The sequence below is a fragment of the Pteropus medius genome, unplaced genomic scaffold (genome assembly GCF_902729225.1).
Source record: "Pteropus medius unplaced genomic scaffold, Ma_sr-lr_union100, whole genome shotgun sequence".
NCBI classification, from domain to species: Eukaryota; Metazoa; Chordata; class Mammalia; order Chiroptera; family Pteropodidae; genus Pteropus; species Pteropus medius.
Window position 1 is genome coordinate 10,785,088 of NW_024347788.1, and position 72,089 is coordinate 10,857,176.

Sequence of the window (72,089 nt, forward strand, 5' to 3'; positions counted from 1 at the left end):
CACTACAAAATGAAATCAGCGACCTAGGGACGCGTTAGGGACGGCGAGGGACGCCGAAATGACTTAGGAAGAATTATAACAATGTCTCGCATGTAGGTGGACCTGCTACACAGACGCGTTTTTACAACCATTACCTCTTTCGACTCTCACTACACTCTGCGGGGTAACTACGTCTTCTCGCCTTACAGATAAAGGCAGGCTCGGACGGGGAAGGTGGCCTGCTGAGGAGCAAACATGTGCAGTGACGTGGCACGCACTGCTCCAGTCTGCCCCACTGGGCCCTGCAGTGCGCGAATTCCCAGTATCGCCCCGCACCACGCCGAGGAAGGAGCTCTGAACCCACCCTGCACCCCGCCTGTCACGGCGAGGACTCCGTGCTGCCAGCGCAGGGGACAGGCACATCTTCGGCGCTCAGGGTCAGCACGGAGCGGCTGGGAGAGACCATGAGATTTTCTGAGGAAACATGGAGAATCCCTCCTTTTGCTATCTCTGTACTGTTTGGTCTGGATTTTTAAACAAAGCCTGTGGTCTTTGACTAAGTCTGGTTATATTTATGACTGTCCCCTCTTAAAGCCACGTAGGTGGTTGGAGAGGCCCATCACAGCTTTGTGGGGCAGGAAGGGCGAGCCGGTTTCTGGCTACCAGGCTCGGCTGGCAACCCTGTGTTTCATTCAGACTCTCTGAGCCGCGATGCCCTCGTCTGTGAAGTTGGGACCGTGGTGTTTTTAGCCCCTGCCACGTCCCTGCTCTAGGCTCATGCAGTCACTCACCGGGTCCTCAGCAACTCTCCGAGGCAAACACGGCTACTTTCACTGTTCTACCCATGAGAACATGGGGGCACAAATACCAAGAGGCAGAACTGGGACGCGAACTTGGCAGTCTGCCTGCGCTGGGGCTCGTCACGCTCAGTGACCGGCCACTGCAGCTCGGGGTCCGGAACGGAACGAGAATGGGGCGAGAAGCTGCCCGAGGTACACGTGCCGTCCCACAGACAGTATGCCCTTGACAGACCTTGGCCGGTATCAAAAGAAACGGAACTTTCAAAATCATATAGTGTTCTGCAGCCATGACTGGCAATGAGACATATACATATATAAAACATATAAACATCTTCTCACATATATATGAAATAACTATCACTAAGTAGGTCTTTTATCATCATCTATATCACCAAATACTTAACTTTAGAGATTTCTATTTTTCTTTTTCTGCTGAACTACTGAGGCACCGATAAACTCGAGAATATGTCAGAATTGATTCTGAACATACCATAAGGAGACAAGAAGGTTAGTCAGACATTCTCTCCTGCTAGGGGCAAAGGAAATGTCAGTTGCATCTTGTTTTGTTCTCCTTTTTCAAGATATATTTATAAAAATAAAATTGTAAAACATGTTTTTCTTACATATTCACATCATGAATTTGGACAGAATGACTGACCTGTCACATTACCTTCAATAAATGTTTACTGAGTTTGCTCCACGCAGATTTTCTTCAGTGCAGAGGTAACTGAGCTTTCTACCTGGAGTGGCTTTCTGAAAAAGTAGCTTTTATCCCGCTCAGAATAATAACCAGGTGTTTGTCTCCTTGACCTCGTGCATGACTACGAGACTGGGTCCCCAGATGATAAAAGCGATGAATTTCTTATATCATCCCCAAGGTGTCAAAACCTGGGGGATGACGTCAAGTCATAAGAACTCTAAACTGAAATAACTTAGTGGTTGTATACACAACAGCCCAGAATATATGAATAAAAATGTTCAATTCAGTCAATTACATGGATATTTTACCTACCTAATATCAAATATCTGAATCTTTCCAAATATCGGTTTGACTAAGTACTGATTTTCATTCTAATGCTTGGGTGTGGAGGTTAAGTTGGTCTGTTTATAATGCCAATTGACCTAAACGGTAACATAGTATTCCAACGCAGCCAGGCTTTCATCTAAAAGCACATGTAACTCATGATAAAAACTTCCCCCTGCCGAGTCCTACTTACTAAGATACATAACTTCCCACAAGGTGGCATCTGGAATATCTGCCAAGATAATCTCTTCTTCAACCTATCAAGGACAAACGTCACTGAAATTTGTTTTTACTACACATCCCCAACTGCACACATAAAGTACTGCTACGGTAGACATTACTGCATCTTAGATGTGAGTCTGATACAATCTGGCAGTTACTTTGCGTCCATATTTGGTGTATTTCATTTTTCATTTTTTAATGGCCAATCTATTTAGATCACTTTATTGACATAGACCTATTCAGTGAACATAATTATAAGCCATGGAACATTACAAAGGAAAAAATAAAACTTTCCTAATCTGGGTATGAAGAAAATTGGTACCATGTTAAAGGAAAGGCAAATCCCATGGAAACGAAACATGAAAGAAATCATCAGTACGTGCGATGCAAGGATCAGTCAGATGGGCAGTTCACTCACCCACCTGGCTAATTTCAGGCATTTGACGTGTTTCAGTGAGAGACCCTGATGATTACAGAATTAAGCAATTTATACTTGCGACACCTCTTACAAAATATATAGATGCATTTACGTAACCAAACTAATATACTGCTTCGTAATGTTGAGTATTTTAATGTGTTTTTGAAAAACTTGCTCAGTACTTGAGAAAAGATACTATAGTTTTACATATTCAGAACGCAGGGCCAGCCACAAGGCCTATTTCGTGCAATAGAAGGCCGCGGTGGAGTTCTGGGTCACAGCACGTTAAACAGCACAGACATCGGAGACAGTGGAAGATTTTATTTTCCCTTTGACTCTTAACCAAACACATCCTTTTGTGAAAAACATAAAAGCATGCGCACTAACGGCATTCTTATAAAGAAAAACGAAGTAGTAACTACACTGTGAATTAACAACAGTAACAACAGAAGCGAGAGCTTAGGTGACATTACATGAAAAGATGTGCAGTCGGTGAAGCGCTCTAAACCCTAGAAAATAACAGTTCAAGTCACAGCAATACATGTTAAAAAGAAGCTTCTCAGTTTCCAAATATTTTGGTACAAAAAATTTTTAAATGAGCATTTAACAGACCTTTCGTGAGAAGAATGTGTAAGTTTCGTCATCAGAAGCACGATGTCCAAGCCATCCCACGCAGCTCACTTCCACCTTCCTAAAGTCAGTTACGGTCACCACAATTCTCATGGTGCTGCTTCTTAAAACGTAAATTTAGGGCGTATCCATGATGTTCAAAATAAGTCACACGAGTTACATTGATTTTGACCTAATTAGAAATAGGTTCTAACTTTAGGACATTAAAAGAAAAGTATTTAACAAAGACATGTGATTGACTTAAATTTCACTTTACCGGTAAGAGAAAATTGCAGTTTGGCATGAGAACACTTTTCAAAAGTTTTACTGACAGCCGCCCATGATCGGGCCCCCCGGGCTGCGGGAACGTGAGCACAGGAGTGTGTGTGCACCTGCACGCTCAGAGACAACCCAGTCCGCGCTCCCCACTCTTCAAAGGTGTCGTGATTGAACCAGAGAGTTTCCTCTGGGGCACTCACACAACTGTGCAAGAGATACTCATCGGCAGGAAGAGGAAATGTTACCTGGAAAACCTCGTGGGCGGTGGAGTTTAAATGAACACAGAAACGGAGCAGATCACACCGCGGCAGGCGTCCGCCTCCCCAGCTCTACTACCCCGCCACCGAAAGCTGCGTGGCGGGCCCTGACACGGATTACTCGCGTCCCACTGAACAAGTGGGACTACGCGCACTCGCTCGGGCCTGAGGGATTCAGCCTGCGTTTCGCTGGGCTGCGGAAGGAGGATTTTCTGGGCGTGAGACAAAGAAAACGTCTTTCCTACGGCCAGCGAAGCGCCCCCCGGAGCTGCAACAGCCCGCCTCCACGAGGACAAGCACCGCTGGCTGCGCACGCCCTGCGGCCACCGCCAGCGAGCGGAAGGGAGAGAGCTTGGGGACAGCGACAACCGGCCATGATGAACCAAACATGATTTCTGGATTAAATATTTCACTGAACCCAAGCGTAACAGGCAAAAGGCACGTGCTGGTAAATCCAGTGAAGGCTCCCATCACCTCAAATATCTGGGCTCCCATCACCTCAAATATCTGTGGATCCAGGTCCAGCAAAGGTGCACAATGATTATTTTTACATATGTATATATAAAACGACAGGAAATCTTAAGGTTTTCAAGTACTTGTGGCACGGATGTTGCAAAGTTCTAAGAGCTTAGCTTTTAGATTTGGGCGATTTAAAGTTCTGCTATAAGAATCAGGGTCACGATTTATACTTACACTTAATTCTCATGTTTTATACATTATCCTTTTGTATAGAGTACAGGGTGTGCAAATTAAGCTGTTGCAATAAATATCAGAAGGTTAATTATTTTGCAAATACAAAGTAAGTAAAATCAGCTCATAATGTAACGTAATAAAAGCAGGTTCTGACCAGAGCTTCTCCCGCGTGACCATTTCTTGGCCCTTCCCTTCACCCTTCTCAGCAGTTAAATAGTTTCTTTCACTGACTTGGAGAAATTAAGCAAACAACACGTTACAAAGCTGCAAGGTACTAAACACTTTAGTGGTAAGTCTGGAGCAGTAGAGTTATAAAAAACCGAAAATGACAAATACGGTGACATGTACTGCAAATGAATGTTCTTGAACGCAGCTACCTGAATTACAAAAACAAGAGCAAATGACACAAAGCAAGAGCAAATCGCACGATCCTAAGGTCTTCCGAAGTCAACGCTAGCGCGGCACGAACTGCTCAGCGCCTCCCTTTCTGGCGGCTGCAGCGCTAACGCGGTGCCACCGTGCGCGTCCGCCCAACACCAAGCGCGTGTCGCCTTTCGTCAGAAATTCAGTGTTCTCCAATGTTCAACCAACAAGGCTTTATTTACACTTCTCATTAACTCAGGACACAACCTGATGCACGCGCAGCACCAGCAGTGAGACCGCGGCCCGCTTACGCCTTGATGCCGACCCACAGGCAGCCGACCAGCGTCCCGCACACCCACGTCTTCACGTAGAGTCTCCGGCCCACCTCGGTCATGAGCATGCCGGCGGTCAGGCCGCCGAGGAGCAGCAACGACGGCAAAGTTTTCTTGAGACTTAGTTTAGAATTAACACTTTCCCCAGGAAATCTGTTTCTTCTTTCGGGATCCAGTGAATCATAGAATTCTATAAGCAACCTGTGGCCAGAACGGAGAGAGTTTTTTTAAGTTTCAGCTTTAGTCTTTTCAATATTTTAATCCAGCCAGTATCTACCAGGTGCCTCTTACGTCCGGGAGGAGTGGCAGGTCCTTGGGAAACAGATGAAAAAGGAAACGCCCGGAGACTTGGTTTAATCGTAGTTTCCAGACTTTTAAAATGTCTTTTCTACACTCGATGATCAGTGTATGTAAATTATAGGCAATATTTAAAAACAGATGTTTTCAAGTCATTTTTATGGGGATGCTTCTGTTTTATAAATTTTAGGTCTTTAAAATTTTGTGACGGCCTGAGTCACACCTGGGTAACAAGGCATCTCAGCTTTTTCTCCACCTTCCCCAATCTTCGCTCCTTCCTACAGCCCCCATTCCATCAGAAGTCAGAGGTCAGCAGTTTGTACAACATACACAGTGTCCAAACAAAGCCTCGCCCCAAGGAATTATAAAAGCAGCCAAAGAAGGAAAAACTAGCATTGTAAATTCATTCTCCGTCTTATTTTTAAAATGTGAAGTTTTAGTAGCAGAGTGTACTCTATGTAGAAATCTCGGACACCGAAGGACTACAAGGGAAAGTCCTCGCGTTGCTTGTGAATCACACGCCCTGGAGACGACCTGTTTTCAGACGTCCAGGCTCCACCTCACTACGTAGAAACACCCACAGCACGAAATCCACTGGATAGCGAACATACCGTTCAGGTTTTTTTCTGAGACTGATTATCATGTCAAAACACACAGGTCTGACTTCTAAAATTTCTTCCATAACCAAAGTGGGTGGCACTGAACGGTTGGTTTAATGAATTAAGTCATGCACAATTGAGAGTCAATGAAATACAGAAATTTAGCTACTTGTTTCTAAACTTTATAATGTTTCACACACTGGGTTCAGTGTATTTTTAATAATTTCCACCTGGTGGTGTTAACCCAGGGGGGTCGCTTAGCAAATACTTTGCTGTGCTCTGACCAGGAAGGGTGGGTGTCAGCGGCCCCTCGAGAAGGAGCGCATTAGGATAAAACACGGGTAAAATTTCTGAACATAAGCGTAACTTTGGAAGTATTTTTAAAAGTCTTTTTAAAAAACCATACTTTTCAATGTGGTCTTAATAAATGGTACATCCATCCTAAAATAAACAGATGGATTCATTTTTTTCAAAAAGAAGAAAAAAGTGTATTTAAAATATATCTTTAAAAAAACAGGATATGCATCAGAAAGGATAAAACCTCCACTAACAGCAAAACGGACAGTAAATAAATAATACACTCTAAAGTTTTCATCCAAGAAAATTCAATTTTTAAAATATCATCTCTAAACCTAAGACACACTTTTTATCTTTCTACAAAGAAAAGACAATTTTAAAATTTCAAACTTTAGAAATTCGTATGAAATCAAAGAGCTACTAACGCGCTCTACCGATGTCACCTGCTGCTGCGGGGCTCGCTCCTCACTAAGGGGCGGGCACATCACGCTCCCTCGGTCTGGCCCCCTTAAGCTACGTCTCACCTGCAACTTCCGTCCAGGTAAATCCCGGCCACGTTCAACACCGCTGTCTGCTCCGAAGTGATGTTATTGGCATGGACCAACACAAGGTCCCTCCCAGACACTGTTTATGCCCCAAAATGTCACTTACAAAAACACTGTTAGCGACAATGAGACACTCTGGTGAGGGAAACGTCTGACAGCGGACGCCATCCCCCTGCCCACAGCCTCTCCATCCGTGCACCGTGGGCCTGACCGCAGGCCGGTGGGCGCGGGGAGGGCAGGTCTGGGCACGCGCGGCGCCTCTCTGTGTGTTTTTTTTTTTTTTTGAATTTTGTATCTTACCACAGAGCACTGTCTCGGAAATACTGTAAATGAAAACGGATGAGCCCCCCTTACCAAGTTCTCCCCCAGTGGCGTGGATCAGTACAGGTTAGGACAGGCGCAGATCGTGCCTGCAACAAACTCCGACTTGGCTTTATAAACAGCACTCTTAACATAATAAAACTGTTTACGTGTGTTTCAAATTGTTCACTACAGTGAAATTTAGTTGAACCAACGTTTTTGTAGTGCTAGAAATGTTACTCACTTATCTTTTATTTCAAAACGTTCGTGGAGCCATCTTCTCAGACATACTCGTTCTTCTGGTACGTCTTTTTTGTCTATACGATCAATGTGAATATGGATTTTTGGACATTCTTTGCAGAGAAATTCTAACGAAAAGCAAAAATATTTTATTTTTTATTTTAAGACTCATGGTTATATAAAATAACAACAAAAATGAGACCAAAAAAAAGTTTAAAAGTAAAATACAGTTTCTTTAGCCAAAAAAGGAAGTTAACATAAAGATGGAACCCGGTGATTCGGGGTGTCGAGCTGCAGTGAGAGCGTGTTAGTTTCCGAGCCCATCACAACTGCCTGTCGAGGTAAACCAGCAGGCCAGTGTTACTTTTCATGAACAGCCTGTAATTCTGTCGCCGGCCCAGGAACAGAAAGCTGGACTCTGTAGGTACCCACCCACCTAGGGATCCCCAAATGCTGACCACCATCAGACCCCCGATCATGTTCATGAGACCCCCAATTCCCCGTTCTCAAGCGTATCCCCTTGTCACATTGACACTGCTGTTCCCACCAGACCATGAGTCCACAAGGGTGGAGATGCCTGTGCCTGGCTCGCTGTGGCGGGGCGCCGGGCACTCGCGGGCACCGAATCCCCGCCATCCCTCATGCCTGAGCCAGCACACGAGTGCCCTGTCACTGACTGCGACATGGCCAGGACAGACTGCGGAGATGCACCCCCTTTCCTGTGACGTGCTTCTGGTTTCCTCTCTGGTACTGCCTGCCTTCCTGATCCGTGCCACATTTTAACATGTTACACCTGCTTCAGGTGGAAGAGCTATGCACCCTTAAATAACCACAGTTCCTGAGGCGTGCTTGTTTAAAAAAGCATGCCGTCCGCTGTCAGCTCGGGTAGCACAAGCGTGAGGCCAGGACTTGGCCTGAGATCAGAAGGACCTGGAGCCCGGAAAGTTCCTGTTTTGTAGGTGGCTCTGTGGAGAGGTGAGAGTATTAGCATCCATGAATTCCTTGGAGAACAAGTAATATTCCTAAGAGACTTAAGGGCCGACAACGGTCCCTAGGTGGGTGTGCAAGCAGGAGGCGAGACCTTTCATCTCGAGTTCAAACGTATACAAAGCTGAGTTCTGGAGAAGGGGCGACGCGCGTGTCCCCCGGCCCGATGGCACCTTCGAGCCCGTCCTTACGACGCCCCTAGTCTTCTGACCCCACGCACGTCCCTTTTTGGGACGTGCGCCCCGGAACTGCTCTTCTTTACTCTGGTGTAGCACTCAGTAACACGCAGCATTTCGGTCGTCGAAAATTGTATTTTTCATGGGCTTTTAGGAGAGAATTGGCTTTGATGAAAACTGGGAAAAAATGATAGGAAAGTTTATGTTTCACTATTTCCGTTTTAATTTTCCCCAAGTTCTACCTGTCGCTTAAGTAACCTAAGAGCTGCGGAAGCCGCACCTGCAGCAGCGGCCGTGTGCACGGGGTGCGGCGTGGGCAGCGGGGCGGCAGCCGGCGTGCCCGCTCCCCGGTCCATCAGACAGGTGACAGGGACAGCGCCACCAGCAGGGTCGCTGTGAGGACGCTTCGGAGCAGCGGGGCGGCGCCCCGCACACGGCACGCACCATGTGTCCGCTGTCACACTGTTTAATCACATATCGCTTCTCACCTCGCCCTCTTAGTTCTATTTCTGATCCGTGAACATGCGGACCCCCGACGCCAGTTCTGCCTTCGCTTAACTGTCCACAGTGTCCCCTCGACACTTTCATCAGTAAGCAGTCATCGGGGGACACTGCCTACCCCCGACACTCCAAGTACTGGTGCACAGCCGAGGGCAGGACGCGGCACTAACACTGAGGGCGGGACTCTCGGTTCACGCGGCTCTCCCCCAAAGCAGACACGGCGCTGCGGGGTTCGCGTCATCCCCCTGCTCTCCACAGTCTGTTAGGCAGGTGCTCTCGTCCCCCGGGGGGGATGACGAAACGAAGGCCCAGGGAGGATCATGGCCCAGAGCTGCCGGCAGTGAAGCCACATCAGCCAAGTCCCCGTGGTCAGGCATCCAAATATAGACCGTAAGAGGATCATCAGAGAAAAGCTGAATGACATTCGGGAGGTCCCACCACCAAAGGCAAAGCATAAGCGACAGCAAAACCTTCCTCGATATTTAATGAAGCTCTTGCGTCTGTATTTGTAACAACTATTTTAGTCGGGGCACGTTTCACGCTGCATGAGCAAATTTACTCCACGATAATCAAGGACCACAGGGCGAGGTATGCCAATTACGGGCGACTTTTTTCTAACTAACCCTTCCGGGGGAGCCCGAGCATACAGTGATGTGCTCAGGTGACAGGGAGAGTCATCACACACGCGCATGTCACGAGACCTGGTCTCTGGAGAAACTGAGTCCCGCCTGCTCTGGGCCTGGGCGGCCAGGCCCGGTGGGGCAGAAGTGGCAGGCGACAACGTCACTGTGCTGCCCTGTGGGAGTCCACGTGCTGGCCCCTCACCGGCTCCCACAGCGCTGTCCAGTTTAGAGCCTGCCCCCCCTCCACGCACACACACACACACGCGCACACACACACACGCGCGCGCACACACACACACGCGCGCACACACACACACACACAGGCTGTTGGATTTTGCTCATTATATCCAACAATAGAAAACTGGGTTGATAAATTATTGTGTCCATATCAATGAGCACTATGCTGGCTTTTAAAAAAAATTGTAGGTGTGTATACTGACATGTGAAGATGTTCACGATACATTATAAAGCAAAACAAAGCAGGAGATAAAGAAAGCAATATGTATATGAATGACTGCATTTTTTGAAAGTAAAGTCACATATATACTCCTGTCTAGCAATTATCAAAAAAAAAAAAAAAAGGATTTTAAGGAAAACGTCCAAACCGTTCACTGTGGTTGCACTGGGACAGATGAGCTTTTGGGTCTTCCCTTCTTTTGGGTTTCCTGCCATCTCCCCCTCCAGATACGTATTATTTTCACGTAAGAAAATATTAACAGAAAAAAGGTACCCGGAATCGCACGCAATGCTTAAACAGAATATCAAATGTTACCCTTAAGCACAGGATTCATCGCGGCGCACCGCCCACTCAGGAGCTGGGCTGTTAAAGTCGGTCATAACAACCCGCCCTGCCTCTCCTCCGCCAGCGGACATCGCCCACAGCAGCGCTGACCCCGATGGCAGGATCAGATGACCCGCGAGCGAGCGGGCACCCGGGGGGCCCGATCGACACCCACCTCATAAGGACATAGGCCAGAAAAGGGAGGGCGAGGACAGCGCCTGCTGCCCGCTCGCTAACGGCCTCACTGGGGCCGGAGCTCCCGGAGCCCGGCGGCCACAAGAACCACAAGAAGCCGCAGTTCGTTCCCGCTGCGGCCGCGCCTCCCCTGGGCCGTCTGTCAGCTGCCTCCGTCTTTGGATTTTACTCCTGTGTACTTTCCCTCGCGGAAATATTCATCCTTAATCGACTGACGTGATAGGTTTTATTTTCTGCGTGATCACATGGCCTCAGGGTGACAGAGAGAAAAGCCGAACTTTTCTAAAGTAGAGGCGATCTGTAACGGGCACACGAGCCACTGCCACTGTTGGAGACCATGCAGGAGAGCGAGCACAGCAGAGGGAGCACGTGCTGGGCTCAGAAACGGGCTCCCCGAAGCCACTGCTGACCCCGTCGGGCGGGGAGCGCGTCGCCGCAGGCTAAGCGTAACCCGGTGGCGCAGGCCTTGTGGCACGCGAGGCCTGAAGCGAGAATGCGCACGGAGGTCTAGAAAGCAGGCGGCGAGGAAAGACTTCATGGGAGACAGTCTGAGGGGACAGAACCTGGACGAGGGCGACGAACGGGACACGTGCACTTGGGAGGGAAGCCAGGCCCATACCCGGCCGCAAACCCGAGACAGCCAGAGACGCCAGTCCCCATGCTTGGGGCGGAGGGCAGAGTCCTGGGCCGGCTGAAGAGGGGGTGTCTTCCCTGAGAACGCAGCCAGGCCCTCTAGTTCTCACCACCCCAAGGGGACACACTTTAAAGCAGCACCTTAAAAAGGTTATTATGGGAATTCTACCTATTTTCCATAAACAGTAAAAACACGTCTAATCTTATTTTGAAGTGTTTGATAAACGAATGACAATCCTGCTGAACTAAATGCATGTCTGTTTTCAAATGTGAGAACAGGGCAACAGCTCCTTCAACAGTTAAAGAAGAGAGAGAGTCAGCGTGTTGCCTTTTATTAAGAAGCGGGGACGGCGGCGTCAGAACATGTGCTTCATCCAGTCTGCGTGTACCGTCCCCGAGGACTGTGCTGGAGGGCGACGGGGACCGGCCCACGGGGGCAGGCTGTGAGGCCAGCCCCGCTCCGCTCACTGTGTGTAGTCTGATGTATGATCTATTCCAAACATTCCACTGAAAATGAAGAAAACTTCGGCTGCCTCCGCTTCGACCATCTCTGCTGAAGGCATCGTGAGGGCGCACCCCCTTACTCCCGACGCAGGCCCGGGCTGTTTCCTCCACCGTGGCCAGGCGCACAGCATCCGGCCCCCGCCTCACCCCGGCCTCGCCCCGGGGACCTGCCCTCCGCGCCTTCTGAGCATCGGCCTGCGAGGCCCTGCGGACAGCAGCGCTCTGGCAGACACTGGCGCCAGGGGGAGCGCGCGGGTTCTACCTCCGTGTCACGGCTCCCGGGTGGCGTCTCCACAGTCCTCGTTTGCCTGTCACCGTGTTTAGACTTCTCCCGGTCAGGAGCACCTCTGATTATGTTTACGAAAACATTCTGCTCACCTAAAATTCTATTTTTTTCTTGTTATAGCTGACGTGCACATAGACAACAGCTCAATGGTCCTTAAAACCTAGCATGTTTGGAAAAACAGTCACACTTAACTGTCTTTCTTCTTGTCAATGATACTAAATTTCAAAATGATCCCATGAAAAACACGAGGCGGAACTGACATCGGCGTGCACCTGAGTGTCGCCAGGTTAGGCCCCCGCTCACGCCCTCCTCTGATTTACGTAGCTTCGCATTTTTATGTGTGAACTTCGGGTGGAAAGAGCTGAGCTAACGATAATGGGCAAGTTTAAGGGCCCAATATGGCAACCAAGACATACCAAATTTAAAAGGACTAATGCAATTTAAACTGTTACGGATTAATAAAAAATACTTGAAAAATATGTCAAGTATATGCCCTTGGAAAATATATCGAGTAAATGTAATGAAGCAGACTTAGCCATTTTTTAAAAAAATGAATCACACATTCCGAAATATATAAGACTTCATTAGAAACAAACTTACCAACCATGGATGGCGCTTCTCTCCGCTGCCCTTTATCATCCACGGTCCCTTCGAAAGCCACTGTAACATCATAAATTGCATCTAAGTAATGCTTCATAGAATCGAAAGCAACATGAGTTGCCTTTACCCTTGGAGTCAGCACATGTTTTAATACTGCAAGGCCTGGAAAAGAAGCGTGGCCACGAATTAGTTACAAAACACCTCGGCAACAGAATGCATGTTTTTTTTTTTTAATTTCAAGGAAGACACAGACCGGAACAGAATCATGACACAGCCTCGCAGTGAAAGGACTTCACGTTTGGAAAGCTCTCTCGCAGGACGCTATTTAAACCAGCACGCATTTGACAGAGAGTTATTAAGCATCCACATGTATGAGACACCGTGCGGAGCTGCCAGAAAGTCAGCCCTTGATAAGTCTGACCTTCAACTTGGTAAACCCTGACGAGGGCAAATATCATCATCTTCATTTCCCACGATGGAATATGAAGATGTTCCACGTGTACGGCCCATGGACACTTCGGATTCGGCAGTACGATCCACTAATTTCTGACCCCAAGTCCACGGTCCTTCAAGTTCTGTTCTATTCAAACATATCACCTAAACGACCCCATTGCCTACAGGTCCTGAAATAGGACCGGATGTGGTCTATGTGAGGTGAAATACGGCTGTGTACTTTTAGGGTCAACCCAAGAATCCAGGTTCTTGGTACTTTTTTTTTTTTAACTGAGATCTAATTCATATACCATAATATTTACCATTTCAAGTAGACAATTCAGTGACTCTTAGTATATTCAAAGAGCCGGGCGACCATCACCACTAAAGTTCCAGACCATTTCCATCTCCACACAGACACCTGCGCCTTCGCAGACACGGCACCCCTCCCCTCCCCCGCTCCTGCCCCAGCGACCATGCATCCACTTCCTGTCCCTACAGATTTGTCTGTTATGGACACGTCACATGAATGGACTCGTACAGTCTGTGGACTTTTGTGACTGGCTTCTTTCACTTATTAGAATGTTTTCGAGGTTCTTCCATGCCGTAGCCTGTAACAGTACTTCATTATTTTTTATGGTTGAATGATATTTCACTGTATAGATATTTTGATTATCCATTTGGCCAGATGATAGACATTTGGGTTTTTTCACCCTTTGGCTATTATGAAAAATGCTGCTACAAACACTCATATAAACTACACATGAACAGTTTTTGTATGAACACAGGATTTCAATTCGCAGGTATATCTGACATAGTGGCATGTGTGTTATACATTTTTTAAAAGCTTTCTAAAAATCTTCTTTAATTGAGAAAACACTGCAGTTTGATCACTCTTCATTAGTGCTCCTACTAGTGCTAAGAATTCATTCTCTCCTTCCTGGTTCCCACTGCCTCTCTCTTCCTGGATTAGGCTATTTAATGACGATTTAACAGAAGAGAGTAGCTCTCTGAAGAAGTGACCTGAAAACAGACTAGAAAGCAGCCCGATTTGGAGTTTCTACTCCCTCTCTCCAGGGGAAAGCAGCTGCACGAGGAAGAACAGCTATAGTATGCTGGGATCCTCCCGCAGAAGAATTTCTAGAATGCACAGCGGTGTGGGAAAGGCAGAGATTCCCACACCACATACCCGACTCAGTCCCCAGGGCGGAAGCAGTTTAATCTATTCACAAACTTATAACAAAAATCTGAATAGTGTACCAGGCTGGGAAACATTTATTTGTCAATTAAGTTAGTTACTACTTCCTTCTGTGCCACTGGAGCTCATTTGATTTTAAGTCCAACATTCCACAGAATCGCCCTGTGGTATTCAGTAAGAATTAATTACTAGAATCCAAATAATTAGGAGGAAAATAAAAATACAAAAAGTAATATTTCTCAACAAAATGAGTGCTAATAAAGGTTTGGAAATATCAGCTTTGTGATAAACGAACGGGAACACCCATCGCTAACGCAAAGGCCTGCGTGCTGAGGAAGGCAGGGAGCAGCTCCAAGGCACGGAGCATCCTTTCTCGCCCCGGTCCGCAGGCTGCGCACCCCAGGGGTTCTCTCCCAGCTCTGGAGGAGGAACGGCCGGCCGGGGAGCGGGGAAGAACGACACCGGGACACTGGGTGACGGACGGGCAGAGAGGAGACGTCTCAAGGAGAAGAAGAAGTTCACAGGCACTTGCTGGCGACACAGAAAGGCCCAGAACTCAGAGGAGGCCGCCCGGGAAAGTGCGGGACGGGAGCGCGCGCCCTCGCCAGAGCCACAGGCCCGGACGCGCACGGCGGGTTAAGGGGGCGTCCAGCGCCGTGAGGAAGCCCACTTCTCCGGCGTGGATTTATTAACGCGCGGTCTAGTAGTCTTCCGACGCTTAGGGCACTAACAGGGGACACCCGTGCCATGACAACAAGCAGCTGCTGGCCCTTCCGTGAGGCTCGGAAGTCACCTCGCCACCCTAAGTCCGAGCCCATGGGCTCCTGCTGCCCACGTGGACACTGATTTGTGGGGCGCTCAACCACAAACAGGGACGAGGGCCTCCAGATCTGCAAACTCTGGGTCACTGTTATGAAACCAATTTCACGTAATAACAGAAAACCGATGAGAATTTCAGTACCGAGAGAACTGAGGAACGGGCATTCACAACGAAGTGCTCCAGCTCGCGCCCACGACACCGCCATGTGACTGGGCCCTGGGAGCGACACGAGGCCTGGGCCATGCGTTGGCGGACGCCCCGTGGCCAACGCCCCGTCCCTATTTCAGCATCTCCTTCGCCTCGTCTCGTCTCACCTCTCCGGAAGGACAGCCCGCCTGCCCGCCTGCCCGCCCGGCCACCACCCCTTCTCCAGGGGCTAGCGTGGTGGTGGCTGGTGTAAGGACGATTCTGCTGCACTGTATGTTGGAAACATTATCAATAACGATAAACACGCTGGACGGAAAACCTTTATTGATCCATGAAGGAAATTTTATATCATATGTGTATTATCATCTCACTTGACTCCCACAAATGAAGTCACTAAGGCTCAGAGAGGTATAACGACTTACCCAAAGGAACACAGCTAGGAAGAGCTTATAATGACTGTTCGGAACGTCTTCTACTCGGTAATTATTTACGAGATATTATTTTGAAACTATAAACACGTGGGTTAGAGATGAATGAGACAATAAAAGAAACTTAAATCGCTAGAGTGTAGAATGTCCTACAAGAGACACAAAACAGTCTCAGGATATAAGACACCATTCATGCTTAAAGATATGCTGCGCTCACTCATACCTGACCGGAAAAAGAGCACACTGGAGAGAGGCCGAGAGGGAGGCACAAAGTGGGGGGGCCGGGCGTGAGCAAGGGCAAAGGGGCGGCGGCCTGGAAGCTGTGCGGGGCAGGTGTGCAGACCCCGTAAGGAGAGACTGCGCGCTGCGCTCACACTGACAGGAGCGTGCGAGTGTCAAGGCTGAAGCCTTCACGCGTGTCTGTGCGACTCCAAGCATTTTCGGCCAAGTGACAGCTACGGCGTCGGTGCTGAGCCAAAAGGGTTTTTGCTCAATAACGTGAAAACTCTAGGTATCTGGCTTGCCATTACAGGTGCATCACTAAATGCCTGTTTTCTATGACTAGGGTACGTCATCCTGCTGGCTGCTATGCTGAAAGACCACTATGGGTCTCCCCTCAACAGGTTCAGGAAGATGAAGATATATTATATTCCAAGTTCCTTAGCAACCACTGAAAGCAAAATACCTACAATGATTCTAAGGAAAGGTCATTAAAATGAGATACTTCATATAACTGAGAAAGATTTAAATTACGAAAGCAGTGCCTGAATGTCACAGGGCCCAGAGAGACCCTCGTCCTACTACCCGTCCCTACGCTTCCTACGACGGGTACATACCTGCCGTTACTTTTTTTTTTATTAATGAAACTTAGCATAAAATAAAGGTTCGCCAACAAATATTAGATCCACATGTTCTAGCTGAAACACAAAACTCCGACCCAACTAACCCGCTGAACACATGACTAATCTTAGTGAGAGCTGGGTTTCTGAAACCTTGGGGTACATCAGAATCATCTGGCAGGCCGAGCCTCACCCCTAGAATCTCTGACTTAGGTCTAGCGTGGATCCCAAGAATCTGTATTTCGAGCAAGCTTCCAGACTATGCCAAAGCTGCTGGTTTGGGTACCACTTAGAGGACACTGAATTAGAACTCAGACCCTGGCTGGAGCCTATCAGGAATTCACTGAAGAGCAGCTGAGGGGTGTGAAAAGACAGGTGTCAACAGTAACATCACTTATTTTCATGTAACTCTGTAAGCAAATGGTGTGGAAATGGCCTTGGAGGACCAACCAGGCTCTCAAAACCACTGGGCATTTGCTGTGTCCACAGCACTATCTAGTGTCTGCCAGTGACCTGACCTCCCGGGTGGCTCCTGGACCCACCACTCACACCTCGTAAGCCAGAGATGCCTCCGCAGCAGATACCTGGAGCCATTAAGTCATTAAGTGCTAATGACTTAATGACTTAAATGTGTAAATGAGCATCAAATTTCTAAAAATTTAAATTAAAAATGCTGGTTTGGGTTTGGTTTTCTATTTGTTTCTTAAGTCAGATTCAAATAAAGTTATTTTAGGAGCAAAATTAATTATGTTTTGAAGTAAAACATATCACATGCTAACAAGAGCTATTAGTTTCAATTTTCTTGAAGAAAAATTAGCTTAACAGATGGAGAAACAAGTTCTTTTGTTTTTATTTTTAAGTAATCTCATTCAGTTGTGACCTAAGAGGAAAGAAAACAGGAAACACTTTTTCTAGATATACTGTTCACAAATCAATTTCCTTTGCGTATGGTGGGAAATAATTACTTTTATAGTCACAAGAAAATAAACTTCTAATAGACAGCAACAGCTTTCCCAGTTACAGAATTTAAAGAAAGAGTTAGCAGTTAAAAATGATATTCATCTACGGCCATGACGCCCTGAACAAGCCTGATCCCATCTGATCTCGGAAGCTAAGCAGGGTCGGGCCTGGTTAGTACTTGGATGGGAGACCACCTAGGAAAACCAGGTGCTGTAGGCGTTAAAAAAAAAAAATGATATTCATACGACAATTTTTTCCCCTTTTGGTAACTTAAAGAGCTACAATTCAGAAAATGACAGACCAGTAATTGATCAATTATAGGTGACTGGGATGTTATTAGACTAAAAAGCTAGGATATATATCGTTATTATGCTATTTTAAGAATTACCTGTTTTAGCATTACAAAATTGCTCTGGATTTTTTAAAATAAATTACTCAGCTATATTAAAGTCATCTCAATTAAGATTGAACAATAAAAGGCAAATATCCATCTTAAATTGATTTTTAAATGATGAATTGAGAAATATTAGCATTAAATCTAATCACATACAGAAAAATAATTTAAGGCCCTGTTATGGACTGGGGTATCTCTCCACCCCTCCCCCACATTCATGTGAAGCCCCAACCCCAAGGCGACTATATTTGGAGGTGGGTCCTTTAAGGAGGTGATTAAGATTCAATGAGGTCATGATGATGGGGCCCTAACCCAACAGAGCTGGTGTCCTTATAAAAAAGGAAGAGATAGACACACGTGTGTGAGCGCCCTGAGGAGAGTCAGGTGGGGCCGCAGCACGAAGGCAGCCCACTGTGCGCCAGGAGCGTTCTCGGGGAACCGGCCATACTGGCTGGCACCTGCAGCTCAGACTTCCGCCTTCCAGAACCGTGAGAAAATTGTCTGAAAATCTTGTTTAAGCCACCTAGTCTATTTTTTTTTTAAGGCGAGGCAACTCTTGGTTGACCTCACAGATTGCAAGGACCCTGTCAGCTTATAATCCTTTATTTTTTTATTTTTATGCCTACAGCACCTGGTCTTCTTAGGTGGTCTCCCATCCAAGTACTAACGAGGCCCGACCCTGCTTAGCTTCCGAGATCAGACGGGATGGGGCGTGTTCAGTGTGGCATGGCCGTAGACAACCGCCTAGTCTATGACATCTTCTTATGGAAGCCTAGGTGACTGATACAGGCCATGAAACCTGGATTAAAATTATGATCTGAATAAATAAATCACAGAAAATAAATCTATTTGCATATATTTGTTTCACCCAATTAAAAGCATATGCCAATGTTTAAATAGGAACACACACACACACACACACACACACACACACACACACACACACACAGAGTTAATCCCCGAACAGTGAGGGTTAAGTCGCCAATCCCCCCACGTGACCAAAAAAACGTAACTTCCGACTCCACAGAAATCTTCGGTCCTCCCCTGAGGTCCGTAGGGAGATGGTTCCAGGGCCCCAGCAAATACTGAAATCCCTGGAGTCTCAAGTCTCTTATATAAAATGGTCTAGAACAACACATAGAGTCGGCCTTCCGATCTGCTTTCTGCAAACATGATGTCCCTGAACCTCCCAGGAGCCCTGCGAAGGACATGCCATAATCCCTGGTTTAGAAACAAGGAAATGAAGCAAAAGAAATAAAGTAACTGTCCACGGTTATAAAAACGCAGCCCCAAGTGGCGGTCACGTCTGTCTCAGGCGACACAGTGGCGGTACAGAGATGCCTGATAAATCCCACGAGGAAAGGTTGTAAAGAACTTGGGAGAAGCTTAGCTACTCCTAGCAGATACAGCCAACGCAAGCAGGCTGCTGGTGTCACCTGGGGCTTTGCCACCCGACATCCGGGTAAAGCCACCCAGGGCTTTGCGGCCGGACATCGAGTAAAGCCACCCAGGACTTTCTGGCCCCAGCCAAGCGTCCACCCACACGCGGGGGACTGAGAGGCCACAGAGGGCGCTGTCCCCGCTGAGCCCCGCCACAGCGCAGAACTGCAAGCAGAGAAAAGGCTGTTACCGTTTCAGATCACTCAGTTCCTGGGTGGATTCACGTCGGCGCACAACGAACTAACTGAAAACAAGTGAAGTGAGAATCCCCGTGCCCGGCTGCGCCAGCCGCACGTGGGCAGGAGCGGCCCGGTGACAGGTCGCACACAGCGCGCGGCAGCACCGTGCAGACACTGGCTCCACGCCAGTACGCAGGCATTCGCTCAGTGAGCCCCTGGGGTCACCGATTCAGTCAATCTTCAAAGACGCCTTTGGAACACAGCAGAGCCACTGTTTTACGTTCACCTCCCAACTGGGTTTAACTGAATCGCCTGCTCCAGTGTGCTAGTTGTCCAGTTTTCTAAATCTCATCACTGGGGACGCAGGAAGCTTCCGAGTGCTGCGAAGCGGCTGCGTCTCCTCGTCTCCAGCGGGAACTTCGCACACCCTCGAACTCAATTCTTACACGGATTTAGGCAGATCCGCGAAGTATGTTTTTAAGACATGAGGAAACGGAAGCTCACCACGCTGGGCAGCCGGCACCGCACAGTGAATAAACACCAAATCCGGATTCCGGTCTAGCGCTGTCGACCCGCAGATCAGAACACACACTACCATGCAGAACCCAAACCGTAGAAAGAGGCTCATCTGCAAAACCATGTTCCCAGATAGACTTTTACCTAAATCCATGGCGCCAAAATATGTGCTGTAGCAAGAATGCGAATTTAATCTCTCAGATGTACGTAATAACAGACACATGATCAACCAGAAGAAACCTCATGTCCTAAGAGGTAATGCGTACATTCTTTCAAGGAATAAACAGGTTCATTCGTTTCAATTACTATGAAACAAATATCTTCTCTAGGAACAAAAATTTTAAAAGTCATCTTTAAAAATTATTTTTTCAATTACAGTCAAATTTTTACTTACCTTCTTGAGCAGCAAATGCTTGACTAGCTGAAAGGACTTTTGTTAGTTCGGGATTATACCTTGTTCCCTCTGGAAAAATCACAAGGTACATCTGTGAAGCATAAACAGAGTTTGGTTTATTTATGTGAGCTTTTCTGTTGCGATTAACCTACCAATGTTAACCCTATTCATGCTACGAGAGTATTTCCTATGGTGGGAAAAATATGTTCACTCACATATGATCTTTATTTCAAGCAGAACCACCAAAATGCAAAAATTCAATAAAGTCTTAACACAGACTATATTTAAAATGCAGTCCTACATTCACTGGTAGGTGAGTCATTAAGAATCTAACATTTCTAATTACACGCTAACCGTCACAAAATAAAAATTTGGCTATGAAATGCTGACTCATACAAAACCTCAATTAACAAAAGGGCTTTTATCCTCCCTAAGTTCTGCAAAATGACTTTTTAAAAGGCGCATATTTTAGACAGCTGTGTTCCTAAGCACATCTTATTTGAGGAAAACCATATATAAATTTCCACAATATAAAAGTTAGCAAGTGTTCACATTTCAAAAATCACACAGTAGTATTTTATAGAGCTCCCTTAATACATCTTAAATGACTCGATTTGTAAGCCACTTCATAAATTAAAATAATGTACTTCTAAGTAAAGGAGAATACCAAGCTGGACGTTTACTAAGTAATCAATCAGTGTAAGATTTTACATTTATCTGCTTGGGAAAGAAAAAACAGAAAGTAAAACTACACCGTGAAAAATGCCTAACTTTAGAATCGAGTCACATAAACTACGGCAATGTATTTGGTAGCAAAAGACAAAGCAAGACTCATCAAATCGTTTCAAATACGAACAGGACACAGGAAGCAAAGGGACAGAAAGAGCTCGTGGGAGATCATGTCCCTCTCGCCCACCCTCGCCGGACTCCGGGCAGTGCCAGGCAGTGCCGCCCACCCGCACAGCCAGGACAGCACGCCCTTCTCCAAACGAGCTGTGGGCCTGGTCACCCGTTCCCCGTTTGCCCTGGTCACCGGTGGTGCTGGCGGCTGCAGCGTTGACCCAGGGGTAAGGCCCGGATCCCGGTCCTAACATGGCCCCTAGAGGCTGCCATAGACTATCTCGCTCCATTATTATTTTCGCATCGCTCTAATGTACTGATAGTCTTTGGAAACAAAAGACATCGTTCTATTTATAGCAATCTGTTTTTAGTAGTGGTTTCCATTTACAAAATATAGTGCTTCTCGATCGCTCAAAACGTCAAATTCTAGAAAATGTAGTATTCCTATGCGTGATGTTAACTTAATGAGGCACGCCTTTTTTTAATGAGAAAAGGGTTAATGAACCTTTGTCAGGCTTCAATTTTTTTCATTAGACACACATAAGAACAATTTCTTCCACAGTCTCATCTGAAAACAGATATAATGGGGCTTTGAAATTCTGCATTTTCAACTTCCATGCAAATGTATAAGCTTTTTAATAATCCATAAAGATAGCCTTTAGAACCCAATCTTCATCTAACTTAGAAAACAATACGAACGAAACTCAAAATAATTACACTGAGTGGCAGAAGCCAGACCCATACCCCAAAAGGGTACAGACTGCATGATTCCCTTATATAAAGTTCTAGAAAATGCAAACTAATCTACAGTAACAGAAAGCAGACCAAGGATCGCCTTGGGACAGGACGAGCACAAAGGGGCAGGAGGAAACTTGCGGAGGAAATGGGTAACCATCGTCCTAGCTGTGGTGACAATTTCATGGGGCTCTACATATGGCAAAATTCATCAAATTCTACACTGCGACTACCTGCAGTCATACCTCGCTGATAATACTTCAATAAGTGAAGGTTTTCTTGTGCTATGTTGGTGCAAATGACAGGATTTCCTTTTTCGGAGGGTGAAAAATATTCCACTGTGTACACGTGTTCACACATACCGTATTTCCGTGTCCGCTCATCTTTTGATGGACACTTAGCTTGGCTACTGTGAATATTGCTGCAGTGAACATGCACATGCAGATTTCTCTTCAAGACGATTATCACACAATTTGGATATGTACCCAGAAGTGGAATTGCTGGGTCACATGGTGGCTCTAGTTTTCATCTTTTAAGGAACCTCCATGCTGTTTACCATAATGATGGCACCAATTTACATTCCCAGCAACAGTAGCTAAGGGGTTCTCCGCTCTCCGCATCCTCTCTGACATCTGTTATCCTGTGGCTTGTTGAGAACAACCATTCTGACAGGTGTGAGGAGACGACTCACTGGTGGTGACGGACATTTCCCTGACGACTGATGCCACAGAGCACTTTTTCATACACCTGTCGGGCCTCCGTGTGTCTTCTCTGGAGAAACGTGTATTCACGCCTTCTGCCCATTTTGGGGTTATTAGTGTTCTTGCTGATGATTGTACGAGTTCCTCGTATATTTTGGAAATGAACACCGTATAGGATATGTAGCTTGCAAGTCTATTCTCCCTTTCCAGGGGCTCTTTCATTCTGTTTTTATAAATCCAAAATTGTTCCAAGTTTTTAAATTTACTAAGGAAAAAAAATAGAAGGCGGCTTCCATTTAGGACAAAGAATGCTAAAAGAGTCTCGCTCCCAACCCAGCACAACGAAATACTGGATAATCCGCAAAACGAACCCTTCAGAGAGCTGAGGCTACAAGGCAACCAAGTCCCCCCAAAATCTAAGGACAGAAAGGCAACTCACAGGAGAGATGAGATGCAAGCACTTGTTTGCTTCAGACAAATGACAACAGAGACCAGTAAAGAGATTTCGCTAGAAATTTTAACAAATTACGAGAAGCTGAGTGTGCGCTAGCGCAGCAGAAGAACCCCCGGCTGCGGAGCCGGGAGAATTCACGGCCCGCAGGCTCCACTCCACAGAGCTCGCGAGCGCAAGGCGGGCGGGCGGGGAGAGAACAGAGAGAGAACCGTGGGGGCGGGGCGCGGCGGGAGTCCTGAGACCCCAGCGCCAGGACGCGGGCGAGGACGCGGGCCGGAGGGCGGAGGACGGTGCCCGTGCTGGAAAGGCACCAGGTGCAGTCCGTCCCCCCGCCCGCGGCCTCTCCTCCAGAACGGTCTTCCACTCCGGCCCCACGGGCAATGCAGCCGGGCCGCCGCTGGGACCCGGGTGAACCCCAGTGCAGCTGGGAGGTGGTCAGAAAAGAGCCCCGGGCGGGAAGGGGCGGGGCGGGGTTACGGCTGGGAGCAAGGCTGGGTCAGAGAAGCTGCCACTCCGAGACCCTCCCTAAGACCCGATCGGAACAACAGAACACGCCTCTCCTCGCCCCCTCCCACCTCCGAGCTAGCCGGAGTCCGGCATCGGCATCAGAGGACGATGGACGATGGACGATGGACGATGGACGATGGACGATGGACAGGTGCAAACGGGAGACCGGCGGCGAAAAAGCTGAGCGCCGAAGGAGCGCTGAGGAAAACCCCAGCACGCCCTGTCCCACCCTCACGCGCCCCGATGAGTGCCACGGGGCTCTGCGGCCTGCGAGAAGAAGTACAGCAGCGGCAAAACCCAAACACTGGACAAGCCCCCACCGGCCTGACGCAGCAGCCGCGCCGAAGGCCCTGATGCCACCTCAGCCACCGAAACCATCCTCATCCGTCTCGACTGTGCCACTTGAGAGCCCAACTCCCAGCAGAGTCCGGGGCGCCTAAGAAAGGAAGGACAACGCACAGTCCGAAGAGACAGAGGCCACAACGACCAGGCGGGGGCTAAAATAACTACGCCAGACACGAGCAGGGTCCTCGTGGGCAAGGCGGACGACCTTCAGGACCAGACGGGCACTTCCAGCGCAGACAAGGACACCACGGGGCAGCATCGAAGGGCACTACTGGGGATGAAGACCACGGTAGGACAAGAGGACTGACTCGGGCTGACCGATTCATCAGAGACCAGGCAAAGTCAAGGGGAGAATCTGCGAACTTGACGACGGGTCAGCAGAAATACAAACTGCCTGCCACACATGCTTACAAGAGAGAGTGAAAGAAAAACCCCCGGAAACAGCAAAGAAGCATCCGAGAGCCACAGAACAGTGTCAAACGACCTAAAATACGTGTGACTGGTGAAGAAAGAGAGAAGAGGCTTGCGACGACACTGCAAGAAATAATGGCCACGAATCTTCCAAAATTAATGACAGACACCACACCAAAGACCCAAGCTTAGAGAAGACCAACCAGGATAAATATGGAGAGAAAAAAAGGTCGCACTCGGGTACATAAAACAAACTGCTGTGAGCCAAAGGCCAGGGGACACGAAGCCGCCAGAGAAAAGTGGCAGGTCACGTACAGGGTGCAGCTTCTCGGCCTCGGCACTACGGACAGCTCTATTCACTGGGGTGAAGAGAAGCAAAGAGAAACTGTGTACAGAACGTAAAACTCACGTAGGGTGGGGACTGTACTGGTCTGTGTGACATACACGAAGCCGGGCAGTCACCTGTGCGGGGGCGAACAGAAGGCTGAGGGAGAGTGGGCTGGACTCTGATGTGTAAGTTAATGCTGAAAATTTAAATATTTTTTTGAAACGAAAGTGGACATACGTCTTGACCATCTATTCTATCATGGAGAGATCTAGAAATAATGACCCCCGTACTGCCCCAATATACCAAACTGTTTCAGACGAAAGAGACTCTTTTGAAAGGCTCTGCTCTATTCCCAAGGGCGAGCGGTAACAGGGGACAGGTGCACTGTTGTCCCGCTACCTTCTGCTTCAGGTCATCCCAAAGCAGGGTGCAATTCCCTAACGTAAAAACAGCCGAGAGGGCCTGTAAGTGAAAAACGCGAACACTAGGGCACTTCGTCAGCTGACCGTGGAAAGCTCTTGCTTAATTACGAGCTCTGGCTGCCACCCAGCAGCCCTGGCGAGAGAACAGGAAGGAGAGGGAGGGAGAAGGGGACGGGGCACGGGAGAGGAAGAGGAGAGGACTCGGAGCCGGGAGCTAAGTTTCTGAGCAACAGGAAAGCAGACCGGGTCACACTAGGGAGAACGGGAACAGAGCTCCCGAGTCCCTGCAGTCACACTGCCCTGGCCTGGGGGATCCAGGGGCAGGGGCCACTCGGTGGCAATCGGCACCCTTCAAAGAGAATGTTGAGGTTCTGTTTTGGGGGAAGCAAAATTTTATAAAATAATATTTACATTAAATGATTCTTTGTAGATATTGATTTTTTTTGGGGGGGAGGGTTTTGAATGACTCAGTAACAAGAAACCCAAGTCTGTCCTCACAGACAGAGAACAGTTGTTTCTTCTAAAGCGCCACCTGACACTGAAGCCGATGAGGAGGCAGAGGCGCCCTCAGCAGCTGAGCGTGAGGTTACAAGCGGAATCCTGTTTCCTATTTATAGTCTAAGGACACCAAGTGTTCCTCCTGTCACCCCTCTCTGAGGTCACTTTTGACAACCTCCAGCAAAGGATCGAACTGTCTGCAGCAACCTTTCTGATGGGCAAAAAAGGATGACTTACCTCTATTTAGAGGCCTTTTGCTGCCTTAATAAAACTCTGAAGCATTCATTACACATGGGACAATGTGTCTTCAAAACAATTCTTAAATGCTGATGACATCTTAAACTAAAAAGCGGGTGTCGATAAGGAAAATGGTAAAAATGCGTGCGATCTCACTCACCGGGGTCCCCGCGCGCACGTAGCTCTGCAGCTTCCTCCTCATGCCCTTCTCATTGAACCTGGCGCTCCTCTTCACATAGATTCCTCCGTGCTGCCACGTGAACACAAGGGGGGAGTGTTTACTGTGCTAAGTCACCTCAGCCAAAAGGCAACTTTACTCCCGAAGGGTAAAGGAGAAAACCACATTTCAGGAATTGAACTATATTTAACACATTCAAATGTTAGCATCTAAGGAACATTAACTAAAAATGCTCCTAAAATTCTCCTAATTATGTTTCAACGTAATTCAAATAAAACTGCATATGGTATTGGAAAATATATTAACATTTAGTTTTGTTCACAGTTAAAATAAAAATGCTTGTTTTCTTAAAAACACACTTTAAAAATAAAACCTTGATCAAGCAGATGGATCTTAGTTCTCCATTTTCCCCTGACTTATTAAAGAATCACTAAAAAGTGTCCTTAAACTGTTAATATTCACAATCTTTAGGGATTTCAAAAACTGACCTGGCTACAGATACGCATGTAGCGCCATCGTAGACTGAACCGTGTTCCCTCCCAATCCTTATGTTGAGGTCCAACCCCCGAAGTCATGGTATTGGGACGGGGGACATTTAGAGAAGTCATCGAGGTTAAACGAGGTCCTGGAGCGGGAACCCTGACCCATGGCGCTGGTGCCTTCTAAGGGGTGATGAGGACACAGACACGGGTGCACAGAGGGAAGACACGGAGAAGGCAGCCAACTGCAAGGCAAGGAGAGAGGCCTCAAGAGAAACCGACCCTGCCAACACCTTGATCTTGGACTCCCAGCCTCCAGATTTGTGAGAAAATACATTTCTGTGGTTTAAAGCCACCCAGTCTGTGGTATCCTGGTATGGCAGCCCCAGCAAACTAATACAGGCACTTTCATGAAGCTTCGGGTACCGTTAATTAAACTTCGTATGTGCACGTCACTGAAACGATCGGGTCGGGTGTGTTTTTTTTGCATTCCTCTGTGCTAATCTGAACTCGGCTGTAAAATAAATGGACTGGCTGAGTTTGATTTTGTCTTCATCAAAGATATGAGTGACAGGAAATGGACAGAGAAAAGAAGGAGGGGGCGGGACAGAGAGGAGGGGAAGCGAGGAGGCCTCCGGCGGCGGCGGGGCCGGCCGCACAGGAACTGGCTCACTTGGGCACAAAGAAGGAACTGCGGTGCTGTCTAGCATGCGTGTCGCTGTTTGCCCGGAGAAGCCCGAGAGTAAATTCAAGTTAGAATCAAAAGCCACAGAATGCACATACTGCCAAGTAAAATTTTCCCAGGCTTTCGGTGACATTATACCAATCCTTTCCATGATATTTCTTCCCTGTCGTTGAACCTGTTTACTAAAGTCTACTTTAATTCCAAACCATCTGAGTTCTTTTCCAGGTATATGGAAGATACGGAAGCGAAGACCAGTCTCGCTCCTTACGGAACACACTGGTCAGTGGGGAAGTGAAGCGCGGGCACGTACGCCATGGCGAGAGCCTGACGAGCGCCACAGGGAAGACAGCCACGGAGAGGAGTGGGACCGAAGGGGAGGAACTGCCAGCTCAGAAATGGGGCCTCAGAGGCGGAGCGAACTACAGGAACCGCTGAAGGAGGCCGTGGAGCTGAGAGACGGAGTCGGGCTGGAAAGGTCGGTCGGTACAGGGAGACAGGTCATGGGGGACGACGACGACATGCGAGGGCGCTGGGCCTCGCCACGGCCGGAGAGCACACACTTTGAGCAGTGAGTCGCTGTAGGCTGAAGGCGGAAATCAGCAACTTTATCTGAACTCCAGCGCAGCACGCCAGCGCCTCTCAGCATCGCCAGGAGCTTGGGGAGCTGGCGAGCACACCCACATTGCTTTGCTCCTCCCGCCCCGAGAAACAGAAGAATAGGGCCCGTGTACTCAGTCAAAAACTGAAGTGAAATTCATGGGCCCTCGATGTGACATTCTGAGGTCTGCCAGGCACAAATCAGGCTATGAAGTCATCCTGGCTAAAGTCCCAACCAGCTTTAGAACCTCAGGAATGAACCCAAGATTTTCAGTTTGATCAGGAGTTAATAAAATGGAAAGACGAAAAAATTTCTAAGGTTGATCATGAGAACTTAATGTTTTTAAAAAAAGATGTCCCCCAACCTACTCTTTGCAGTAACTCCCGGGACCACAACTTAACGGGTTACACCCTCCCAAAACCCCCACCAACCGAGCACCCTCCTAGGGGGTCTGAATGTCCAAGGCCAAGGCTGGTCTTCAAAGGTTTCGTAAAACTGCTCTGTGTTTTGAGAACCCAGCCTGTCTTGGGGCTGACAAGGTCAAGGAGGAGAAAAAAAGGAAATGAAAATGAAAACCAAGGAAAACGGGAAATGGAGACACAGAGCCCCGGCTGAGAACTTGAGATGCAAATTGCTTTTTTATTTCAAAAGGTGCCTGCCCTTATTCCTTTAAAATTCCAAAACACTGTAGAAGCTATTCATGATACTTCTGCATCCACACACAAAACTTCACCCCACTAGGACCCCTCGTCATGGAACCGAGGCAACAAAGTCTCAAAAAAGCACATTTCCTTCCTCCACTACTTCTAATTGCAAGCCTTCTTCAACTTGCCTCAATTATCAAGCAATTATATTTGCTATAAAATCATTTAAACTTTATAGGTATGTTCATCATTTTATAGGAAGAACTAAGGAAGTCAAAAACTCCATTTTAAATGTTACTGAAGTATAACGGTGACCTTCGTGTTTAAAACAATAAAGGAAGAAATAATAACTACAAACGAAAATGTAAAAATACTGGGAGTAAAAGCACCTCTTTCAATGAAGAAAGTCATTTATAATTCATATATTATTTAATACTCATCTGTGACCTACTTGATACATCATCAGCTGCACTGCCCAAGACCATAAAAAGGTGCAGTTACAAATGGCATCGGTGACTAAATGAGCAGTCGGTCACAGCTGCTACACATCTCAGTTATCGTCACAGGGCCCAACTAAGCAAGAGCGCTCTCTCGCACTTTTATTTTTAAAAGTTAACACAAAGATAAAGTTCCCAAGACAGCTGCTTTTGGCTGCCTGGGGCGCGTTGGGGGTGGGGATCAGCAAGCATAACTCTGTTGTGAATTCTAAAGTTAAAGTACACCTTACGATGCTCTCAAGCTGGAAGTCTGAAAATGTTTCGTTTTCTGAATACCTATACTATGTTAACATGTATTTTTCTACCCATATTAAATACTTAGTATTTTATAATACAGTAAGTATAAGAAAGTCACAACTTGAAAGTCTGTTTCCTCGTATTTTGCTTGTGAATTATTGTTATCGAATAGCATTATTTCTGCTTCATACAAATTGTGAACAACAAGTCCTGTAACAACAAAGATTTCACTTCCTGGCATAAAGTCAGCATCCTGGTAATTTATTCCATTTTTTATATGCACCCAGTAGATTAAAATACTTTTCATCAGAAGCCACGTGACTTTCTCTCTCCTCTGAGGACCCGGGAAAAGAGGAGGCGGAGATGAGTGTCCCCAGGACCGCAGCCTCGCACACGACACAAACTCCTCCGTGGACCGTGGGGAGACGCGGGGCTGGTACTGGGCTCTGTCCACGAGATGACCTTCCGATCTACATACTTCTACGGCTCACTGAAAACTGTAGCCTTTCTTCTTTGAGCAATTATTAAAGTCTTAGTATCAAGCATGACTTCTATACAGATTTTATATTTAATACTTAAAAAATTAAATATCAGAAAATTTATTCCAAAAAAGGCATAGAAAAATGCTAGTAATCTCTTTCTGAATATAAAAGAGCCTGTTATACAGTTTCATGACTGAGGTTATTATGTAATTATAAAGGGCATTCTAGAAAATAATAAATGCTGAATATTTATTATGTACGTGGTACTCATGCTAAGTACATTATCTATAGCTCACTGTTTTTTTCTAATACCCTACAGACCATACTTACTTTTACTATTAGTTTCTAAAAGTAATTTTCTATCAAATACTATGTTTTAAATTTTCCTACTTGTTTGATTTTTGTACATTTGCATTTTTGCTATTTAACTATCTGGGTAATCAGACATGTATATAAATACATGCCATTAAAAATGCTACATAAAATTACTTCAATTTACAGTAAGCTATTAAACTCATAAAAGTAAACCTCCCCAAACCCGTATATTTATTATATTAAGGGTATGTTCAATTTTTAAATCTAAAATTTTTAAAAACTAAGTATATATAAAGAAAAAGCGTTACCTGAGAAAAATAACACCCATACAACGGAAGCCATTTCAGCCCATCCTTCAGCACGTAGCGCACATGCCCGAGGGCGTTCTGCCGGACGGCCAACATATCGGCGATGATCCAGTCCACTGCAAGACAGAGCCCGGTTAGCGCGGAAGCGGCCACAGTGGGCGCCAGCCCCCCGCCCCCCGAGACGGAGAAAGCCTCTTCACAGCCCTGTGTGAGGAGCGTGCTCTGAAGACGTGATGATCAGAACTTTAAAATTACTTTAAACCAACACCAGACATTGAAAAAATATAAATGCTGTGTTTTTTAATTTGTTTTTTTGTTGTTGTTGGGTCATCATTTTTTCCCCATTTCTTGAAAGGCTTTTTATTTCATGAATGAAATGCAAAGTCACGAACCACCCTACGTAATCCAAAAGCAGCACGGACAAGGAATAAAATGAGCTTCTCTACTTCTCCGTCTAGAAAACATGACAAAATAAGCCGAAAACAGTGAAATGAAACTGTCACGTGCGACTAGTCTATATGTGCTCGTATGTCTGACAAAAGCCCGGGACACCTTTCTTTACCAATGAGTTTCAGGGCACAATGCCAGCTTATAACAGCTCTCAAAACGAAGACCGCACACAGCTCACGACTGAGTCAGGCAGACGTACGTGACCGAAGGACACGTGCCCAGGCTGCTGACAACTCGATGTGTATTAGCAAAGGGTCGCAAAAGCAAAAATAAGACGACGTGCGCGAGCTGATAACAACAAAAACTTGCAGAAATTTCAAGCAGGGACCCGTCCTTGCCAAGAAGCAGGAGCCGGCAGACGGTGTGTGGAAGGCGGAGCGCAGCGGAGACGGTTCAGGGGGGTTACGGGGACACGAAGGGACACGAAGCGGGCAAATGGCGGAGATCCCCGAAGACCAGAGAGGTCTGGATTGACAGTGGCTGCGAACCACCCTCTCTCTGCATAAGAATGGAACGATAAAAATTAAATGGGAGGGAGACTTTTCTGATATCTATGAATGAACGGGAATATGGGATATTTGAAAAAAATCTGATAAATTCTGTGAAAGAAATATAGTCCTAGGATCACAAGCGTATTCACAGCCACAGAAAAGGGAACAGAAGACGTGAATTAGAGAGGGGGAGGGGCACGCTGTCCCACGAAACTGAACGTAATCGCTGAGACGCTGAACTGCTTTCTGCACCTTAACTAAGGTATAGGTAAAAAATAAAAGCAAATAAATCATTGAGAGACAGACACAGCGGACAGGAGGATGGTAAGGGACAGCCACGGGCATAAGTGACCTTCCATTCAGGTGTCTTCATTGGTAGGCTTGCTTTTAGCTTTCAATTTCTGAGTACTATATTTTTTAAAGTAATAAAAATGGAATTTAGGAAGTGTACATCAAAAGCAGTTACAGGTATGAAAAAATACGAAGTGGGATATTTTTTAACTGAAGTATTTGTTGAACTAAAAAGTACCTTAGCCGAATCAATTTCTTGGTTTTGATACTACACAGCGTTATATGTAGGACGTTGCCATTGGGGGAAACTGGGTGAAGGGGTCACAGGGCTCTACGTTCTCTATCTGCAAAATCTTGTGAATCTATAATTATTAGAAAATAAAACTTTAAAAAAAGTACTTTGACCTAATTGAAAGTATATACTACACCACTTTGGAAACCAGAGTCTTCTGTGATTCCTCTGATAGAGTAACAAGCTACAATGAAACCAAAATATTCCACGAGGCAAAAGGAACTGCAGACATCAGAAATTAACACCGTGTTCATGAAATGAGCACTCGCAACCCTTTCTGCAGCTTGACAATCAAAAACATAAAGTGTATATACACCTCGACCCACCAACTCCACTTCGAGAAACATAACTTACAAAAGGAAGAATGTAAAGACTATTTAAAGGATAATTAAAAGCAGCAGATTTTTAAAAAATAGCTTATTTACACATCCATTGGAGGGAAAAGGTAAGTATAGGAAAATCCATAGCTTTCACATTTCCGACTGTCCAAAAAAGATCACAAAAATACAAGGTCACATTTAATATTTGCATTGAAAATTCTTGTTTCAACAATAACAAAAAGAATTTCCACTTAAATATATAAGAACATTACTCTGAATTCTCGTGTAAGTTTTGTAGAAAAACCTAAGTTTCATACAAATGAAATACAAACCTGTGCTTTGATGATTTGCTAAATATATTATATTTTCTTTATTTTTTGGCAAATCTCCATATAGCAATACCTGAAAAATAAAACAAAAAGAAACATTACTTTGATATTTTAAAGCAGGTACTACTATAACATACAAAATAGGACAATGTCAAAAAACTGACAAACTCACGATGTCATGAACATGTCCGACCATAATTAACAAAAATTCGATTTCCCTTTGGAGCCTCAGAAAGCATAAACGACACATGTTCAGAGAGCAGCTAAGTGAAACAGATGATCAATATTCTCATAAGAAAACTACAACAGGTGTCTCTTGACTGCTAGAATTTACTGACACCAGACATGTCTTTCAAAGAGGGTGACGTGCAGTGGAAGAGACAGGTGTGTATACAATAACTGTCATGAGATATAATGCAAATAGTATGAAAATACAGCACATTTTATTTTAAAGAACTGTTCTCTGCAGAGCAGAAGTCGTATTCATTAGGTGTGATTTCAGCAGATGCGATGAAGGAAGAGTGTTCATGAGAAGATGAACAATGTAATGGAAGCGTCTGGAGTCCTTTGGGCTACACATAGCAATGTCACGGCCAAACACAGGCTGCGTGCAGACAGGGCGAGCCGGGCAAGGCCAGAAGGGAGATGCGAACCAGAAAGTAAAAAGTCATCTGGATACCAAGCTAAAGATGAAAACTTCCTTCTGCAAGCGATAGGGAACCCTGGTTCCATAATCGGGACTCTATATCCCATAGACCATAGAGGGAGCTCCGTCTGGATGAGGGTATTTCTAGGAAGGGGAGGGCTGCACGATGGGAGGGGCACCCCCTAGGCTCCAACTCTGGCAGTGGTTTTATTTCTCAAACTGGGTGGTGCGTACGTATTTGTTATCTGAGCCTTTCTGTGGTTTTGTGTCAAGGATTTGATAATAAATTATTTAAGGAAATGAGAAGTACATTTTTAAAGACTTGGAAGGACAGGGCTGCCGACAGTGGTCTCTCAGGGCATTTCTGTTTCTGTGCTTGTCACCATGGATGATGCAGGGTTACGAATTAGCTACGGCTTTTTAGATCTATCTTTTAGATCTCCAGAGATTATCTTTTGGTCATGACACTACCATTAATATCTTATCAACAGAAGAAAGAAAAGGACATTAACTCGACATGTCTGTAGATAAATGGGAAGCGATGACAAAGTTCTCGAGGCCAGGGACTCAGAATGAGGTTTCTACTACCTTCCTCGGAAAACTGCACAGTGCTGTGCATGTCATATGTGTTTAAATATCTGCTTGATAATTTTTTACCAAGAAAGTTTATCAGTGCCAGAACATCACAAAAACCAAAAATCAAACCAGCAGCTTGGTCTGCGCAGGGAGAGGTGGGGTTCTGGCTAGTGACCCAGACTGGCCAGAACCGCCGAATTCCAGTGAGTGAGAAAGAAGGGCAACCCTGCACATTTAAAACTTTAAAAGCTCTAAAAGCAGAATAAGTGAAATAATGAACTGCAGGTCTTAGTGTACTAAGTGAATCATTATTAGGCACTTCGAATAAACACTGATTAACCAAAGATAAGAATGCATAATTACAATGTTTAGGTGTCAGATAAACGCAATTTATAAGATCCTTCACTTATTTCCAAGGCTTCAAAGAAAAAATATTTCTAACTTAATATTATCGATTTTTTTCCCATTCATCGAAGTGGAAAGTTGGTTTTTTAAATTTACTAATATAAAAGAGAACAAGCTTTCATTTAAGAAGGCAGATTCTCAAAATACTTAGTAAGACAGTCGCTACTGTCTTAGCAACAAGTACATAATAGGATAGCTGTAGTGTCTTCTAAATAAAAAAAAGTTTACGAGAACTTACAGACGCCCATAGGTAAAAATTATTAAACGCCTGTATGATCACCTGCAGCCCTGCCTGCATGGCCACGCTGTTATCACCTCACGCGAGCTTTTGCTCACCTAGCGACCTCCTCAGGAAGCCTGCACCTTCTAACCGGGACCGGATGTCGCTCCCCTGTGGCAGCGCCACCACCCGGTCCCACCCCCTCGGGGCGCCAGTCTCACTGCGCACACGTGTTAACAAGGCACACCGCCTGTGGCCACAGCCCGAGTGGCAGGGGCTTCGTTCGTCACCTTCTACCCCGGAGCCCGGCATGTGCTCCCAGAGCGTCTCCCAGAGACGCTCACTGACTCGTTAACATCTGCACCTTCACTTTTCACCAGTGGATAAAGCGATATCTTCTTTTTAACAGGGAAGGATTTTGGAATAAACCAAACTAAAGTACTTTAAATGCAATGGTGACTTTTTAAAAGCGTCATTTTTAGGTTCATTGTAATCGTTCAATTTTAGGTTCATCCATTTTTAAAAAACTCATCTGAAGCCCCTTTAGAGAAAAATAACAATTTTCTCTTTTGATTTTATTAACTCAGAAGCAGACAATAAAAATGGTTTTTGAATAATTGTCCATACTGCAAGTGACGCACTATTATTCTGCTTCAGTCAAACCTGTTTCTCTTACACAAACTAGCTTTCAGAGGAAGGCCTGGGTCTTGACGAAGTCTACTTTAGCCTCGCTTTGATCCTATCTTTACATTTTTAATTTGTCGCATGATACGTAAACTACTTGAAGACTCTCCTTTTTGTATCTTGAAAGGAGGTAGTAAAATTTAAAAGAATCACGTATTTAACATACAGCAGAGTACCCAACCAACAGTGCCAAGGAGACATAAACATACAGCATCTTTCTTTGTGAAAAAAATGCATTCTTCATCTACCTCAGTAATAAATGTATTCTTCCAACTTGCAAAAAGTACAGACGATATTAAGAAAAACTTATCTCATTGTCCTTAAATATAGATGGTGCCGCTGACGGGGATCAGAATATGCCACCCCAAAATAAGCCACTTTGGCATAAAGATGACTTTGAGCTGAAGGCAACTGAGGAACAGCACACAGAAAAGCTCTCTGCCCATGGCGGGGCATGAACTCTGTAAAGCCGACGGTAACTTCCGTTCCGAAGCTGTTCCATTCTGAAGGGCCAGGAAGATGGGAAGCGGCACTGAGGTGAGTCTGTACAGCAAACCTTACCCGCTCCCTAGTGACCCTCCCGTCACAATTTACCAGCCCTAACGACCCCAACCCCCTCTTCCTGTCATGTCTCCACAATTCACGCCCTTTGTTAAAATGATACAGAACACCCCAAGCAGAGTTTGGGTTTTCACTTATTTTCTGCAAGGCCCCAGAGCACGTAAATATTAACATCGATAAAATGTGTATGATTTTTCTCCTGTCGATTTGGCTTTTGTCTGTTTAATTTGCAGGCCCCAGCAACAAACCTAAGAGGGTAGAGGAAAAGTTCTCTTCCCTCTCCTGTAATGTAAACAGTCACTAAGAGCACGGGCTCCAAGATATTCTATTTGAATTTTTCTGTTGTTTTCTTTTCAACAGGTACCTGCGTGGGTGGGGTGGGTGGGGCTGAGCGAGGAGGAAGCAGCACGAGGCTTTGGTGTGGCCACCTAGATGGCTGTCAGTAGGTACCGTTGCTGGCAGGAAGTTGGGGAGAAGAGCCCCACTCTGCGCATCTTACCTCCATACGCCTAGTGCCGCCCAGTGGAGCCCCCGACAGCTGATGCATGAGGTCAGAGCCGGTCAAGCCCCGAGAGGAGCCCAGGGAGAAGCAGGACCTGCCCTCACTAGAGTCAGGGGAGGAGGCGCCTGCCAAGGGTGGGTGGGGGTCTGCGGAGTCTGGGCTGTGGTGAGACCACGCATTTCATTGAAAGCAAACTACTTATTCAGAAATGATCCTGGAACAATTCAAAATGCAGAGCAAGAAAGATGAGAAACATCTCACTGGCCAATAGACTCTCTTAATTCTCTCACTGTATGAAACGCAAACGTTTCGTTTTTTGGAAGTGTAAACTGAAACTTTAGTAGACTGTAATACAGAAAGATTTTGTCACATAGCCTGGTTTTCATTTAGTCATTCCACTGTTTCTAGCTGTCTCGATGGGACAAACGCATTGACAGAACTGGCTGTGCTGGAGCCTTCTCTGCAAGCGGCTTGGATCTGAAACCTAGGCCATCTCCTCACTGACTACGGGAACTTGGGCAGCGGCACCTCACGCCTTCTGGCATATTCCCTTACCTATGACATGACCTCACGGAAAGTAACTACTGTTCGCAGCTGCGGTGAAGCAGATGAAACTAGGCGAGCTACTTCTCACGACGCCTGACACAGTCATCACCCAGAAACTGTCCACTGTTTTATTACCCAACGAAGTGAAATTTTTTATTCAAAACTGCGCTGTGATTAATAAGAGAAAAACAGATATTTAGTCTACCTTCCAAAAAATAAGTCTCTGATTATATAGAAATGCAGCCACAGAGAATTTCACTTTGAATCAGATTACACGTATAATTTATACTCTACGGTGTTTATCATGTGAAATGTATTTTTATGCCAATGAAATCTATCACCCATTAAGTGGTACGAGGTTTCTACCACAATGCATACGAAAACTATGATCTTTTTCTGACCAATGTGAAACATTTTGCTGAATAGGAAAATCATGATGGCCCTCTGAAACGAGATCAAAATGTAGTCATTTGGCTAGTAATCAGTACGCAGAAATAACTGTCATGCAACACTTAGGTGGAACCTTCCAAATCACAAAGCTTTTTAGCCACGAGTCACGTATGGCTCCTGACACTGTCCTCACTCTACAGGGTGCGTGTTTTGAGAGCATCTGTGATGTACAGTCACTGAGCCAGGCAGCTTCACATACTGTCTCAGTCTTCAAGATAACATGTAAGTAAGCACCTCATGTAAGGATGAGAACAGGAGCGGAGAAGCTGGCTCACTCGAGCTGACAGTGTGGCCGAGAACTTGGAATCCCATCCAGGTTTCTCACACCAAGACTGAAAAATCTTGTCAAATGTAACAAAACTATTCTCTGCAAAAATTCCAACTAAAACATGTCAAATGAGAAGGCTTCTCTTATATTAGCTTATACAATTTTTTCATTTTGAATACTGACCAAGAGAAAACTTTTGATAAATTAAAAACTGACCTAAAAAAAAACTTCCTACAGAAAAACAAATTAAGAATGGGAGCAAAGCAATACCTAAGTGCACCAGAGCTGGCACTCGCAATGTGGCTCCTAAGTTATGGGAACCACCTGCTCCCGTGCGCGCAGCCCCCCACTGAGTTAGCCACCACTGGAGATTGAAGGCGTCACTCCTGCATTTCCTCAGCTCTCGGTTCAATTCTTTACTTTGTAACTCATCTCACTATACAGTTTTGTTTTTAAACTGCCTTCTTTCTACACTGCTACAGTGTGTGTTATTTGAAGGTAGAGACCACTTTACCAATATAAAATGCTGGCCCCTGACCCGATCCCCTTTCCAGGTATCACTCCCACATTGCTTTACGCACCTGGAATTCCCGCCCGGAAATGGAGCAGTGTAGAGCTGTCTTCCAAATGTCATTCACACTTACACACCCAGCCAGCCTCCTCAAGTCCCCAAGCAACACTTGCCTGCTTGGGGTGTTCTCTGCCTGTTCCTCCACTGAGAGAGAAGTAACGATAAACCGAGAGACTCGCATAGGTTCAAAAATTAGGAAAAGTACAAGTTTTTATTGGCAGGTAAAGGGTTCTCTGTGTTGCTGGCTGTTCCAGAATTCCCTCCCTCTTTTATAAGGTCTCTGACCGAATTCGTTCTCGGTCCCACTCCTGAGGGTGGGGCGCCTCCTTTATCTAAGAATGCAATTAGACTTACTACACCTGTAGACCTTGTTAGATCAAAACCTGTCAACTATAAGGCCATTCAAAAACCCTCACCCTTAAAAGTGAGATGCTTCTACATTTCCAGAGAAACACAAACCCGTATCCCCTGTAGTCTGCTCTGCCTGTTTGCTACAAGATTAAAAAATCAAGTCAAGTAATTCTCTTTATTACCATCTTCAAGGAGTACGATCTTGTAGAGGGGAGAACATAACATTAAAATATGCTAATATTAATATTACATATGTTAGTGCTACCTATAAATGACCCTGACACTGAGATGGAGTGAGATCATAACAGGTGAAGAGAGACAGGGGCTTGAGTTGGAAGGAGGCATAGAGAGAAGAGTGGTCCAGTCCAAAGGGACACCGCTGAGAATATGTGGGTAATTTTGGGGGGTCTGGGGAGGAAGCAGAAGTTGCACTAGAGTGAAACCAATGAACGGAAAAGCCGGCCAGGGCAGAATTTAGGAGTCTTCATTTCCATTTGGTTATCAGTTGAGAACCTCTTTTTCCTAAACATACAGGCTACTTCCTCCTGTTTGAACAGTCAAAGCAGCTATTAATTGGTACATTCTTCTTGAATAACCCAAGCAAAGTCACTTTATATTTGCGTCACAAAGCTAATGACTACAAACACTCCGATTTCAGTGTTATCTTCTACAGTAATCATCCACATTTTTCCTAGTACAAATACCTTCAAAGAGGGGATCTCATTTCAACCAATATAACCTCACTACTTGGCAAAGCATCTTCGGAAAATGAACCCTGAAGCTGGAAAGGACGCCCATTTTTACCACTTCTGTTCAACATGGCATTAGAAACCCTAGCTACAGCGATCAGACGAGAAAGAGAAATAAAAGGCATCCAAATTGGAAAGGAAGAAGTAAAACTGTCATTATTTGCAGATGACAGGATACTATATGTAGAGAACCCTAAAGATTTCACCAAAAAACTGTTAGAATTGATAAATTCAGTAAAGTAGAAAGATAAAAAATTAATATTTGGAAGTCGGTTGCATTTTTATACACCAGTGATGAACTTTCTGATAAGAAAGAGAAATGAAGAAAACAACAATTTACAATTGCATCAAAAACCATAAAATACCTAGGAATCAAATTAACCAAGAATGTAAAAGATCTGCTTTTGGAAAATTGTAAGTCATTGAAAAAAGAAATTGAGGAGGATACAAATAAATGGAAGCATATACTATGTTCATGGGTAGGAAGACTCGACATTGCTAAAATACTACCCCAAACCATACTACCCAAAGCAATCTGTAGATTCAATGCAATTCTTATCAAAATACCAATGGCATTTTTCACAGAACTAGAACAAATAATCCAAAAATGTATATGGAACCATAAAAGATCCCAAATAGCCACAGCAATCTTGAGAAAAAAGAACAAAGTTAGTGGTATCTAACTTTGATACACTACCTGATATCACACTATACTATAAGGCTACAGCAATCAAAACAGCATGGTACTGGCATAAAAATAGGCATGTAGATCAATGGAACAGAATAGAGAGCCCAGAAATAAATCCACACCTATCTTGTCATTTATTCCGTGACAAAGGAGGCAAGAATATACAATGGGGTAAAGACAGTCTCTTCAACAAATGATATTGGGAAAACTGGACAGATACATCCAAAAGAATTAAACTGGACTACCTTCTTATACCATCTACAAGAATAAACTCAAAATGGATTAAAGACTTAAATGTATGACCCAAAACCAAAAAACTTATAGAAGAAAACATAGGCAATAAACTCTCTGATATTGATATTAGTAATTTTTTTCCTGATGCAGCTCCTCGGACAAGGGAAACAAAAGAAAAAATAAACAAATGGAACTACATCAAACTAAAAAAGTTTTGCACAGCAAAGGAAACCATCAACAAAATGAAAAGGCAACCGACTGAACGGGAGAAAATATCAGCCTATGATACATCTTTACATACAAAATTTACAAAGAACTCATACAACTCAACAATAAAACGATCCAATTAAAAAATGGGTGGAAGACCTGAATAGGTACTTCTCCAAAGAGGAAATACAGATGGCCAACAGACATATGAAAAGATGCACAAAGTCACTAACCATTACAGAAATGTAAATTAAAACCGCAATGAGGCATCACCTCATACCTATCAGATTGGCTATTACCAATAAATCAACAAACAAGTGTTGGTGTTGGTGAGGATATGGAGAAAAGGGAGCCCTCGTACACCATAGGTGGGATTGTAAATTGGTACAGCCACTATGCAAAATAGTTTGGAGGTTCCTTAAAAAATTAAAAATAGAAATAACTCTTGACCCAGCAATCGCACTTCTGGGTATTTATCCAATCTGGGTATTAAACCAAAACACAAGTTCGTAAAGGTCTATGCACCCCTATGTTCACAGCAGTGCTATTCACAATAGCCAAGATATGGAAGCGACCTAAATGCTCATCAACAGACGACTGGATGAAGAAGTTATGGTTCATATATGCAATGGAATATTACTCAGCCATAAAAAAATGAAACACCATTTGTAATGACATGGATGGACCTACGGGGTATTATGCTGGGTGAAATAAGTCAGACAGAGAAAGATAAATATCATATGATTTCACTTATATGTGGAATCTAAGGAACAAAAGAAATGAACAAACTAAACAAAAACAGATTCACAGATACAGAGAACAACCTGGTGACGGCCAGAGGGGTGGGGTTGGGGGCTGGGTGAGAAAGGTGACGGGATGAAGTGCAAATTAATAGTTACAAAACAGTCACGGACGTAGGGTTCAGCACAGGGAATCGAGTCGATAACATCGCAATGGCCGTGTGTAGGGCCAGATGGGTGCTGGAGTAATCGGGAGTGGGGGTTGCTCCTTAAATTATATAAACGTCTACCCCTTGTACTGTACATCTGAAACTAATGTAAAGTTGAAAAGAAGAAAAAAGTGCACTATTCTCTATAGTGCACATTACAAAAGCTTTCTGAATGCGAATTAGACATTTTCAAAAAAAAAAACAAAACAGATCAGGCAAGTGTAAAACCAAAGGAGAAACTTTGCCTTTTTACATATTCTTCTGAGTTCTTCACTCTGGGTGTGTAAGCCATGACCTGGAAAGCTTGCCTACTTGTCTTTGCTTTTCTATACCTAAGAATAACAGCCAGTTAGTCTTTTTAACGGGCATTCATCGACTGGTTGCTAGGTGCCAGGCCTTGTTCTGACTTAATCCTCACAATCACCTTTAGGTAAATTACTATTATCTCCTCCATTTTACTAATAAGAAACTGAGGCATTCAGAGGTGAGCCATTCCTCGAAACCACGGGGTTAGTTTTTAGGCAGAAGAGGAGTCACACCCACGTGTCTGGAGCCGCACTGTGGTGCCTCCCCGTGTGATGCTGCATCTCCAGAGATTAGGGAAAAAATGATCTGTTACCTGCATATTATTTCTCCACTTTCTTTTCAGCTTCCCGGAAGTTTTTCCTAAACTCCAACTCCTCTTTTGGAGTCCTCGAGCACCACATACTCAAGTTACTTTTTACCTTCCAGGTTTTACAGTGGTAGACATAACCAAATGTCAATATAATCATATTGTACATAATAAATTCTTAGTTTAGAAGTTATATTCCCTCTAATTTACCAGGTTGGTTTTTTTTTGGTAAGCTATTACAAGATGATAACATAAGAATCAACTAAGAATCAAAAGAACACCAATACATGAATAAGAAGTTGGTTATCGTGTAGAATTAAAATTGGTTCTGAAAATACAACTACTCAAATGCTCTATTTGAGCCACCTGTAAAGGTAAATTTGAAAATCTGAAAGTAAAAGCTTATGAAAATTACTTTTAAAGTAACCTTGGCATCCAGAATCAGGCTCCCTCTACTTTAATATGTTGAAGAAAGTAGAGACCAAATTCTTTAATATACCTAAAGAAATGGGGCAAAGTTAAGCTAAGAAACAACAACAAAACACTGACCATGCAGAAGTGCACTTACTACTGTAGTGGCTGGAATGATGACCCCAAAAAAGACACGTCCATACGCTAAGCACAGAACCTGTGAAATGTTCCCTCATTTGGAGAAAGGGTCTTTGCAAATTAAGGACTTTGAGTTGGGGAGGTCATCCTGGATTATCTGGGTGGGCCCTATACCCAATGACGAGTGTTCTTATAAAGGACAGAGGGAGAATGAAGACAGCCAGAAAAGGAGGTAATGGGACCACAGACGGAGAGACTGGAATGACGAGGCCACAAACAAGGGAATGCTGACAGCCACCAGAAACTGGAAGAGACAAAGACAAGGTTCTCTTCTAGAGCCTCCAGACAGAGTGTAGGCCCGCAAGCACCTTGCTTCCAATATTTAGCCTCCAGAACTGTGAGAGAATAAATTTCTGTTGTTTTAAGCCACTATATTTTAGGGGCTTTGCTATGGCGGCCACAGGAATGTAATATAACTACTTGAATCAGCACTGCTCCAAATAATAAAGAGGTGTGTGTTGATTTTCAGTGGATCTCACACTAAGAAGGACACACAAAACTTTTAAAATCCTTATTGCTATTCCAAAAGAATGAATGGTGAAGGTATCCAGTTGAGTTTCAGATTTTGGAGAACCTAAAAAGACAAATAAGTTATAAATAGTAATTTTAGCAATAGTGATTTAAATGTTTCCTGTCTCAAAAATGCATATGAAAATAGTGAAATAAAGAAAGAACAGATGTTTACTTAGAATCCAATGGAACATCTAAGTGCATGTGTTGAAAGCAGGTTTACCTGCCAAGCATAGATCATGAACTTCATGGACCTACTTGTCTTCAGCTTAAAAATTCTATTCATAAGAAAACACTCTGTCTCACAACTATGTTGAACCACTTTTTTTTAAAGTCTAGAACTTAAAGGCATTAAAATGTCATTTAAAAAACGAAATTTGAAAATACTCCTGCAATGTATATAATTTAATGGTTAACCTTCTTTCACTCTAAGACTTAAATTACTAAAACTTCTTCAGAAATGAGTCAACATTCTTTCATACAGAACAAACAGGAGGATCATCACTGGCCTTGCAAATGAGAGCTAATAAACAATTAAAGTAAAAAAAAAAGTTTCCTGGCAAAACAAGAAAAACAAGCTAAAATTTTAATAGAAATTGCAATGACAATCACTGGTGAAAACTATTAAGTAAAAAATAAGAATGAGGAGAGACTGTGTCCGTTCTCGTAAAATCATTTTTCTTTGCGTTTATATTTGAAAGTGGCTATTTTTTCCTCTATTGATTTAATATTAAAGGAAACCATTAGAAATATTGGAAGGTAGCCTTGTCGACCTAGGAACTCCTGAATCTAAAAAAGACCCCGAAAAATACCCTGCTCTGCTACTAACTAGCAAATAACTCCTTGCCCCTAAATAGTGCACGAAGAAGACACTCCGGGGTCAACATTTTTTATTAAATGTTCATAACCTGCTTTTGAAGGTAAGTGGGCAGTTCCAGGATTCCTAACTTCATTAAGGGATCCACATTTATAAAAGAATGTCTGATGGTCCTCAAGAATAATTCAAAATTTTATCTAATGTAGGTCCCATGATGAAGTTTGTTAGAAATCCTGGAACTGATTGCCCAATGATCACTAACAGATTAATTAAAAACTACGTTCTGAGAACTCAAAAATAAAATGGAGGTCTATACTGAACAGGGTATGGGGTAAGATACACAATTTCAGAAACAATGTGAAATTTTACGATCTTTTTTAAAATAAGAAACTTGCTAAATACAAAGTATTTCAAGTATACTGTACATTATATTGCACAGAACGTGTTATATTCGTTGAATAAAAAATATCCCACCGCAAGTGGAATTATTTTTCTAAGAGGTAAACTGGCTGTGTAATATGTTTTGAGTCTGTATTCTAGGCCTGGACAGCTGTTATATGATGTGAAATTACTTAATCATGGTAAAACCATACATTTAGATAAATGTGAAGAGCAGGGGGGAAACAATTGGTCTGAATTAGTGAAAATTTTAAAGGGGCCCATTTAAAATAAAAGTCAATTATCAGGAAATCACTTTCTGGAAGAGGGATTTTTCCCTCCTAGTAAACACAGACATTGGTTTAAATGAAGACCCTGGCGTCTGGCAAGTCCCTTCCCCCAAACAACCTTTACCTGGGGCAAACTCAAGTCATCAGGAGTCAACAGCAGTGCAAAGTCAGAATAGTAGCCGGTTGACAACAGGGCGAAAACGACTGCTCTAGGGGGGGAAAAGGACAATGGCAAAAAGACAAAACAATGCCATTCCATTCCCTCCTGGCCACCCCGACCAAGGACAGGAAAAAAGAGGACTAACTGAATACAAGAAATAATCAAGAATCAGCTCTTTTCCCAAATTGGGAAGAAAAAAGAAAATTCACAATAGTTATTTTTGCATATGACACGTCAAAGAACTAAAGGAAGAGGGCCTTCTACTTCTGTTTTACAAACTTAATCTACTAATCCAATCTCTATGGAGAAAGTAACAGATATAACGTAATCAGACAAAAGATTAGCCACACATTTAAGCCTAGTCAAAGGTGGTAAGAATTTTATCTACGGGACGGCTTCTACAGTAACAAATGTATTAATTTCCTCGCCCCGCTTTCACTAGTGCTGGGAAAGAATGCAAAGTTGTACTTCTTGTTCAAACAGTAACAATCTGTTTCCAGAGAAGGTCTCTGATTTTTAAAAGCGCACTCGACTTCAAACATTACCACCTTTTTGGAGCAAACGCCAAAAACTGTCCACTGCTTGCCCTACTTAAATCTGCATCCGCACCTACTTGGCTAAGCACCGAGACGGAGAGTTACAAAAGAGGCGGCGAGGGGGCAGCTGATCCCACTCGTAGCCGCAGGACGATTTTACTGCCGCTTCCCAGTGATCTTGGGGTATCTGCAAGGAAGCACTGGGCCAGAACCTAAGATGAGAACGTGAAACTTCCTCCGAGGTGGGAGGATGGGGTGACGGCACATGTTCTTGGGGTGGATGAGGATGTGCCATGCCGGCAGTAACGATCCTAAAGTACCCGGTGGGGCTGGCCGGTTCCCAACTGCGAGTGCCGCCCGCGCCCCGCGGGACCCCGGCGGAGAGGGATGGGCAGGTGCGGCGGGCGGCCGCGGAGGGCGGGCAGAGCCTCACCTGCACGCCGGTGTAGTTTTCGAAGAAGAAGAGCACCATGTTCTGATAGATGCAGTAGAGCCGGTCGTCCACCGCCTGGTAGAAGCGGGCGGGCAGGAAGGCGGACAGCAGCCGCCAGGCCCCCCAGACCAGCACGTAGGTGGGTGCCGTGCCCAGCAGCACGGCCGCCGGCAGCACGCAGCGCATCGAGTACATGTGGAGCACCAGGGACAGCAGCATCTTCCCTGCCCCGCGCGTGGAACGCTGCGCCGGCTCCTCCCGCCCCGGCCGCCTCCCGGCCGCCTCGCGGACCTCGCCGGCGGCCAATCACCGGGCCGGGCCCGGCCCCGCCGCCGCCCACTCAGGTCTCCCGGCCGCCGGCCGCACCTGAGACGCCCACCCCGCGCCCGCTCGGGCCTCCGCCCCCAGCCGCATGGGCCGCGCCGCCGCCGAGGGGTGGGCGGGCTGGCGGGCGTGTGCCAGGCCGGGCGAAGCGGACGCCGCGGCCCTTCGCGGCTCGGTAGCTCAGGAGCGCTCACACTCCATGACCCTCGCCCATCACCCTGTGCCCCTGCCGGGGGCGGGGCTCCGCGTCCACAACAAGTCTCCTGATTGGCCGCCCGTTACCATAGTTTCCGCCGTCGGGGGCGGGGCTCCTTGCCAATAACACGTCTTCTGATTGGCTGAGGACGGCAGACGGTTGACGCGCAACTGCAGTCGGGACGCGCCGCCCGCCGGCTCTGGCCTCTGCGCATGCTCCAAAGCCAGACCTCGCTGCGGATGCGGGAAGGGAAGTGGAGACTGGCAAGCCCATTAGGGTGAAGGTGGGCGCGGGCAGGCGGAGGGTCCCCTTGTCGGACTCTGGGCACGGGGTGGCTTGAGGGAACGACCCACCTCCAGCTGGCGCGCCCTGTGAGCCCCTAACCCGGGGATGCGCTCTTAAGCCGAGATGTCCCGGTGGAATGCATAGGTCATGCGCTGTGCCTCAGGTGATCTGCAGACGTACCAACCTCAGTTGAGGACTTATGCCTGCGACAGGTATTTGTCTAGCTTACTGTGAAAAGGCCAACAAGATATGCTGGGAGCTCTAGGGTGAGATAAGCCCCATCAAAGCTCTGGCCCGAGGCATCTGCCCAAGCCAAGCCTGGCGAAGTGATTACCTTTCTTTTCAAGGTCGCTCCCACCCCTCCACCGTCCTTTCCTCCAGTCCACTCGGCAGATGCACACGACCCCTTTCCTTCCCTTGCCACCAGGGTGGCCCAGAATTAGGCCCCTTCTTTCTTCCATCACAATAATGACAATAACAAGTTTAGGCATAGCTGGACAGCCTTTTTACAAGGTTCTTTGCACACCTTTTTATCACACCTTTATTTATTTATCACACCCTTTTCAAATTCACTCTTGCTTCGCTTCCCAGGGCCTGGCTCTTTGACTTGTGTCTGATTTTTTATAAGGAGCCTCATTTTTGTGTAGTACTTAAAGTAAGTGCTTTGTACACGTAGAATACCTACGGTACTGACATTCTTCTGTGACCACAAAAATCTAGGAAGGCAAGGCAGCTGTTTAATTGCTGTAAAAACAGATCCAAGGGCTTTCTGGATCCTTCTGCCCTTTGACTACAGTAAACGTGATTTAATGTGTAATCCTTTCCAGAGATAGTCGTACTTCAAAAGAATGCCAGTTTTTCTCAATGGAAGTCTGTAAGATAGCTTTATACAGGAAGGCATTTTACTGCAAAATTCTAATCAGGGTCAGGCGGTTAGACTATTCTTTGACTATACATGAGTATACCAGGATTGAGAGATGGTGACCTTGGAGGACAAGGCCAGGTGAATAGAGATCTCTCAAGGAACAAGTATCTGCACAAGGATGTTGCTGACAGAAAGCACTGCAGAGTAGAAAGATTTTCAACAGGATTTTCCATCTTTCCATGGAAAGTAATGCCGTGTGTTGTCAGAAGAATTAGATTCTGTTTCGTAGGGAAGAAGTCACGCATGTGGATAATGTTCACAACCAGTGCTGCTCAGACACCCCTACAGTTAGAAAGCTGTATGAGGGAGAAAGGGGGTTCAGTGTTCACATTACACTCTGTACCGATGAAGTCAGTGCACGTGTGTGATACGCGCCAATATATTACATACTGCGAATCACCCCCATATTACTCTTAGTGACCAAGTCGTTGAGTTTCGTGAATGGTGCAGCACGGAGACACGGAGAGCGTCGTCTGTCTCATCCCCCGTGTACATTAGACCCTGTCGCTAGGTCGTTCCCTGAGCCCTTCGCTTTCCCCTCTTCTTCCTCAGTCACGGATTCACCCTCCTTTCTAAAGAGTCCCTCTTAAGCCACAATCAGCCCACACCCTCTACCTCCTTACCTGGTACATTTTTTAACCCCTCGCATGCTGACTTCCTTTTCCACCATTCTACCAAAATGATTCTTTTTAAAAAAGAGCACAGCCAACCTAGCCTGCATTGACTGGCACTGGGAAATAACAGTGAGAAGACTGACTGTGTGCTTTCCTGATGCTTGCATTTAGCAAGGCGTTACATGTGGGATGAGTTACATGCGAGAAATTCGCGGTACTATGGGAACATGTATTGAGATCTCATTGAGTCTGGGGAGAAGGACAGCTCATCAGGTAGAGTGGTACCTGCTATGAAGCTTGCGGGTGGAGTTAGCCAGGCAAGGGCTGGAGGCGAGAAGGAAACAGAGGGCCTCCCAGGTGAGGATGGCGTGCCTGGAGGACAGAAGCCAGCGCGCAGTGCGCTCCCGGCATCAAAAAGACCCGTGTGGAGCACCGTGACAGGCCGCACTTTTTAATTTTTTTAATTTACATGTCCCCTGAGAGAGTGCTATGTATTTCCCTCACATCGTTTTAATTTACTATCTAAAATTATTTTTATCATAACTTTAGTTACAAAACAAGTTCTGATGAGTTTAAAGTAAAGTGGTTATAGAAATCTTTTACATGGACCCCATGGGTTACAAATACCATAGTGATTTAATACCCACCATTGTCCATTTAAAAAATACTTAAGATTTTTACCAATTAGAATTTTATATTGATCCTTTCTTTTTTTCCTTGAAAACATTTTCATTCCACTTAGATCACAAAATTTGTCTTAATGGGATTTCTTTTTTGCTTCAAAGTCTTTTATTAATCAGATTATTTCAACAAGGTTCTAAGAGTTAAAATTTCTTCTGGTTGAGCTGTTATTATTGTTAGCAATATATAATTTAATCAACATGTCACAAAGTCTAATATGTAATTACTGTAAATAAAAGTAGTTTTATTTGAGATGCCTGTCCTAGTCGTGCCTTAATTAAAAGAAATCATCCGGTTACCTTTTGGTGCCTCAGAGTCATTCCACCTTCCCACAGTGCAGGACAGCACTACAATTTGGGGCGGGCCAGGTGGCCGGGGCCCCTGTGAAATGCAGGGTGGCCTGGGCTCCCCGGAGTCTTCACAGGCGGGTCGGTTTTAATTAAGCACCTGAGAATCAGGTCCCTAAAAACCCTTCGTGACCACATCTTTATTTTCGGGGATACCCAGGGTCCAATATGAAGGTTATGGTGAGAAAGACAAGGGGAGGGCACAGAGATGGGGTTGAGGCGGGAAAGGAAACTTGACAGCGGCGTCTGATGGGACATGCAAGTGACTCTAGACTTTATCCCAAAGGTCCTGGGAAGCTACGAGGAGGTTTTAAGGAAGGAAATGGCGTGGTTACCTTTGATTTTTTTAAAGCATGGTTCTAGGCAGTGTGAGGGCAGATTGGAAGCAGCTTGGAGACCGTTGGCAGACTCCGGCTGGGCGTGATGGTGGCTTGGACTTTGATAGTGACCGTGTATGGACAGCAAGAAGTGAATTCCTCGTGCACAGCCTTTTTGGAGGAAAATTTGATAGTCCCGACTAAAAATGAGCAGATATCCTCTGGATCGATAAATTTACTTAAATGTGTTGTCATAAATCTCTAAGACGTTAGGTGAAAAAAACACCTTGTTAAATAATGCACTATTACCCCATTTCTGTAAAAACAAGTCAGCGTATTTCTATACACAAATGCCTAGAAGCTACTGATGGCAGTGATTATCTGGGTAAGATCAGATGAAGGTTGCCTGGCCTTTCTGTATTGTTTCAAGTCTTAACAAAGAAATACTGATTCAAGAAATACTAGTCAGTGCCTGCTGTGTATCCCATCCACACAGAGCTGGCTCTCAGAGGTAAAGGTGGAGAACAGACAAAGTTCTCCACCAGAGGTCGTGACTGCCGATTGGGGTGGGGAGTGGGATTTGACAGATTACACAGGCAGTTTACGGATGAATTATGAAGAAAACGAGGTGACCTTTTGCAAGAGTTAGCTAAAAGGTGAGGTCTACAGGAGTAAATTGGCGGTGACAGGTGATAAAGGAGGAGAGGGAGGAATGAAGAATGTTTTGCAAGTTTCAGGCTTGAGTAACCAGGTAGAGTCTGGGTTCATCTGCTGACGCAGTGGAAACAGGTTCTACGGGGCACGGAACTTAGTGGGCGGAGCAGGGAGCCCCTTAAGAAAACGCACGTTTACAAAGGCGAGATTAGATTTGAACATGGGTTTATAGAATGAGAAAAATCTCAAAATATAAGACTTTAAAAGCTGACGTATCCAGAAAAAAATAACATTTCGTTATGTAACTATCATGTGTCTGTAACAGAGTATACCTCTCCTTTGCTTCTGAAAACCATTTAATATTTTCTGTATGTAGAACGAAAAGTAATTCTCTTCCCTCTGGCATGATAACTGGAAATCTAGTTTTTATCATTCATTGTTGGATGTATAAAATACTCAAACCTCATGTTATGACTCTAATACATATTCAGTAAAAATCTAGCTTTTTTTTGTTGAGGGGGTAGGTGTAAAGGATAACAATATAGTGGGATCTCAACAAATGCATTCTGAAGTTTATGTAGGAAAACAAACAGTTTTTGAAAGGAGGAACACTGAGTGTGGCAGAGAGAATGGTGGGCACCCCCCCCCCAAGATGTCTGCATGATTTCCGGAACCTTTGAATATGTTAATTTACATGGTAATGGAGAGTTTAGGACACAGATGAAATTAAGATTGCCAAACAGATGACCTTGAGATAATGCTGGGTTACCCAGGTGGGCCCGGTGCCTTAAAAATGGAAGGAGGAGGCAGAAAAGGAGCTCGGAGTGCCCAGGGTGAGGAGGGATCTACTGTCTGCTGGCTTCAGAGGGGGAGGAAGGAGCCAGCAGCCACGGGAGGAGGGAGAGGGAGGCAGGGGCCCGCAGCCACGGGAGGAGGACTGGCTCCAGAAGCTGGAAAAGACAGGATATGGACTTTAAAGCCCCGCAAGGAACCAGCCCTGCTGACACCCTGACTTTGATGCCGTGAAATCCAATTTGGACTTCTGCAATCCAGAACTGTAAGCTCCCAAGTTTATGTTATTTAAGCTACTAAATAGTGGTAATTTGTTACAGCAGCAATGAAAACTAACCCTGAGGGGGTCTTTCTAGCAGGTGCAATCCTGCCGGAACCTGCAGCAGAGCTGGAGGAATAGTGTATGGCTAGTGCCGCAAAATGAGTCCAGAAACCCATGGATTCTGTGCATTGTGTGTTGTGTCTTATGAAAGTGGCGTTTAAAATCCAAGGGAAAAAAATGACTCAGTCAAAAAATGATGTTAGTGGCACCGTTATAAAAATGGTTAAATAAGCAAACGTGACAAGCTACACCAAAATAAAAGCCGGATGGGATTTAAACAAAAATATTCATTAAAAAGCTAAAAACGTAAACATACTAGAAAATGCGAGATAATGATTTTATCATCTCCTGGTAGAGACAACTCGACTTGGGGTGCTACTGAGACAGATAATCATTGTAGAGTATTGATTCTCTGAAGATCCTGGAGACGCCACAGCAGTGCGACGGCAGACTGGAATAACCTCAGTTGCCATTGTGTGGCTGGCTGTGGGGACATCCCAGTTGAAGCCGCATGAACTCAGGTGTGGGAGGTGACTACAGAAAGCTGTACCCTAACCAGCCGTGCTGTAAGTTGACTGTGCTGAGTGGTTAACGGGAAGGTGCTGATCTAAAGGGCCTCGGTGTGAAGGAATGGACAGATCTGATGAGAACACCCTCCCGTCACTGACAAAACTCTAGCCCGGTACTCCGCCTCTATTTGGTCGGTTTCCATTCACGCTCTTTTGTTTAAAAAAAAAAGGCATTTTTGTTCTAAAAGATTTAAATCACAGCCCGTTTTATGTATTGAATGAAATATGGAAATCTCCCTCACCACTGCCCCAAATCTGACTTTCTCACCTAGAAGTTACAGTTGTAATGAGCACCTTTCTACCCATGTGCCTGCGCTTCTGTTAGTGGGTGTTCGTGGCCATTGTCCCTGTGGCCCCCTTGACATCACTAATATTCTTGGTCAGGTCAGGTACCCACCTGTCCTCCACAAAGCTCATGTGTTTTTGAGAAAAGCGGACCCTGTCCCCCTCCCAGGATGGGCCGGGACCAGGGTAAGGCAGTGTGTATGATGTGTGCGTTCGTTTAGACGTGTGGGCCTTGAACCCCGGACACTCCCCGAGACCCTTTCAGGTGCTCTCAGGTCATCCATTCGTTTACTCTCTCATTCAATCAATTATCAAGTGCTTATCATGTGCCAGGCCCTGTCTTAAGATCTGGTCACAGAGCCGTGGCCAAGGCTGACAAGGTCCCCGCCCCGGCTGCACTTCTACGTCAGTGGCGAGAGACGGATTCTAAGTAAAAACATCTCGGTGAGTTATAAGGGCAAGCAGCGGATTAAAACGGGGTGATGCAATGAGTCGGCGGGGGGGCTCCTTTAATTTGTAAGGTCAGGAAATGCTCCTCTAAGGAGGGGACATGTGAGTTAAAATTGGGGTGATGACAAGACCTGAGATGAGAGTGTTCAGGCTGAGGGGACGGCGTGCAGAGGGCCTGGGGCAGGCAGGAAGGAGCTCACGGAGGCGGCAGGTTTCATCCACCAGCGGGCGAAACCTCACAGCCATTCTTGAGCCTCCTCTTTCCTGTCCCATATCCAAATCCAGTCCATCGGTAACTACTGGCTTCACCGTCAAAGAACACCCGGGGCCCGGCCCCTCTGCTCGTTGCCATGACTACCCTCGCCCAGGCACCATCTTCCCATCTGTAAAACTGCCGTGGCCTCCAACAGTTGCCCCGTTTCCACCTTCGCCCCCCTCCCATCCCATTCATTACATCTTCTACACCAGGGGTCCCCAACCCCAGGGTCGCGGACTGGTACAGGTCCGTGCGTGGCCTGTTAGGAACCGGGCCACACAGCAGGAGGTGAGCTGCGATGAGCGAGCGAAGCTCCATCTGCGTCTGCAGCCGCCCCCCACACCGGCATCACCGCCTCAGCTCGCCTCAGATCATCAGGTGTTAGATGCTCATAGGAGCAGCGGTCCCTGGTGCCACAAAGGTTGGGGACCGCTGTTAACAGCAGCATTGTGGGTGAATTGTGTCTGCCTTAAATTTCACATGGCGAAGTCCCAACGTCCAGTGTCTCAGAATGCGACCTTATTTGGACATGGGTCTTTACAGAGGCGATCAAGACAGGAGGCCCTTCGGTGGGCCTCAGTCCAATGACTCGTGTCCTCGTAAGGAGGGGAAGATGAGACACGACACGCACAGGGGAAGACGGTGCCGAGGCACTGGGAGGAGACGGCCATCCACAAGCCAAGGAGTGAGGCCTGGGACAGACCCTCCCTTCGCCCTCAGGGACCAACCCTGCCCGCACCTGAACTTCGGACGCCCAGCTTCCGGAGCTGGAGCCCTGAGATGGCACATCCCGTGGTTGAAGCCCCTGGTCTGTGGTGCTGTATTATGGCGGCCCCGACAAACAAACACGACAGCCAAGGCAATCCCTGTTACTTCTCGCTCCAGATGCTCCCATCCCCGAGTTAAACCCACGTTGTCCGCCCCATGGCCTGCCAGGCCCATGAGCCGTGTGCGATGGCTCCTCCCGGGACCCTGAGCGTCGGCGGAGCAGCAGCCTAACTCCCAGGACGGAGCCCTCCGTGACGCCTGGCATGAGTGATCTCAAGCGTGGCTTAACTCTTGGCCCCAGGAAATTCTTGCCAGGAAGATAGTACTGTAAGTAAATTCGTTGTGTTTTTCCGGAATCTCTCAGAATCCCACGGATGCAGACAGGAGACTACCCAGCCAACAGCAGAGGGCTCCTCTGGGCGAACTGCCTCTTAGGACGACAGACCCCACCCCACGGGGTACTTAGCAAAGACCCGCTGGTACGGCAGACTTGCCGTGAGGCCCCGGTCCAGCTGTGTCCACCAGTCGTGAACTGTCCCGTCACAGCGTTGCCCAATCCCAGTCAGGTCCCCAGGTTGAAAGACGTCCCCCAGTCCCCATCAATGTCCCCTCTTCTCCCTTCCAGGACTCCCCAAGACTCTATCTAGATAACAATCGTCCTATTGCAATAAGTAACTAATGGGTTTTGCTTGATCCATAAGATACCCCAGTGGTCATTCTGAAGCGTCAACCAAGCTCACCTCTTGCTGTCCTTCCATGCACGGAGCTGGACAGGCCTTCCCAGAATATGAGATATTCTTACCCATATGGGCTCAATTAAAAGAAACTTTTAATTCCCGACATGGCACATCATACCAGCATGGGACTTACTACTTCCAGGCTTCTTGAAAGAAAAAAATGTTTAATTTCTTTAAGCTCATTTCAGGTTTTTGTTATTTGCGGCCAAACTTAATCCTAATAGAATCCCCTTGTCCTGTTTTGCATTTATCTTTATGTGACATGTATCATCTGTCTCCCCCTCACTAGAATGGAGGCTCCTCGAGAGGAGGGACTTTGTTTTGTCATGGCCGTATCTCTACAGCCTAGACCGATGCCTAGCAAACAACAGGTCAGTAAAAACTCGATGAATTAAAGAGGAAGTGTGCCGTGTTTTCCCCCAGGATAGGCTGACTGCCCCCGGCACACCACCACCGTGCAGACACAGTGAATAAGCTTTCCTAATCCGGGCCCCAGAGGCGCTGCTGGGTGAGGCAGATCCACAGACTCGGGGTGATACACGGGAACCCCCTCTCCTTGGCCCCGGGTGTTGGGTCCGTGGTAGTGAAAACGCAGCGTCAGAGGCAGGTTATGAGCCAAACGGAACCGGGCGCCGGAGCGTAGAAGGCATGCCGTGGGACTGCGCTCATAAACGGGGTCACGGAACCCCCGATGGCACACGCGCTGGCGCTTCAGGAAGAGAGGAGGATGCAGCCTGCGCACGGCCCTGCAGGGCGACAGAGAGGGACGGAGAAGGAAGCAGCAGCGGCCGCTGTCCTTCCTGCGGTTTCCAGCCACGGGGCTCAAGCAAGTCGCTTGGTTCTTCATGAACCCCCTTCCACCTAATCCGCACCCCTCGGTCCAGGACCACCCAGGCTACGACACCCCTACATCTCCCCGGGCCCTGCTCTGCCGGACAGCTCCGAAGCTCCTCCCGGCGGGTTCTGCCCTGCCGTCCTGCCGCTCCGTCCCCTGCTCGTCTTCCAGCCGAAGCCTCATGCACACAGGTTCCCTTCGGTGTCACCGTGAGACCTGTCATTTCTGCCGGAATGTTCCTCCTCTCCAGCTCATCCACTGAGACCCGCTCAGGTTCTCTTCCTGCCGGAAGCACCCCCAGACCTTGTTACCCCACTTCCCTGACGGTAGTAAACTCCCTCCTTTGTCCTTCGATGGTCCCTTGAGGCTCTGTGAGAGGACTTGCCGTAAGTTACTACGATTTGTTAAAATGCCTGTCGGAGCCCCTCCTGCCGAGAATGTGCTTCGAGGCCATCTCTCTCTCCTCCTTGTGGCCTCGGCGGGACCATTGTCCTCTGCGTGTCGGATGCTCAGTCCTGCACTCAGCATTTCTGAGGCTGGCTGTGATCGGCCTGTGTCACCTCACGATGCCTGGCCACACTCAGCCACTCCATTCCCCCAGATGACCTTTCCGGAGTCGGTCCGTTGCCACCCACAGGTGAAGCTGTTCCTCTCTCTGCCCCCAAATCTACAGCTGATTTCATCCCAGCTGCAGACATTTTTTTTCTCCCTGAATCTGCCTTCTTGACATCGGAGCCTGGAAATTCTACAAGAATTTGAAATGTTCTTAGCAGAAAGTACCTCCACCGTCACCACCCTGCTCTTGCCCCGAATCCCCTCGGTTGGGTGCGAAAAGTCGCAGAGATGCCCTTTATCCGGTCTGCCCGCGTCCCCCACCCACACGCCACCGCTGTGTTACTCAGCCGGCTAGTGGCGGCCTTCCTTCCACCTCCTCTCCTCAGAGGGGCCTTCGGCTCAGCCTGTCCCCTCCACCCTGGGCCAGCCTGCTCTGTGGCTGTGCCAGATGCCACTTCACTGGAGCAGTCACCGCTCAGTCCTGACTGACGCGCCGGGCCCGGCCCACGTCTGCCCGCCAGCCCGCCCCGCGAGTGGCAGCCAGTGGCAGTGACAACCTGGTTCTCCTGGCCGCCTGCTTCGGACGTGACTCAGATTCTGGCCATCATGAATATTAAACATTCTTTATTGGGGGGAGGGGGAGGTATTTTCCAAAACTTGGGTGACCTTGGTTAATAAAATTATATAGGTTTCAAGTGTACAATTCGATAATGCATCATCCGTACATTGCGTTGTGTGTTCACCACCCAAAGTCAGATCTCCTTCCGTCACTATGTATTTGACCCCTTTGCCCTTATCTGCCCCCCGCTTTCCCTCTGGTACCCACTAAACTGTTGTCTGTGTCTGCGAGTCGAACATTCTCACACTTGCCCTCAGCGCGCGTGTGGAAACACACTTAGGGATGAAAGTACTGAATCATAGCGTAGGCGTACGTTCAGCTTTAGTAGGTGTTAAGTTTGATCATTGTCTTATATTTTTTATATCACTAGATTTGATTTGCTGATATTTTGTTTAGGATTTTTGCTCACGAGAGAGCTTGGCAAACAATCTTGCATTCTCGTAATATCCTCATGTGATTGTGGTATCAGAATTATATGGACATATAAAACGGGTTGGAAGGTGTTCCTTCTTTTTCCGTTCTTTGAAAGAGCTGATATAAGAACAAGTAATTCCTTCCTTCAGTGTTTCGAGTAACTCGCCACTATCCCTTTGTGGAAAGGTTCTAAAGTATGGATTTAGTGGAGACAGAGAAAGCGACATTACAGATAGAAATATATTAAGTCCACATGGCTTTAACACACACACATTTACATACATATGCGATTTTTTAAATGTTAATATATATTATGGAAATTTTTATCTTATGTCAAATATGGCAAGTTGTGGTTTTCAAGAAATTTATTCACTTCATCTAAGTGGTCAAATTGATTAGCAAAAAGATTTTTTTATAATATCTTTATCTCTGTAATCACGTCCAATTTTTCGTACTTGGTATTGATCATTTTTATTTTCTCTCCCCTTTTTCCCCTTCATCAGTCATGCAAGGTTTGTCAATTTATTAATATTTTCAAAGAACAAACTCCTGGCTTCATCGATTTTTGTCTTCTTTCTGATTCTCAGATTTCCGACCTAATTTTTTATTTCTTTGGGTTTAACTTGATGTTACTTTTAGCTCCTTCAGTTGGAAGTTTACACAATTGATTTTAACCTTTTTTGTTTCTAATAAATGCATTTAAAGTTATACAGTTCCCTCTAAGCACTCAATTAGCCGTACCTCACAAAATTTGATATATTGATATCATTCAGTTAAAAGGTTTTTCTATATTTATTGTAATAGCTTCTCTAAACAAGGGTAATTATTTTTTTATTTTGACAAATAAAAATTGTATATATTAAGGTGTACAACGTGATGTCTCAATGCATTGTGAAATGATGACCACAATCGAACTAATTAACACATTCACATAGTTATAACTTTTTGTATGTGCGGTGTGAATACTTAAAACCTCCCAGCAAATTTCAAGTAGACAATACATTATCATCAGCTAAAGCCTAGTTATATCTCAACAACAAAAAAAGAAAACATATAGCTATAGCCGCCATGCTGTGCATTATTCGGTCTCCAGGACTTATTTGTAACTAGAAGTTTGCACCCTTTGATCACTATCCCCCATCTGTCATCGGTCAGCCTCCAGTAACCACTGTTCCAGTCTGTTGTTGTAGGTTTGAAATTTCGGGTCTGCCCAGGTCGCACAGCTGGTACATGGTGATGCTGCGACCAAGCTACAAACCTCTGGTTCCCACTGCTTGTCACCGTCCCTTCCACAATTCCACTCTCTCTGCCTGTGGCATGCACTTTTATTAGGCTAAATCTATAATATTTTCATGCCGATTTAAAGTTGGCTTCGTATGCTTCTGTCTAACTGGGCAGATAAAATGGGCTTTATAGTCGGCACCATGCTTTCTGTGTCTGCACCTTGACCTCAATTTTATTATAATTCTTACAGTAGAACAAAAAGCACATTTAAAATCCTGATGTCAAGTTAAGTTATAAATTTGCAAATAAAGTATATGTTTGAAGTTCTTTCGATGGGCCACCTGAGTCATAGGGTGTGGAAGGCTTTCTCCAGCTTCCTCTGTGACTGCGGTCAGCAGCCCTGTGTCTCCCTCCCCACCCCAAACCTGTTTCTCAGTAATACTTCTATTAATTCAGTAATACTTCTATTTGCTAGACATGGTGACAGTAGTGTTTAAGGCCTCTCACACTTTAAAACAAATGTTGAAACTTGTTAAAGTAATTTCTTAAAACGTTTTTCTTCTAAATCGCTTTAAGATTTCCGAAATGAGACTGTTAAGATTCGACCATTCATTTCTCTAATCTGTACTCTTTTCGTCATCTATGTCATTTAAAACGTGTGCGTGCGTGCGTGCGTGCGTGTGTGTGTGTGTGTGTGTGTGTGTGTTGGAAGATACATATTTTGAAAACGTTCCTTTCCCTCATTTCTTCCATTTCTGTAAAGAAAACTCTACCACTGGGGACAGACCACTTGTACGAGCTACAGCTATTTGTGACTAAGCATCAGTCAGTCTTCCGTTCTGCCAGAGAATCCCCATGAAAATCCCCCTCGTTGTCTGCCGCAGAATGTTGACACCCGGCCTATACAATGCCATTCGCTCTGTGCTGATGACCCTTCATATGTGTGTCGCTTGCCTTGACCTGTGACCATTTCATTATCCGGCTTCTCAGTGTCTTTCAAACAGCTTCATCGGGACAGGCACTGACACCTCATAGGGCAGCTCGCTCTGTCTCTGGGGTTCAAGCCTTTTGTTTGTTATACGTCGGCCAGAGGGGATAAGGGCTTCCTCCTTTCCTTTAACTTTCTATACCATCCCCTGTAACCATTTTTCCTCATCCAAACTTAAAGCCTAGATTTTTAAATGATTGTGTTTTTCTCTTTTGGAGATCCAGGCCAATTTCTATTGTTTAGTGAATAGTATATTACTTTCAGACTTGTCCTCTCTGCCAAGGGCTTTAGCATTTAACATTACAACTGCAAAATCCTTCCACTTAACTCTTTCAAAACCCTATGCGTCGACAGTGTTTTCACCATTAATCTCATCTCTTAACCGAAAGATACATTATTCTTATGACATCATCTCGTGTTTAACTCTCTATACGTATTTGAGGTTAAGCTCTCCTTTTTTTAATCGCTTCGAGGTTTTCTAATTCTTTGCCCCGTGTCATTTAATGTAACAATTATTTTCACCTTACCATGTGCCACTGGACCAGACACCAGCACTGTCCCACTGGAGATGACGGACACGCCTCTTGTCTTCAGAGAGCTTACAGACCAGGGAGGGAGACGGACCAGACTTATCGATTTATTTTTATTTAATAAACATTTGCTGGCACCTAAGTCTCTCACTGACTACAGCTAACATTTCTAAAGAGAAGACAAATATCAACGACTCAAGGAGTAAAAAGCAAACAACAGCAGGCAGAAAGGGGAGAGAAATAAATGTCTGAAAAAGTGGCCCGTCTGAGTGCACGTCCGTGAGTTTTTTAATCTCTTGACTTTCACCTGAGGGTGGCCTGGCCACCTGACGGCAGAACTACGTGGTGGGCGCAGAGAGAAAACTTCCCAGAGAGACCTTGGTTTTCTGGCCAGAGAACCAAGAAAAGGGGCCTCAGTGAGTTGAAGAGTACAGGGGATGAAGCGTCTTTTTCTTTTTAAATGTTTTGTTCTCTCTTGGTCCACCCTGAAGCCGGCTCGCCTTGCAGAGAAACGCGATTGTGGAGGTGGCCGGACACCTGAAACCCCAGGAGAAAACCCTCTCTGTGCTCAGAGGAACGGGGGAAAGAGGCCCCAGGGGGTGGGACAACGTCGGGGGGGCCCAGGCAGAAGCGAGTCGGAGAAGGTCAGCGCCTAAATTCGCCTGCGAATCTGCACACATCCCACGCTCACCCAGAGCCAGGAATGCACAGAACGGGCCCCCCCAAAATGGAGAAGCCTTGGAAAACTGAACCAAGACAGGAAACGCTGCCCGCAGGAGGCAACGTGGCACTTGCGGTCTCTGCCTAACCAGGCCGTCCGCCTGCTCACACAGACAATGCAGAATTGGCATTCTCTAAAGACAAAGCAGGACCCAGAGGGTGACAGCACGATTCTATACATGTCCAAGATACAACGCAGAATGACTCGATATCAAACAAATTAGGAAAATGTGACCGTATCTCAAAAAAGACTATCGAGTGCCAACGGTGAGGTGACTTACACTGGAATCAGCAGATAAAGTCTTTAAGTCTATAACCACACCTGAAATAAACAAAAGGTAGAAATAAGTTCTCAAAAAAGAATGAAAAACTATTTTTAAAAATACCAAAATGAATACCTTAGGACTAGAAAATAAATATAATACAAAAAAACTTAAATTAACTTGATGGGCTCAATAGAAAACTGAAGACATTAGAAAAAGACACAAAACGATAGAAATGATCCAATCTGAAGTATAGAGAGAACAAAGATTTAAAATTAATAGAGCCTCAGAGACCTGTGGAATAATATCCAAAGGTCTAACATTTACGTCATTGGTGACCTAGAAGAAGAAGAACTTGAGATCACTGCAGAAAAATGATTCGGAAGACAATGGCATGCTTACAACTTACCACATTTGGGAAAAGACATAAACCCAGTGAAGCTCCATCAGGAAAAACTTGAAGAAAACCATGCTAAGACACATCACAACCAAACTACAAAAGGAAGGCGGACGGAGGGTGTGGTGCTGGCGGGGGCGGAGGCGGAAGCGGGGAAGGAAGAGGAAAAAGACAGACAGACTGAGATGGAAAGACAGAGAAAGACAGGAGGGAAAAGTAAATAAGAAAACAAGACTCTGAAAGCAGTAGGCGAAAACACATTACATACGGAAGGGAAAAAATTGACTTGTTGAAGATTTTTCGCCTCGAAACCATGGTGACCAGATGACTGGAACGTATATCAAGTGCTACAGGAAAAAACAAAACAAAACAAAAAAACAACAACTGTCAACCCAGAATTCTATATGAATCAAAAATGTCCTTTAGAAATGAAGACAAAATACATTTTCAAATGAAAAAAATTAAGAGAATTCGATACCAACACACCTGCTGTTAAAAGAAAATTTCCAAACTGAAGCAAACTCGGAACATTTGCAACAACAGAAGAGCAGGAGGAATTATTAATATCTGGATAAATATAATAAGGTATTTTTCTCCTTTTAGCTGCTTAAAACGTATGGTGATCGAAAGCAAAAAAACATAACATCGTAAAGTGAGGTTATCAGTGTCTACAGTTGTGACACATATAACAGGGATGAAGGTAAAAGGATTGATGTCTTTGTTAGGCTTCTATATTTGCTTAAAATGAGAAATTAACTGTAACTAGACTATTAAAGTATATATGTTGTAATACTTGGAGCCACCGGTAAAATAAAATGCAACGAAGGAGTTTTATTACAAAGAAAAATAAATGGAATAAATAAAAATAAATGGAATTAATAAATATTTAATAAATAATACATTCAAAAAAGGCAGGGAAGGGGAGGACAGGAACAACAACAAAAAAACACAGGATAAATAGAAAAATGAAAGGATAAGCCTGAATTCAACCGCGTCAATACCATTAAATGTAAATAATCTCAACATACCCAGTAAAAGAGATTTTCACACTGGGTTTAAAAACAAAACTTCATCGTATGCTGTTTGCAAGAAACTGACTTTATAGTGACAGGTTAGAGGTAAAGTACAAGAAATGTAATATGCAAACGCAATTCCAAAGAAAGCCGGAGTGGCCATATTAATGTTAAAAATGTAGATTTCAGAGGAAAGAACGTTACCGCAAATAAAAACAAAATACATAATGATAAAAGAAAGGGTCAATTCACCAAGAAGACATAACAAATACATATGCCCCCTACTACAGAGTATCCAAACATGTGAAGAAAATCCGATAGAATTACACTAGCCGTTCAACAACAACAAAAAACTGTTGGAGCTAATAAACAATTCAGCAAAGTTGCAGGATACAAAATCAACATGTCAAAATTGGTCGCATTTCCATACACTAGCAAAGACAATCCAAAAAGGAAATTAAAACAATTTCATTTATAATAGATAGAAAACATTCTTAGGAATGAATTTAGCCAAAGAGATAAAAGACTTGTACATTGAAAACTGCAAAAACCTGCTGAAAAAGAGTAAAGAAATAAATGGTAAGACAGCTCATGTTCTTGGATGAAAGACTTATTTTTGTGAACATAACAATACTACCCAAAGTGATCTACAGATTCAATGCCGTTCCTCTCAATATCAAAAGGTTTTTGTTTGTTTGTTTGTTTGTTTATAAGCCCATCCTACAACTCGTGTGGAATCTCAAGAGACCCCGAATAACTCAAATCATCTTGAAAAAGAACAAAGTGGGGGGGCTCACATTTCCTGGTTTCGAAGTTACAGTAATCGAAAGGGTGTGTGATAACTGGCATAAGGACAGACATTCGGACCAGTGGAATAGAGTAGAGAGGCTAGAAACAAGCTGTTGCATAATTGGTCAGTTGATTCTTGGCAAAGAGGCCTAACCATTGAGTGGAAAGAGGCCAGTCTTTTCACATAGATGAGGCCAGGAAAACTGGATGTTCACCAGCAAAAGAATGAAATTGAACTCTAATACGATATACAAAAATTAATTCAAAACTGCTCAAAGACCTAAATGTAAGAGCTAAAGTTATAAAACTCTTACGAGAAAACAGGGAAATATCTTTATGACATTGGATTTGGCAATGGTTTCTTGGATATGACACCAAAACATTGGCAATAAGAGCAAAATATATATATTGGACCTTATCAAAGTTTAAAGCTTTTATGCATTAAAGGACACTATTGACAGAGTGAAAAGGCAATCCACACAATGAGAAAAATATTTGCAAATCGTATATCTGAAAGAAGATTAACATTCAGAATTTATAAAGAACTTTCGCAACTCAACAACAAAAATCAAACAAATTTAAAAAAAGGCGAAGGACCTCAATGGACATTTCTAAAAGGAAGATATACGAGTGGCCGAAAAGCGCATGAAAAGGTGCTCAGCATCACCCGTCATTACAGAAATGCAAATCAAAACCACAATGAGATACCACTTAACACCTAGTAGGATGACTATTAAAAAAAAAAAAAGAATTGATGAGGATGTGGAGAAATCGGCATCTTGCGTATTGCCAATGGGAATGTAAACTGGGCAGCCATGTGGAAAAGAGTTTGGTGGTTCCTCAAAAAGTTAAAACAGAATCACCGTGCGATCCAGAAATTCTGCCTCTAGGTATATCTTTTAATGAATGAAATTTTGCTACATGCTACAAAACTAGATGAACCTTGAAAGCATTATGCTAAGTGAAATAAAGACAGAAAATGACAACTATTTCCTGACTCCATTACTATGAAGTGCCTAGAATAAGCAATTATGTGAGACAGAAAGTAGAATAGAGGTTATTGGGGACGATAGGGGTGGGGTTCGGGGGGTGACTGTTTAGTGATTGCAGAGTTTCTGTTTGGGATAAGAGAGTTCTGGAAACGGATAGTGGTATGATGGTTGGATAACCTTGTGAATGCTTAACGCCACTAAATTGTACACCTACCGGGGTCTAAATGGTACATTGTATGATATGTATATCTTACCACATTAAACAATTAAAAACCTTTAAAAATCTGATAGAATTTAAAAGGAAACATCTGCAAATATACTTAGAGACCTTCGGACCTCTCTCGATAATGGAGAGAAAAAATAAACCGAAGGGTAGCAGGGATGTAGAACTGAGAAACAATCAGCTTAATCGAACTGATAGAATACTTTGCCGAAAACCGTAGAATATGCTTCATTTTCAAGTGCCCAGGAAACATGCACCAAAATAGACCATATTCTGGTCCATAAAACGTACCCTAATCAATTTAAAAGCATAAATAAAAATCATTCCAAGTGTTTTCACTGACCATAACAAAATGAAATTAGAAATCGATAACGGGAAAATATCAGAAAAAAAATCTCCAGTCGTTTGTAAATTACACAACGTGCTTCAAAACAGCCAATGGGGCAGGGCAGGTTCCTAGGACAGTTATGAAAGTTTGAATCGAGTAAAAACGAAAACACAATATAGCATCTATTTGTGTATTGTAAAAGAAACTGGAAAAAGAAGAGGAAATTAAACCTAAAGCAGTAAAGAAATATTAAAGAGCAAAAGTCAACATAATTCAAAACAGACCATAGAGGAAACTGAACCCAAACCAGTTCTTCGAAACAATCAATATAATTAACGAAGTAGGCCGATCAGGAAAAACATGAGAGGATTCATAAATTGCCAGTATCAGAAATGAGAGAATGGACACCAAAACTGATCCCATAAACACTGAAAGAACAAGCGAACACTGATGAACAACTCTATCCTCATAAATTTAACAATTTAGATTAAATGGACCAATTATTTGAAAGCCGTAAGCTACCAAATCTTGCTCAAAAAGAAATAGAGAGTAAATAGTTCTATGTTTTCTAAAGAAACTGAATTTGCAGGGTTTTTTTTTTTTCTAATTTCCCATTAAGAAAACTCGAAGCCTACATGACCTAATTCACTGGCGAATTCTACCAAGCTCTTCCAGAACACAGAGGCACGCCCACTGCCCAGCACACTTTACGAGGCATGACTGATACAAAAGTCATAAAAAAGACAAAACGAGAGAGGAAAGCTAGAGACCAATATCCTTCAGGAACAGAGCCACGAAAGTACAGCCAAACATTAGCAAATCAGACCCAGCCACATAAGAAGAGGGCCACACAGCACGGGCGCGGGCACTTCACCGCGGGAGCGCCGGGCCGGTCCCACGCGCAAAGGTCACCCCTGCAACTCGACACATTCGGGGAAGAAGAAAACCCACATAGCCATCTCGGCAGATAAAAACGTTTTTTTGGGAAAAAAATTAAAAATCAGTGTAATTCACATGGAAAAATAAGAAAAAAAACACATGGTCATAGCAGTGGATAGAGAAAACGCATTTGGCAAAATGCTTGATTAAAACAAAAACAAAACAGGTGCCAGCAAAATAGGACTAGACCACGCGTCAGTTTCCAGCTCTGCCATAACCGAGCACCGAAGGCCGGGGCGGCTGGATGCCTCACGCTTCCGGGGCCCGGAAGCCCCCAAGTCGAGGTTTCGGCGGGTCAGGCGTCTCTGACCATCCTAGGGGGACTCCTTCCTTGGCTCTCGTAGCGTCTGCCCTTTGCTGGCCACCCTTGGTGAGCTCTGGCTCTTCGACCTGTGTGTCTTCAGCTTGTCTCGCATCTGTATATGTCGAACATGACCCAGCAAGTGTGCTCCTTCGTACTTCCCCAAAGGAGTTGAAGACCCATGTTCACACAGACACCTGCCCACGGATGTTTCTGTCGGCTGTATTTCTCAATGACAAGCCAAGACGGCCTTCAGTAGGTGACTAGATGGAGAAACCGGGCTACGCCAGGCAACGGAACATCATTCGGTTCTCAAAAATGAGCTCTGAGTCACAAAGAGACGTGGAGGAACCGTAACCCATGTTACCGAGCGCGAGCCCCCGGCCTGAGAGGCCACGTACTGTGTGATTCCAACTCTGTGACATTCTGGGAATGGCGAAACCACAGAGACAGAAAAAAGATCGGGGGGCGACGGGGTCGGGGGGAGGGATGAACAGGTGGCGCACGGGGGACGTTCAGGGCAGTAAAACTATTCTGTGTGACACTATAATAGTGGACACCTGTCCTTACACATTTCTCAAAACCCACAGCATGTCGACCAGAGTGAACCCTAAGGCGAGTGCGGACTTTCGTTAATGACAATGTGTTAGTATTGGCGCATCAGTTGTGACACTGGGTGACGCTGATGTAAGATGTCGTAAGGGGGAAACTTGAGGGCTCTGTACTTTCTGCTCAATATTTCTGTGGATCCAAAACCGCGAAGAATTATCTATTTTTATAAATCATAATTTAAAAATATTTTATAGCCTCTTCTTGGATCCCCCTTCTTTTTTTCTTTCCTTTTTTTTTTGTTTGTTTAACCAAAAGATAAAACAGGGACATAAATTTTTACCAACATTACCTGTTCTCATCCCTGTTCTTTCTCCCCAGTCAAAACCAAGCACCAGCAGAGGTCGCTGGAAGGCAGCGTCCCTCCAGAGAGACGTGGCCCTTTGCTCTGAGCTGGCTCAGCTCCCTGCCCCGGGCGGGCACCATGGGAAAGCGTTTCATGCAGCCTTCCAACCATTGAGAAGCGTTGTGTGCATGCTGCACGGTGTCTTACGAGTATCCTTGAAGCAAGAAGACAAATAGTCTAGACACCTGAAGCGAACTCAACTCTCTTTTTTCGGAGGTTAATGAATGTGTAAGGAAAGTTGAAAGATTTTTTTTTCTTTTCATTTTGTAGCCACCAGAGTTCTCAGTCTAGCTAAGTTAGCAAGAAAATTCGAATAAATTTCCCTTAACAACTGTTAAGTGAGTGATCCAGGTTTGAGCTTTTTTGTTTGTTTGTGTCTGAAGAAAATTCCCAGTAACGACAGAGAACGAATGGAGATAGTAAAAGCTTGGTTTAAGAACACACTTATTTCTCAGAGCTACTTAATATGTGAAATCATTTTCTTTTCAAGGCTTTCAGGATCTGAGGGACGTTTCAGAGTTGCTTAGAGGTTCATTAAGAGTTTCGTTCAACCCCCTCAGTAAAGTTCTGAATGTGATTTTGCTTCATTCCCAGAGGTTATCCAAGAAAGGAAGTGGAGAATGTTCTTTTAGAAAGCCTGAAGTGGGAAAATGTTTAAAACTATTTATAGCAGCACTTAGCTGTGGAAATCCCAGACTTCACCATCTATTTATAGTTATCCTTTGGGTTAAAAGGGTGAAACCAGAAATCTTGAAAATGCCATATGCTTTTATCCAGCAGTGGAAACTAATAAGCTGTCTTTCTGTGCTTACGATAACCAGATACTTAGAGAGTAATTCTGGAAACGACAATAAACGCATCTTGGCGAAGGGGGAAGAAAACAGTTTAAATCGAAAAGCGCAATGTTTTTCCCGATTAAGTGGTTCCTAACTTGGTTTCCTTATGTTTTCAAGTTAACTGCAAATTGGATTCTGCCCACAGCAGGTGGGCTGTCTGATGAGAAGTGGGAAGGAGAATGGGTTTACAGAAATTTGCAGAGGGGCTAACGGATCAATTTCCGACGCTGGTCAATTAAGCTGAATAAAAAGAAGGCCAGGTGAAATCACCAAGCTTCAAACAGCAGACATCAAGCGTTCCTCTGAGGAATGTGGATTTCTGAAAAGCTCATCAGATGATGACAGCAAACTCGCCTCAAGCCTCTCACAGGTGGTGGGCTTTGCCCACGGAAGCGTGGCCTCTATCACATCACCTACGGGCCCTCAGGGACTTGACTGTGTCATTGTCTTAATATATTTCCTGGAGGAAAAAAGTCAAGTTAGGCGGTTACTGCAGTAGAATGCCCAGGGCTCCTGAGGGTCTGGCCGGGGCGGTGGCCTTCGGACCCACGGGAAGGGGCACGGGCAGGCCTTAGAGTAGCCCCAGCTAGCCTCGCGTTAAAATGTGAAGGATGACCTTCTGCCGGCGAAGAGGAGCGTCTGCCTCCATCGTACTGGCCGTGACCTCTGGCTGTGTGAGAAGGTCAGAGATAATTAATGGAGAAATAGAGTCGTGCAAGACCAACACAACCATGTTGCGGCCTCAACTGTCTTGGCACTCGTCCCCCACGACATCCCACCCCCCCAGGAGTTGTGCATCGTCGCTCACGCCGTCCAGAAGCAGAGTGCCTGTGGGACCCAAAACGCTTTCGTTGGTCGGCAGGGTCAGGACACAATCGGGCCTGTGTGTGGGCTGTGCGGACGCGTTTTACCTACTGCTCCCTTTTGTCCCTGTTGTTAGGTTCCATTCTGCTGCCTGGTCCCACCCTGGTGACACCTCAGCACACCCAAGCCTCCTCGTGAACCTGACGGGTCCTGTCTTTTAAGCTGAGGGTGGCACTTACCCCAGAGACTTTGTTTCCAGCCACCTGTGCAGTGACCCCAAAGCGCTAGTCGTGGAGGGCGTCGTGTGTCGCTGAATCACACGTGCCTCGCGCCACCTCCGAGGCCGTCGTCCCTTCTTTTCTTCCTGCCGCAGCCTCCCTTGAGCGCCGGCGTCCTGTGTCCTGCCGCACAGGACGTCACCGGTTTCCATGGAAACCACCAACGCCGCTCGCGCCCGCGGGAAACTGGGTGACAAGCCAGGGCCCTGGAGTCCTCGCCCTGCTTCGGCCATAAACATTTCCGGTGACTCTAGACAATCGCTTACCCTCCCCGAGTCTCTGCTTCCTCTGGACCGAGGTGAAGACGGGGCCAGGTCCTCTCCAAAGCGCCTCCAGCTCCGGGTGGCTTCATTCCCGCCCCTCCGTCCCCGCCTGGACCCGACTCAACTCTGGGGACGACCGGACCGTCCCACTTACAACCAACCCCAGGCCTGCAGGTATCGTCTGTCCCCCTGAGCCCCACTCCCCACCCTGGGGGGAGGAAGGGGGTCCATGAGGGTTGGGGCGGAGCTGGCTGCTCACACTCAGCAGCCGTGGGCGCCTTGTGCCCCAGGAGGCCCGAGAGATCTGCAGAAATAGTAGCGCCCACAGGGGCCGGGCCTGCCCACGCCTGGACGAGATGGGGACATGGAGCCCTGAACCCAGAGAGGACAGTGGGCTCGGCAAGCAGGGCCTCGCTATGTGGAGCTGTGAGGATGACCGGGCGGAACCCGACTCCCTGCCCGTGACGCTTGGCTGCCGGCGCCCGCTGGCCTCTGCCTGGTGCACTTCCGCAGGGCTGGTCGCCGGATGGGTCCCCGTGACGTGGGCTGAGTCCAGAATGCCACTGGGTGAGAGTCGCAGTGGGGCCGGTGCAGGGTGGTCGGGGCTGGGCCTGGCCCTCGGAGCTGAAGTCCAAGGCGGCTTCCCTTTCCTCCTGGATCCCAGCCTGGGGGCCCCAGTTCCTAGCTCTGGTGGCTCCCCAGCCGAGGTCCCCACGCCATCTTTCCTCATCTGCCACGACGGAAGCTCAGGTGGGAGAAGCAGCCCCCGCGTGACGACTGCTAACCCCTCCGGGGGCTGTCGTGTCCCCCCCAACCCACAGTGACTCCCTGTGCCTTACATAGCCCTGGGCTGGGGTGGGTCCCGGTGGGTCCCTCCCGCCTCTCCTTTGCAGGGTGACCAGTGTCTCCAAGTAGATTTGGTGACATTTGTTTTGGTGGGGAGAGGGAAGGCAGGCTAACGTGTGTTTAAGTCCCATGAACTAAGCAGGCCTGACCTCCACTGTGGCTTCAGAAGCGTGAGGGGGATCTCGAGGGGTGCGAGTGGTCTCGGAACGTGCCGGCAGCTGTCGCTCCCTGTCTGACTTAGTTCACTCCGCACAATACCCTCACGGTCCATCCATGTCGTCGCAAATGGCAAGATTCCGTTCTTTTTTATTGCTGCGTAATATTCCATTGTGTGTGTGTGTGTGTGTGTGTGTGTGCGTGCGTGCACGCGCACACTACATCTTCTTTAACCACTCATCTATCAGTGGACACCTAGGCTGCTTCCACGCTGTTTTCCCCAGTGGCTGCACCAATTTCCAGTCCCACCGACAGTGCACGAGGGTCCCCTTTCCCCCACATCCTCGCCAGCACTTGTTTGTTGATTTATGGAAGATGGCCATTCTGACAGGCGCAAGGTGACGTCTCATCGTGGTTTCGGTTTCCGTTTTCCTGACGACTGGTGACGCTGAGCATCTTTTCCTATGTCTGTCGGCCACCGGCATGTCCTCTTCGGATAAATGTCTCTTCGTGTCCTTTGCCGCGTTTTGGATCAGATTGTTTAATTTTTTGCTCCTGAGTCGTGTGACTTTCTCACGTATTTTGCATATCAGCCCCTTATTGGATGGATCACCGGTGGATATGTTCTCTCATGCAGTAGGTCGCCGTGGTGTTTCGCTGATGGCTTCCTGCGCTGTGCAGAGGGAAAGGCCGATCCCATATGGTTTCCCTTATATGTGGAACATAACAAAGCAAACCAACAAAAACCAAACAAAAACGGAGAAACAGAGATCAAATGGGTGGTTGTCAGAGGATCGTGGGCGAAGAAGGTGAGGGGAATTAAGTCAATAATATCGTGACAACTTTACACGGTGACATCTAGAATTAGCGGGTGATCACGTTACAAAATGCAGAAAACTGCTGAATCACTATGCTGTACACTTCAATATGATATTGCATACCAACTGTACTTAAATTTAAAAAAACAGAATTTAAAAAGGAGCATGCGGGTGGAAACCCCAGCGAGCAGGCCACGTCGCAGCGGCCACCCCCACCCCGCCAACCCCGTACACTCTGGGTGCTCACACGTGGGCCAAGCGAATGCATGTTTGTGACCATTTTCAGTTTGTCCTGAAAGGTCATTAGTTCTCACATGTCATGAATACGACAGCAGAACTATCGTTTAGAAATGCACGTGGGAGGACGTACTGACCCTCTGGGCCTGGGGCCCACGCATGGTAGGAAGAATCATCTCAGGTGACCCCACCCACAGCCAGGGTGGGGAGCCGCTGCGTCAGAATGGCGAGGAAACGAAGGCCCCCCCCATCTCGCCCCTTTCCGCCCTTGGCATCAGTCGTAGCCAACATCCCAACGAACCTCGTTCCGCCGGATGGATGTTCATGGGTTTTACCCTGGCGGCTGCTTTGCCAGGGTTGTCGGAGGGACCGCACTGGTCACTGCGCCTCAGATCAAAGTGATTTAACAGCTCAACCAAAGCCATCACGAAGCTACCCTCTCGGTTTTATATGGAGAATTGATTATACATCTGTTTAAGTGTTTGTGATAAAACCCTTTCATGAGCTCGGATAAGAAAGTGACCTTTTTTTTGAGCCAACAAGCAACCCGGGGGACCTGCATGGTCATTGGCAGTGAGGGCGGAAGCCCGGCACAGGGTCGGGGGACCCCTAGCTCGCACAGTGGGGGATTTGTCTGGCATGGGAAAGCTGCCTCCTTTTCGGGCACGCGTCATAGGAGGGAACGCAGTTGGAGGCTGTGCAGCTGGAGGCCCCGAGGACCGCCACGTGCTCGGCCGGGAGAGACGGCCCGAGGTGACCTCCCCACCACACGCGTCACAGACTGGAAGAGATTCCTCGTTGAGCCCCCACTGGGACGTCGGCTGGAGCCAGCCAGGGGAGTCGCTTCATGGGGTTCTGCTCGGGCAAGCTTGGGGTTCGGGGGCCCTGAGATGGTGGGGACACGGGGGCCTGGATGACAGCAGTTGTGGCACACACTGCAGCCCTCTCGGTTGTGGTGGTTTCCTGTGTCTATCCGCAAGACAGCGTGTTCGATGGTGAAATCTGTGTCACCTAATATTGTCTGACATCTTCTTCCAAGTGCCGCTATCCTTCCATCCCCCTCATTTTAAAGAAGTGAACCATCCCTCCAACCGCTTAGCATCCCTCATCTAAATGAGGCGGCCCGCAGGTCCTATGGACCCCACTTCAGACAGACTCACAGATCTCTGCCTCCCTCTGCATTGTCACCGGCACTGCCCAGCCCGGCCCGGCCCGGCCCGGCCCCTCAGAACGTCCAGCGGTCTCCTGCAATCAGCTCACAGGGCTCTTTGCCTCCACTCTGCCCCCACCCGCCCCCATAAAACCATCCCCCACGCTCCTGTCAGAATGGCCCTCCCTGAACACAAATTCGATCACACCGGGTTTCTGCTCAAAAACTCCTGGCAGTCTTCCAGTGCTTTCTAAGTGAGGAAAGACTGTTAGCCCGAGACGCCCAGCCTTCCACCGACCCACTCGGTCTCCATCTCTGGCACCATAGCCGCACTCCCTGCATCTCAAACCGCACACTCCAGGCTACACAGATGGATGAACTGCCACTTCCTGCGAGAGCCACATGCGTAGCGACACCTGCACGCTCTACCGAAGCCGTTTCCTTCTTCCGGAATAGCCTCCCCACCGTCTGCCCTCTGTCTAGAAACCTCACGCACGTTTCCCGAAGCTCGTTCGAGTGCCATCTTCCCTATCACGGTGCCTCCTCCCCGCCTCTGCACCCCTCAGCCCATCCAGCGCCCATCCTCACTGTTCCTGAAAAGCAGCTCTCCGAGATGGGCTCAGTGACAGCCATCGACTTATCCCGGTCCATGTGCCTCTCAGATGCAAGGATTAGATCTGTAGTTTGAAACCCCCATGTAAATGGGGGCGTCGTGTGTGTTTGATCAAACTGGGAAACTGGAGAGGGCCTTCCAGTCTCTTAGACTTTCCACGGGCACAG

The 72,089-nt window shown here is 46.0% G+C and overlaps 1 protein-coding gene and 2 pseudogenes across 1 annotated transcript; 1 reads left to right on the forward strand and 2 right to left on the reverse strand.

Annotated features, from left to right (window-relative positions):
* Window positions 1-2,744: 2,744 nt before the first annotated feature.
* On the reverse strand, window positions 2,745-45,648 carry AGPAT5 (1-acylglycerol-3-phosphate O-acyltransferase 5). Its single transcript, XM_039877296.1, has 8 exons — window positions 45,315-45,648; window positions 32,365-32,434; window positions 30,189-30,304; window positions 25,926-26,015; window positions 20,288-20,378; window positions 12,541-12,702; window positions 7,259-7,382; window positions 2,745-5,177 (listed from the first exon to the last, which is right to left on the reverse strand). Exons 1-8 carry the CDS (start codon window positions 45,531-45,533, stop codon window positions 4,952-4,954), a joined length of 1,098 nt encoding a protein of 365 aa, XP_039733230.1. The 5' UTR covers window positions 45,534-45,648; the 3' UTR covers window positions 2,745-4,951.
* On the forward strand, window positions 17,465-17,583 carry LOC120614543 (uncharacterized; annotated as a pseudogene).
* Window positions 18,378-18,496, reverse strand: LOC120614570 (uncharacterized; annotated as a pseudogene).
* Window positions 45,649-72,089: the final 26,441 nt, after the last annotated feature.

What these genes read in the sequence shown, in the direction of transcription:
- AGPAT5 (XM_039877296.1), bottom strand. Translation starts at nt 45,533, where the DNA reads ATGCTGCTGTCCCTGGTGCTCCACATGTACTCGATGCGCTGCGTGCTG. An exon ending in AGCAAATCATCAAAGCACAG is followed by an intron (nt 30,305 to 32,364) that starts GTTTGTATTTCA and finishes TCTGTCTTGCAG; the next exon opens with TGGACTGGATCATCGCCGAT. An exon ending in CGTTTTGAAATAAAAGATAA is followed by an intron (nt 5,178 to 7,258) that starts GTGAGTAACATT and finishes TTCTGGCCACAG; the next exon opens with GTTGCTTATAGAATTCTATG.